The sequence below is a fragment of the Saccopteryx leptura genome, chromosome 1 (genome assembly GCF_036850995.1).
Source record: "Saccopteryx leptura isolate mSacLep1 chromosome 1, mSacLep1_pri_phased_curated, whole genome shotgun sequence".
Classification (NCBI taxonomy): domain Eukaryota; kingdom Metazoa; phylum Chordata; class Mammalia; order Chiroptera; family Emballonuridae; genus Saccopteryx; species Saccopteryx leptura.
Window position 1 is genome coordinate 37,234,204 of NC_089503.1, and position 72,089 is coordinate 37,306,292.

Sequence of the window (72,089 nt, forward strand, 5' to 3'; positions counted from 1 at the left end):
TTCAGCACCTACCATATCTTGGCTAATATGAATAAATACCACAATGGTCACAGAAGTACAAATATCTCTTTGAAATGCTGATTTTGTTTAATACTTTCTCTCTCTCTCTGTCTCTCTAGGCCCGGGTAAGAATGTATCTTCATCCTGGATTTTCTAGACATGGGAAAGGAGCACATATCAAAATCACAGAGGATGACATTTCAACAACAGAAAACCACAGGAATAGGTCTATTATTAGAATATAAGAGAATAAAGTGCCCTGTATATTCTTCAATGCACTTCTCAGGTTTTCTTTTTTATGTATTTTCTCAAAGTGAGAAGTGGCGGGTGTGCAGGGGGTGACGGTGGGGGTGGTGAGAGGCAGACAAACAGACTCCAGCATACGCCCAACTGGGATCCACCTGGCATGCCCACCAGGGGGCGATGCTATGCCCATCTAAGATTTTCTTCCATTGCAACCAGAGCAGAGCCATGCCAGCACATGGGGCAGAGGCAATGGAGCCATCCTCAGTGCCCAGGCCAACTTTTGCTCCAATGGAGCCTTGGCTGCGGAAGGGGAAAAGAGAGAAAGAGAGAAAGGAGTAGGAAAAGGGTGGAGAACCAGATAGGTGCTTCTCTGGTGTGCCCTGGCTGGGAATTGAACTGGTAACTTCCACACGTCAGGCCAATACTCTAACACTAAGCCAACCAGCCAGGGCCACACTTCTCAGGTTTTAACGGTCACAAACTAACTGCTAGATCTTTGGTAACTATTGGTGAGTTATATATAAGACCCACAACAATTGTGTGAAATGTACTGTGGGAGTATTCATTGGAATTTATTTTCATTAATAGCTTTGGAAATGTTTCTAAAGAGAGCTGCATACAGTTTTCAAGCAGTTAAGCAGATTCCTAGAAAAGGTATCCTTGACAAAAGACAACAACATGAATAAATGAGGTTTAATTGCCTTTGGAGAATTAAGAATTAGGACATGGGGATAGGTGAGGGAGAAGGAGGAATAGAGCAAAAATGAATAAACTTATGAATATGAACAACAGTGTGGTGATTGCCGGCTAGTAGTGGGGAAAGTGGAGCATGGTTTGGGTACAAGCAGTGGTGATATACAGACTTCACTTGTGGCCATAAACACACAGTAAAACACAGTGCGCTGTACTGACCTGTGTTAAAGGAGGGAACCCGAATCCTATATGGTTATCCGAACTAGTGTTTCCCTAATAAATTTAATTTCAGAGAAAAAAAAAAGACCCTAGCCAGTTACTCCATGAATAGAAAGGGTCAGCACGGTGTACGGATGCCCTTAGATTTAATTCCTAGTCAGGACACACAGGAGAAGCGACTATCTGCTCCCCCCTCCCACTGATTCTTTTCTCCCTCTTCTCCTCACACAGCCAGTGGTTTCATTGGTTCAAGCATGGCCCAGAGTGCTGGGAATAGCTCTATTGGAGTGCATGAGCCTCAGGTGCTAAAAATAGCTCAGTACTCTACATCGGCCCATGATAGCATTGCCAGTTGAATTCTAGTTGGGGTGCATGCAGGAGTTTGCCTTACTATCTCACCTTTTCTCACATGAAAAAGAAAGAATTTAAAAGAATATATAACAGCTGATTATGGCTAGAACATAGCTGTAAAGACAAATGCCATGCTGTAGGGCACTAGTCTGACTGTAAGGGGTCATCAAAGCAATATGGACTTGTTATAGTGAAGTTGCTAAATAAAAGTAGACCCAACATTTAATATTTGAGTACAACAGAAATCTTTGACTCAGTATATATAGTTCTAATTGGTGTGATTCAGATGAAGAACGTCATTTTCATAAGTTATTCAGAAATGTTTGACTCCATGGAAACTGAGCTCCTGGTCATTCCCATGCGATTCCATCACTCAGAAGTCAGGCATACGGCCCCACCTGATTAAAAGAGAGGGTTGGGAATGTAGTCTAGCTGTGCCCCAGTGAGCAGGGAGAACTGACTTATTATGCTACAGAGTACATGTATGTAACTCATATGAAAAATGGAGCTCTTGATGTTCATTTGTTTTCAAGCTGGAAATGACAGGAGCAAAATAAAGTCAGAGAGAACAACGAACCAGAAGAGCTGCTAGAGTTCTGTGAAGAGCTTGTCCTCTGTGCTCTCAGTATAGAAGAGAGTTGACCCAATGCCATTGGGTTCTCCCTCATGTCTCTGAACCAATGCCATGTGGTAACTATCGTACAACCAGCACCAAATAATGAGATACTTTACTAATAAAAAGGGAAGAAAATTTTGAGCCCATTCTCAACCCTGGTACTAATGGCCAGACTTTACTTTAGATTCAAGTCTTACGCTGAAATGATAAATAAGGGAATTAGGCCTCCTCTGTGACACGCATAAGGATACAAGAGCAGAAAGGAAGCTGATCCTACTGAGCAGATGACTGGATTATATTCTTTTTGTGACCTGTAGGAGAGTTTGACAATTGCTTTCCCTCTAACCTCCCAAACAATAGGTTGCATTTATTATGTCTTTCTATGTCATTTATACACTTGTAAACATTACACACACTTCCACTGAGGCTTTTATTACAAAGCCTTTAGTATCTTTCAAAGACTTTCAAAAAATTGAAAGCATCTGTCTAGAATATTGTAAAGAAATGATAATGGGTCATAGAAGATGAAACACCTCAGCATAAGATAAACTTCAGCTCTCCCCTCAATGCAACATGAGTATCTTTGGCACCATGCTGATGAGCAGATGTGTCAGAAAGCTCAGTGTGAGGAAATCCAATGATGCTTGAAGAACTCCAAATATCACAGTGCTTAGGTTACAGTACTATTCATGATATAAGGTATAATTATACAACAGCAGTAGGAGGAAAAGGGAAACAAGTGGCCTTTAAAATTTTGCACCCATTTCTCCATTCACTGCTAATGTACTCACCAAGCCCGAGTGATTCAAATACCCGCACAACTGTTTAGTTAATGAAAACATATCTATCACATATCTTCAGACCTTAATTAGTAGTGCATGCTACTAACAGAAAGCATTATGGGAAAGGTAAAACATTCTATAGCTCCTTTAACTGGTGGTGAAAACTGTAGAATGAATAATTTTGAAGTTTGCAATATGTATGAGGCACAATGTTTTCTAGAAATTCCAGATTCCCACTTAACGGTGACTCCATTCTTTTAATTGGTCAAATTCACAAATGTTGAAATTGTATTTGACTTCTGTCTTTCTCTCATTCCTCAAACACATTCAACAAGGGCACAATAAATGTGTGAAATTAATCTCAGTTATATAATGGAACTTTGGAAAAAATGAACTGGAACTCCAACCTTCAATTTCTTTGGTACATATGCAAATAAAAAGAATAATGATAAGAATAATAATAAAAAGCACATAATGTTGATGAGATAGTAAAGGAGGCTAACTATACAAAACACTATCTAGTTAGCAAATATTGGCTATTCAAAAAAATATCAGTTGTACATTTTGTCATTTGTTTTGATGTTTTCTCTTGGAAATACCCACCTCAAACATGATCAGTTTAAAGTGATTAAGTTCAGCTAAGAAAAATTACATTTTCCCATTCCTATGGGATGAAATATCATATTTCCTCTTGTGTAAGACACACCCTTTCAAAAAACTTGGGAGTCAAACACTGGACGCATCTTACACAGTGTTTGTAGATTTTTGTACTTGTATTTCCCGATTTTTTCCGCGGATAAGCAGTTGTAGGAATATTATGATGAATAAAACTTGACTTCAATAACTAGGAAATACAATTTTTTTCAAATTTGGTGCCCCAAATTAAGGTGCATCTTATACATGGGAATGTCTGTGTATCGGGAAATACAGTACATCCCTAGACCAAATACTACCACTAAAACATTTAACTCTAAGAGTATATGTCAAACCATCTTATTTGTGACATTTCTTATCATGCTAGGGCCTCTTTCAACCTCCCCCTTCTACCTTATAGTCTTCAAGTGAATGAAGAGAAGATCACTCCTCTAGCCTGTGTCTGGTTTTTGCAGTCCAAGACTTCAGCTATTTGATGAGTTCCTTCAGAATGATCCCCTCAGTTCCTAAGAACAAGTAGAAATGAGGCACAGTCAGCGAGCTGGGAAATCTCAGCAGACCCTCCTACTTGCTTCACCCTTCCTGGGAAATGAATGAATGGAGTCTTCTACTAATATATTCACCCATGCTGACACTAATTTTATTAATATTATTAGCAGATTACCAGTGATGCAAATACCAGTCTCATTTAATGTTTATTCAATAGTAAACTGTTTTCTTTTTTCTCTTCTATCTTTCAGGTAAAGAACTCCTAGGTTGAGGGAATTAGTATCTAGTTTTTCCTCAGCAGGCTGACCAAGTTTCAGTCACAGGTTGAAATACAAAATAAAACAATGGTATCGTCAGTGCTAACACGTGCTAGTCAGGCTCAGTCTCTGGTACCCTCTTTTGTGCAAAAGGGCTCTGGGCAATAACCTCACCACACTAGAATTTGGAACTCCCATCCCTATGTGGACTCTGCATATAAATGGGCTCACTGGAGGCAGGTGTGGCCTACAGGTAAGTAGTTCATCCCAAACCACTCTCCCTTGGACCTTATCCGCAGGACAGTGCTTATTACTACTTTTGAAAACAACATTAATTCCTAGAATGCTAATGACAGCTTTGAACATTCTACTCAGAAAAAGTACCTATTGTCTTCCACGTCAAATTTGCGCATGCAAATTTAGGGTAGTTCTGAAATCCCCGGGCCTCTTTCCCCCAGTAATCATGAAAATGAAGTACATTCCCAAACACTGTATAATATTGACCTGGTAGATACTCAGGAAATACTGATGGGATAAACCCGAGTCCTACTTGCAGAAATGAATGATGCCTGTAAGTAACATGACAAACTAACAAATTTTTTTCTTGTTTTCCTATGAGAACTGAGTTTCCAAAAGAAAAGTATCCTCAGCTCTCCTTGAATTTCCATTTACCTTCACTGTGCTTCTGTCAAGAGCTCTCTCTGCATACACACTATGCTGTAAGGGAGGGGATAAAAGGTAGATAAGAAAGTCAACTCTGGAGTCGGACTGCCTGGGTTTCAAAGAAATCTCCATGCCTCAGTTCCTTATTAAGACAAAAAATATTGAGCATCTCTTATTTGCTTTTTGTGACATTTAAACAAGGCAATAATGTACCAACTTTATTTAATAATTGGCATAGTATATGCCAATACATGTTAGCAATAGTGACTATAAGAAGAGCGCCTATATTTAAGAGATGTTATTGAAGGATTTATCTGGCAGAAGAGAGCTGTTGGAAAAGTTAACAAATACTGATATTTATACTGGTATATGGAAACTAAATTTTTAAATTCAAAATGTCCGGAACATGTACAGATCTCATTTAGGCGAGGCAATTACAATGAAGGGGATAGAAGAGAAACAGAAACCAGTATCTTGAGTCACGCAGGTGGAAGAAATCAAACGTGGCCCGAGGAGCACTCCCCACTTGAAGTTTTAGCACATGGAGAGAAAATGTAGAACTCTAATAGGCAACACACCAGTTGCTTTCCCTTTGAAACAGAGCACACTTTCTACTGAAGTGTTCATAATTTACACTTGATGAATGGGGTAAGAAATGAATCTTGATGCTGAATTTGTAACTGATGTGGGAATTGAAATAATGTCACTCTGGAGTGATAGGAGAACAACACTCCTATCGACACTTACTCTGCTCTTCTTCCTCCTCCTCTTCCCTAATAGTGAAGAATTATGATTTGAGACAATATAATCACTATAAAATTAATTAAGTCAGAGAAAGACAAATGTGATATGATTTTACTTATATATGAAATCTAAAAAACCAAGCAAACAAACAAAAAACCCAGCAGTAAACAAACAAACACCCCCAGCAATCATAGACACAGAGAACAGACTGATGTTGTCCAGAGGAAAGAGGGGTGGGGCACCGGGTGACAAAGGTCAAGGGATTAAGAAGTATAAAGTGGCAGTTACAAAAGAGTCACAGGGATGTAAAGTACAGTATAGGAAAGAGTCAATGATATTACAATAACTGCAGAAATGGGCAAAAGTAGGTTTACAGATATAAAGTAAATAATACAATAATTAATAAATAGTAATGCAAGAATAAACTCTGCGTTTCATGTACTCAGAACTATAAACCTACTTTAGCCTATGCCTGTCTGTATGCTGCCAGGTAGGTATTGAAAATATCAGGGGATCCTTCTGTAAAGTGTAGGATTGTGTAACCACTAAGCTGGACACCTGAAATCAATTGAATATGAAAAGATGCTCAGCTTCATTAGTTATTAGAGAAATGCAAATCAAAACTACAATGAGATACCACCTCACCCCTGTTAGATTAGCTATTATCAACAAGACGGGTAATAGCAAATGTTGGAGAGGCTGCGGAGAAAAGGGAACTCTCATCCACTGTTGGTGGGACTGTAAAGTAGTACAACCATTATGGAGGAAAGTATGGTGATTCCTCAAAAAACTGCAAATAGAACTACGTTATGACCCAGCAATCCCTCTACTGGGTATATACCCCAAAACCTCAGAAACATTGATACGGGAAGACACATGTAGCCCCATGTTCATTGCAGCACTGTTCACAGTGGCCAAGACATGGAAACAACCAAAAAGCCCTTCAATAGAAGACTGGATAAAGAAGATGTGGCACATATACACTATCGAATACTACTCAGCCATAAGAAATGATGACATCAGATCATTTATAGCAAAATGGTGGGATCTTGATAACATTATACGGAGTGAAATAAGTAAATCAGAAAAAACCAAGAACTACATGATTCCATACATTGGTGGAACATAAAAACGAGACTAAGAGACATGGACAAGAGTGTGGTGGTTACCAGGGGTGGGGGGAGGGAGGATATGGGAGGGAGGGAGGGAGTTAGGGGGAGGGGGAGGGGCACAGAGAACTAGATAGAGGGAGGCAGAGGACAATCTGACTTTGGGCGAGGGGTATGCAACATAATTTAATGACAAAATAACCTAGACATGTTTTCTTTGAATATATGTACCCTGATTTAAAAAAAAAAAAAGAAAGTAAACTGTCATTAAAAAATAAAATATAATCATTGTATATGTGAATAACGATGATTCTTCTTTTAATATAATTGTACTGAAGGGGAAAACACCTGATGCTTCTGCTGAATCTTTGTGAATGGCTTGAAAATGCACATGATGCGTTTATGGAGTTCCAGGCATTTATCAATATTTTGCTATTTAGCTAGGAAGCCAGAAAGCAATACTTATTTATTCTACTTCATTACCATTTCAGACCTTACAAGGTATGTGCTAACTTACTGTTCTTTTGCAGAATGTCCTATGGGATCAAACCTACAAATCCTGCACACCAAGGACAGGGATAACTGTTCACAGCCAAAGTGGACAAGGCGACTGATTACAGGGGATTCGATTTTGTACTTCTTTCTTCTGCTTCTATAAGCTCAGTCTTTTTCACTGACCATCTAGAAAAGGGAATCATTCTCTTTGTGAATTTGCTTGACCAGAAGAAAAATCTTCAATAACCTCTATTTCATATATAACTGTAGAATAGCAGGTTACTTTTCCCATAAATACTGGCAACATCCACAAAGCCGGTATTTTATGGTACTGCCTTTATGACTTCCAGAAACTACTTTCAGATGAATGCATCTGACCCTGATTCCTACCTTAACTTCTTTGCTCACCTTATTTCCCATACTCGGAATTCCTTTCCTCTACATAAATTGATCCAAATTCTATTTCTAGATCGACACTTATTAAAGTGCCATCTCTCTCACAAAGCATTCTGGGTCCAGCCAAATTTGAAATTATGTCCCTTTGCTTTCTATAGCATTGATGGTAATAATTATCTAGTGTTTCTGACTTGCTACCTGGGCCACATCACATGTGGCCATTGCATGTGCAAGCAGATATGCTGGGTTTTCAAATGAGGTTGTCAGTTCTTCCAGGACAGAATCCGGTCTTACACTCTGTGTGTATGCACCAGAAAGCTAGTCCTTTATCTTCTATGCTCCAGAAGAGAATTTCCCTGAACATCCTGTGAAGGTTTCTTCCTTATTTTATTCACTTATTGCTCCATTTATTAAATAAATAAACCTGCTCATGCTCATAAGGCTTGAACAAGCACTTTGCTAGTTGCTCAGTGCATGCATCTAAACCTTTATTCATGTTTCTTTTAATTTTATTGGAATTATAAATCGACCATTACCAAGAAGTTTGCTATTCCCTGGGGAGCAGAAAGCATGAAAGATGCTGGAGGCACATCAGAGGAGCAGCTGAGCAATCTGGGATTAACAGAGAATGCTTCCCTAGAAACTGAGACCAAAACCAAGCCTTGATGAATAAATAAGGATTAAATCATGGGAAGAAAGGATAGGGAACAAGAGAGATCTTCCAGGAAGAAGCAGCTTGTGCAAAGCTACAGAGATATGAGCTCATGCCTTGTTTCCATTACTGTCTTTAGCCTATATTGTCAGGGAGCAGCATGAGTATCTCAAGGTCTGAGCAGTGCCTACTAAATGCTGTTTCTGTCAAATGTTAAAATGTAGCACAATATCCGACCATGTGATCTTTGAGGACAAGGAATCTGATTTCTCTGTGTGTTCTCAGGACCAACATAATGTCTGAACTCAAAAGAGCATTTATTATACTGAACTTTATTCACTTCTCTCTATGTAAATATCCCAAAAAACCCCAGAAAGATAAATCCATTTTCAAACTTTTTGGAAAATAAAAGCTCACATGGAGATCTTGAAAATATATGAGTTCTAACTGGCTTTTTCAAATTAGGATATTTCTGATACTAAGTCATTTTGGGAGGCAGCTACACTGGTCTTAGTTCAGGGTCCACTGGTGGCCCCAGAATGTCCTTGTCAGGGAGGCTTTAGAGTGGCATTCTGCGGAGACACGGAGATGAAGAACCAGGAGAAAGAAAAGCTGTGAAGGTGCATTAATACCAAGCACATTGTTAGGCTCCATTTCTTCGGCAAATAATTTTTTACAATTTTGGCTTATAATAAGTAGCTTTTTCATAAAACCTTACTTGAAAGGCCAGCAATATAGAAGAAAATAATTAAGAAGCATAATAAAAAAAGTTATTTTTCTCTAAAACATTTCAATTTTAAAAACTAGAACAATACATCAATTGTACTTAACAGTACCAAACTTTCAAACAAAAATGGTCTGTGTAAAGTTGAATTTTTATTTATTTAAATTACAGTCTTATTAAAGATTAGTTTAAGGGCCTGGCTGGTTTGCTCAGTCAGAGATTGTGGGCCCAGAGTGTAGATGTCTGTTTCAATTCCCAGTCAGGGCACTAAGAAGATGCGGCCATCTGCTCCTCCACCCCTTTCCTTCCTTTCTTCTTTCCCTCCTTTTCTCCCCCAACTCCCAGAGCCATAACTGGGTTGATTCAAGGGAGTAGACCAAGGAAAGAAGATGGTTCCCTGACCTCTGCCTCAGGCGCTAAAAATAGCTCAGCCGCCACCCAATGAGCAATGCCCCAGATGAGCAGAGCATCTCCCCACAGGGGCCTTGTATGGAAAATGAAGTTGAGCACATACAGGAGTCTGTCTCTGTCTCTCCTCGGCTCTAACTTTATTAAAAAAAAAGATGACAAGATTCTTTTCAAAATAATACTATTCATAATGTTAGCACTCATATTTTTGTTGCCAATCTATAAACTTAGCTGCATTAGCATGGTCTTCACATCTATACACATGCAACTTTTAGAGTGATATGAACTGTTTGCTACTACAAACAATCCTTAGCGCTTATATACACTGGCTGTGATTATGGTGCTAGGTTTTAAGTCATTAAACATTGGAAAAAAAGAGAAGCAAGAAAATGGGCGCTCAGGAGCACTGTGAGAGCACACTTCGTATGCAAAAATCATTTAATGTCGGGGTCTTAGAGAGATAATTTGATCGATTAATTTGGCTTTTCTCCTAGGCAAGTATTTCTGCCTCTCCAATCATTTCTTACCTTCCAAAGTACATGTTCTTAATGTGAGCAGTGGCACAAGCCATGTATCTCCACAGCTTTAGTACAACCACCCTATTCTGAGGACATAAGGGAAATGATCTAGATCAACACTGCCTCAATAGGGTGAGTCACAAGTCACTGGCACATAAACATGCTTTGACAAATTCTAAAGGAATCTATACATTTTCTTTCAGCCCTTAAGATAGCAGGACTTCTTGAATTCCTAAAATGTACCTAGCCACAGGAATTAGCACCTCCAACAAATAGGACAAACACATAACCTCCCAAAGGTTACCTAAATACACCCCTATGGTTTTTACAACCCATATTGAAAGACTGCGGGTCACTGCAGTGATGAAAATAAGCAGGTGACTCTATGGGGGCACAGTGAGCACTTCAACCCCCTTATCTTCCGACAAGAGGACCTCCTTGAAAAAGGCCCTGACACCAAGAAAGTGAGGACTCTTGAAGATGAATGAACAAAACAACAACCACATGAAACAGTGCTTTAGAAAAGTGCACAGGGTACAATAGGAGAAATATGTCAACTTACTTTTTTTCTAATTTGGACATTCAAGAAAGTGTATCTGCAGGTAGATGGATCTTCTAATTCAATGGTTCACCTTCCCAAGAGCATCCTGGTTGAAAAACAGGCAAGAACGAACAAGAAATTAAGGGGTGGATAATGAGTGTTTCTAGTTTTCAAAAAGAATAATCTTGAAACATGCAGATAGAGAAACAATTACATGCAAAATGTTTCAATCGATACATATTGGTGACAGAGAGACAGACAGATGTAGGGACAGTCAGAGATGAGAAGCATCGATTCTTCCTGGTGACAGCTTAGTTGTTCACTGATTGCTTTCTCATATGTGCCTTGACCGGGGGTGGGGCTACAGCAGAGCGAGTGACCTTCCTCAGCTGCAGAGGCTGACTGGTAGGGCACCCTCAACAGCTCTACTGCCCTCTGCTTTCCACTTGGACCCCAATGCGCAGCCCTGAAAAAAGGAGCAGGAGAGTAAGATCACAGCAATGATTCCACTCGCTGTCTCCTTTCAGGTAACCTGTGTGTCTCTTGATCAAAGATCTTTGCTCCTATCAGAAGAACATCTAGAAATGTGCACAGTCTGTACCAATTTCTTCCTATGACACCTTCAGGGCTGGGTTAGGGAGACAGGGGGGCTCATACAGTTTGTGATCGTTCAAATGCACCAAGTTCCGAAATTTCTTTCTGGCCACCTAAGTAGCAGTGGATAAAAAGGCATAATAAACAAACAAACAACCAACACCACGGAAAATAGCGCCTTCTCTCTGACAAGCTCCCCGAGGTCAGTGGAAAAGAGGATACAAGATGCAGCACCTGGGAACAAGGGAACGCTTTCGTGCTGAAGGATCCCAGCAAGAGAGGAAATAAATTATGATCCAGACGACTACCACAGAAACATCTATCTACTCTGAGCAGGGAATTTCCCAGAATCCAAGAGAAAATTTCTTACATAACAGTCTCCAGTACTTACCTGGGACTTCTCATGGCAGTGAACCTGTGAACACTGATCCAAAGAAAGGAGCATTCAGTATAATTTTACTCTTCTGCACAAATCGGAATGCCTTACTGCCTTCATTAACTCAGTCTTTTATTGTGATGCATTTCTGTTTACTCACCTTCAATGGCCTAATATTTACACTCATCACAACAAATTCAGCTTCTTTCCATTCACACCTGCCATGATTCCAACAGCAGAGATTCCCAAACTCACATGAAAAGTAACTGTCCTCTGGAGCGATTCCTGGCAAAAATCCAGGAGCATTACCAATTCTTCATCACTTCCCAATGTGAGAATGACTCTATTTGTCCAAACCAAGGGTTTATTTGAACAGGCACCTGAACCACGAGGCACTGTAATAGGATGGTTAAGAACATCTGAGGTCAGTATCAACAGGCAGAGTGGCTCCAGTCTTGAATTTGGCCGTTACTGGCTGTGTGACCCTTAACAAGTTAGGAACCCTCAAAAAATCTGCAGTTCCATCACAAGTAAATAAGACAACTTGTATACGAAGACACTCATATCCACCCTCCAGCGTTACTAGATTGGATATACAAAACACGATACAGGCAAACTGGGCAGAGCAGCTGGGTACAGAGTAAAAGCACAACACATTCTAAGGGTTATCATCTACTGGAGACTCCTAGAAAGAACAGCTGAGTCGAGTGAAATCCAGGGCCCCATCCTACCTCTCAATGCCACTCTGCTATTGTCAGGATTCCACTGTGAACTGTCCGATGAGATTCTGTTTGGAGAGAGGTTTTCACTATGTCAAAGAAAGAAAGGTAAACATCAGTACTTCGAGAAAATAATAACGACATTTCTTAGAGCATTTATTACTTGCTAGGCAATCTTCTGAGCACTTTCAGTGCATTCATTACTTTAACTATGACAATACCAAACTAGGAGGGTAATACTGTCTACACCACAGAAGAGCAGCAGGTGGCACAGAGAATCTAGGAACTAAATCCAGTTGACCCAGCTGCTACCCTGAAGAGTCAGGATTGGAAGCAGGGTACTAGCACCAGAGCCCAACTCTTTGCCCCTCCTAGACCCTGCCTTGCAGAGTAGGAGACGCCATTCTCCATTGTCCCCGAAACATCTCTTTCTCCCTAACAGTTGAAAAGAACAATTCCATCCTTCAGTGCATTGTTTAAAATAGACCGCAGAATCACTATAAAAGACAGGAAAAGAGCCTGACCTGTGGTGGCACAGTGGATAAAGCGTTGACCTGGAACACTGAGGTCACCGGTTCAAAACCCTGGGATTGCCTGGTCAAGGCATATATGGGAGTTGATGCTTCCTGCTCCTCCCCCCCCCCCTCTCTCATTCTAACTCTGTCTCCTCTCTAAAATGAATAAAAAAAATTAGACCTGAAAAGATACCAATCCAATAACAACTCATCTACCACAACGACAATCCATTTAAAACACGAGGGACTCTTTGGTCAGTACGAAGGGTAGATAAATGGTGATGGAAGGAGACTTGACTTGCGGTGGTAAACTCACAGTACAGTGTCCAGATGATGTGCTGTGGCGTTGTGAACCCGAAACCTCATATCGTAGTGCTGTTAACCACCCCAGTCATTCAATAAAATAAGAAAAAAGAAATCACAACACAGCAAAGGACAAAGGGTATGAGCTTTGAAATCTATCGTTTCAGTCATGACTGTTTCACTTGTCATCTTGGATATCTTGGGCAAGTGACTGTCTTCCCTGAACCTTTTCCCTTCTTGACAGTGAACCCATTGCACCTTCTTCATGTATGTCTTTCCTCACAAAAGAAAGGAAAGTATGATTGAGCAAAGAAGAAAACTTCAAAACAACTCTCAAATTAAGACAAAAAGGTCCTTCTCCACATTAATATGTATCTTTCACTTGGCCACGTGTATCTGAAACCGTTTCTATTAAGGGCACGGTTACTCAGCGATACTGCCTGTATTCTAGACCAGATAATTCTCTCTTCCTCTGAGCTGTCATTTGAGTTTAGTACATTTAGAAATATCTCAGGTCTCCACCCATCTGATGTCAGAAGTAAATTCTGTTCCCCTTCCTCCCGTCCCTAGCTAAGATGGAACATTTCAAACATCTACTGGCATGGCATCACCTAATGCCGTGATAGCGAACCTATGACACGCATGTCAGCACCCACAGGAGTAGCCATATTCGATGACATGTGGCCGCATACCAGAGAAATATGGGGCCACATGCCCAGTGGGATGATTCATCCTCAGCTTCTGCACAGCCAGGAGCAGTAGCCAGGATAAAACATTTACTGTAGTGTAGATTCTGTGCCGGAGGTCTATAGGACAAAACATAAGAACACCGGCACAAAGTGTCTAGTTCTGGGACTTACGGTTAGGCCGTTTTTCTCAAAGTGACATACCACCCAATCTATGCTCGGTTTTTTGGTGATTTTTGACACACCAAGCTCAAAAGTTTGCTCATCAGTGACCTAATCCTTCCCTAAACCGCTGGTTTAGAAAATCCCTCCCTAAGAAGACAAATCTGCTTTCCTTCTATTGAAAAAAATAAAAAATAAAAAACCTTGCAAAATTCTCCTTCTCCTGCCTTTCTTGCAGTGAAGCCCAGACATGAAGCCACGTCTCCTCTAATCCCATGCACCAATCCCGAGTACCGAATCATGCTTCAGTCGTGCAAAAACCAGTTAGTGCCCACAGTCTACTATGCAGACTGCCATTAGGGTGACACCATGGAAAGTTATATCATATACCAAAGACGGCGCACCACTGACCAGAGATACTGGTGCAGCAGCGCACACTGGGTGTCGAGAACAAAACGGCTCTTCAGTGTCATTTGGGCTACATTGCCTTTCATCTTTCCCGACCTTTCACGATGTCTAATGGAAAGCGAATGTACATCTTTGTTAAAATAGCCTTGGATACATGAGGACTGAAAAATAAGCTACGTTAACCCAGCACAAGAATATCCCAAAAAGTTTAAAAACGTGACGTTAAAGAAAGGAATTTTCCAAACTAAGCACTCAATTGACAAAAATCAGAAATAATTTTGGATGTGAAGAGGGTCAGTTACTGCTGCCTGCACCCCAAGTCTGGCTCCTGAGTGAGATTGGGGCCACCATGATATCACGTGTCACCACCCTTGCAGCCAGGGTCCTAGATTGATGACTGCCTTACCCTCCCATTAAAATGCATTTGCTTCCAAGTTTTCTTCATTGTAGCGATGACCCCCAAGCAGCTGAATCATGGGAGAACCCTGAGAAACCTCCTTCCCCAACCCCGGGTCAAGAGAGCCTCCTTGAGAAAGGCCCTGATACCAGGAAGGGGAGGACACTGAGCAGACCCCACTGTACCATACTGCAGGAGCCATTGCAGAGCAGCAGACCCGCTCCCCATGTGTGCCCCACTGTCTGCCACCAGGGTGCGCTGCAAGCCTACCTGCGGGTGGGGGAGGGGTATATAGCCCTGGAAGCTCCTGGCCTCCCTGTGCCTTTGTTCTAATTCTAGAACTCCCCCCAACTGCCCTGACGACCAGCCTAGTGACACATTTGTCTCCCAGATCTCCCTGTACCCTTCGCCTTCTCCCACGTCTCCCTGGTACTCTTGGCGGTACTTACTCTTTGCATACTTACTCTTCGTGCTCTTCGTATCTCTGTGGACTGAGCAGCCTCGTCTTCCTCTCCCTCCACCGAGAGGTAGGCTGCAGCCCCGCTCCCCAGTCGGGGGGTGGGGGGCCAGAATTGGGCCACCACTTTCCCCAGACCCTCCTCGTACTGGGCCCTTGGGTTTCCACAAACATCACCCAGATCACACCGTCTCCTGACCAGGAGGTCAGCACCCAGGTCACCGGGGCTGGCGGTGTTCGGCGGGGCTCAGTAACCCACCATGAACTGGATGAAAGCGCTAGCAGGAAGGAGGAGGGCTCCATCCCTTTCCTCGGGCACAGCCCTGCAACACCTGCCCACTGCCGAGGAAAGTCCTCTAGCTAGCGTGGACACCGGTCCGTTTCTGTCGTCATTCCTGTCCTCCGGTAGGACTCTGCTACTCGATGGCCACGTGCAACTCAAGAGAGGCCTGCAGAGGCAGGAGCGGCATCTTTTCCTGTTCAATGATCTCTTGGTTGTGGCCAAAATTAAACGTCACAACCAGTTGAAGATGAAAACCAGTATCAAATTAAGTGACATGTGGACAGCCAGCTGTGTGGACGAAGTGGAAGAAGGCAATTCCAACGCCATGAGGTCCTTTGTCCTGGGCTGGCCCACGGTGAACTTTGAAGCCACTTTCAGTTCCCCACAAAAGAGGGACGAATGGCTCTCTACCCTTCAGAGACACATCCGCCTCGAGAAGGAGAAGGACTATCCCAAGAGCATTCCCCTCAGAATCTTCACCAAGGACGTGGGGAACTGTGCCTATTATACAACTATAAAAGTCAGCAATTCAGACACGGCCAACCAAGTCATCCACACGGCACTGGCAAGGCTCCGGGTGACTGACCCTGACAGAGCCTACCAGTTATGGGTCAGTTCCGGCCCAGAAGCGTCACCATACCCACTTGCTGGACACGAAATCCCTTATAAAATCCAAATGAGCCATCTTCAAGACACGGCTCTGCTGACACGGGGCTCAGAGGACTCCGCCTGCACTTCCAGCCTGCCAGAGCCCTTCCTCACGGAGCAGCTGCCCGGGCGGACGCAGTGCCGCTTCACCCTGCAGCCCCACCATCCAGCTGCGGCCCAGCAGACAAGCGTTTCCGGGCGGAAGCCGTGGATGAGAAATGGCTTGTCTCCTTTCAGAACCTGGTCCCTCAGAAACAAATCGAGGGCTTCCAGACCAGTGGGAAGGAAAACAGAATCTCTGACAGAGACCCCAGAGCCACCTCACCAGGCTTCTGGTGTCCCAGAATCCAACTCCCTGCAGGACAGTCAGAAAGACTTGCCCACAGAATCAACCCAAGGGCATCCTACCATTCGGATGTCCCGGTTACAGGTTGCAGAACAACTTCGAGATATGCTTACAACCCAGTTACAGGCGACCAAACAAGTAGGAGCTGTGCAGGCAGCCCTGGGGATGGCGACAGAGACCCTCAACGCTGTCCAGACAGCCCAGGAACAGGCTGCGGACGAGCTTGGGCCTGTGCGCGTGGCCCTGACAGCCGCACAGGAAGGACTGGGGGATGTGCACAGAGCCCTGTCAGAGGCCACGAAAGGGCTGCAGGTGCTACAGACCGCCATGTTCACAGCCAGGAAAGAACTCAGAGCTGTGAACACAGCCCAGGATGGCGTGAAGGAAGCACTTGGTGCTCTGAAGGAGGTGCATTTACAATCCCAGAAGGAGCTTGAATCTCTCCACAGAGCTCACATGACAACCAGGAAAGGGCTCAGGGCTGTGATCACTGCCCAGAGTGTGGCAAAGAGCAAGCTGGGACATGCACAGGCCTCCCAACTGAAAACAACGGAAGGCCTTTTCGCTATAGATACAGCCCTGGCAGCGGCAAAGGAACATCTAGATGCTGTGCAGACAGCCCGACTGGGGCCACAGGAAGATCTGGAAGCTCTGCACACAGCCCTGTTTGCCGCAGCTGAAGCCCTGGATGATGTCCAAACCAGCCAGTTCCAGTCAACTGAGGAACTTTTAGTGGCAGAGGCAGCCCAGGATGAGATGTCTGAGGGCCTGGGGGCGTTACACACAGCTCTGTTCGCCACAGAGGATGGCCTCTCTGCAGCAGAGACAGCCCAGGCTACAGCAAGGGAAGAGCTCCTGGCCATGAACACGGCCCAGCTTGCTGCCATGGAGGGCCTTGGGGCGATGCAGGGATCCCACCTGGAGGGAACAGAGGCTGTTGTATGTCTGCAGACGGCCCTGTTTGCAATCCTGGATACCCTAGGACCTGTGCACACAGCCCAGTTTGCTGCCACCAAAGGACTGGGAGCTGTGTGCACTGCCCAGTCTAAAGCCAGGAAAGAACTGACGGCTCTGCACACGGTCCACCATCATCTGCAGCCAAATGAATGGCCTGTGGTGGGAAAGATCGCCCAGCAGCACAGGTCTAATCTGAGGCAAGAAACAGAGAAACACGCGAGCTCAACACTTGGCTTCGTGGAAGACACACCAGATCTTCCTAGTACATCTCACCGGGATGGTCGGGGAAAGGAGCAGTGCCCTCCTAGTCCCCTGCCTTGTGCGTGATCCTGCCGCAACTCTTTGGTTGTGGGTGATGTGTCAGCCCAGACTCACGGCCCACAGTCCTTAGTGATTGATGCAGGGGCCAAATACACAACCAAAGACATTTCACCACCAGAATCTGATGATTACAAGACTAGAAACTGGGCTAAAAATGACATCAAGACAATCATCATCATGACCCTTTCCAATGAAAGACCTGGGATAGGGAGCATAAAGGTAAACACTGCTCCTACTTAGGACAACAAAGTCATTCTCTTCATTGAGACCATTAGGCAAAACTTGAAGATGACATGGCCTGTGCATGTCCCAGCTTGCTCTTTGCCACACTCTGGGCAGTGATCACAGCCCTGAGCCCTTTCCTGGTTGTCATGTGAGCTCTGTGGAGAGATTCAAGCTCCTTCTGGGATTGTAAATGCACCTCCTTCAGAGCACCAAGCGCTTCCTTCACGCCATCCTGGGCTGTGTTCACAGCTCTGAGTTCTTTCCTGGCTGTGAACATGGCGGTCTGTAGCACCTGCATCACCTTGGTGACTGGGAGGCCCGTTCCTTTTCAGATCATGGGCGTGGTCCCATTGCGTGATGCTTCCAATACCCTCAGAGCACTAGAAAGAGCAGCTTCTGTGGAGAAAACAGACATTATGTCAGATTCATCTCCAGAGAGAGCCAGGTGGTGACTAAAGAACATGGACTGTGCGGAGAGCTGTAATTGCAGTGAAACCATCCATAGTCCTTGGGACGCTTGTCATCAATAGGCAAGAATAATGCCGCTCATCAAAAAGAAGAAAAGCATACCCGGGACTGAAGGGAATCCTGTGAGATGTTTCCCCGAGTCCACACCAGTGGCCTTTTCTCTGATCTCTCACAGTCACATGCCCTCACAGGATCACTGCCCAAAACCGCCCAGTGATGTCACTGAACTGCAAAACCAGACTGATTCAAGACCCACGAGTGTCACGGTACTGGTTTCGGGCTTCTCTATTGGAATCGTATTTGTATTAGTAGTGCGTTGCTCTGCAGAGGCTCCAGAAAAGACAGCTGTGATGAGAGATAAAATATAATACTGACTAATCTGACTTTCCTTTCGAAGGTGACCTAAAAGCATCAGTTACCTGAGTCTGGAGAAAGACAGTGAAAACTCTCTTGTATGACAGGAATGCTCCTGTCAACATGTCTGTGATCAGAGCCTGGCTGCTCTCTGCTGAAAGGTTTCTAAGCTGTCCTGCATCTTAGGGCAGTGAGCCAGAAAACAGGACTGCTGAGTCCTCCTTTTGCTGAGGATCATTTGGAAGCTGTGAAATTGAGAGGATGCCAGTGGATCAATATTTCCAGAATGGAAGACCGAGCAATGTGGCTGTCAGGCCTTTTTCCTAGCCAGTCACTGGGATCTGGGTTTCCTTACCTCCACAGTCTTGACATCATATTGCCGCAGTTGATTCACCTTGACATCTAGTTGATAGCCCATTCGTTTATTTCTCTGCCAGTGGCTTATTTCATATCCATGGACCTTTCTCTCCTCTCTTGCCTTAAAGGTGGCACTGGCACATCTCCTGGACTATCCCCTGGGATGAGTAGGCCTTGCCATCAGAATGAAGGCATAGAGTCAGGAATGGTTATTTGCCTTCCTCCCGGGAACTTACACCAAGTTGCTCAGAACCTACTGGGTCTCTTTGGTTCACCATCAGAATGCTCTTTCAACCACAAATCCACCCTGTTTTGAATCCTCTTCTTGAGCTCCAGGAAACTTACATGTGAAATGATCTTTCCCTGTTTTCTTCAATGTTGCACATCTCAGTTACAGAGAAAAAGCTCCTGTGTTCTGCAGGATACAAATTGGTCCATTATTAGCAAGAATCATCTGCACTCTGCACAGTTCTTTTGGATACTCTAATATACTGAAGGTTAATACTTTGTTACTATTGCTGTTAAGCAGTGATTTTCAACATTTTTCTTCCCATGGAACCCAAAGGAACAACTAGAATTCTACAGCACAACAAGAATGATTCTCTTTTCAACCTATCTGACAAGAGACAGAGATCATTTTAATTGAGCTATAAAAATATGTCATCAGCAACCCCTTTTGATTACAAAGTGACTTTTAAACAATTCTCTATGAAAATAATTTCTTCAAGATAGTTTGCAGTTATTTAAAATAACTTTTGTTCATTATTTTTCTCTACCTGAGCTGCATCTACTATTTCATGAGAGAGCTGAACCCGACTTGTTTTAGAGCCTCTTTTGTCAGAGGTCAAATTTTGGACTGGGATTCTCTTACACTTTTTCAGGATTTGCAGCCATGATACAGCTTGGCTCTTGTATTATTCATTGGGAAGTTCGAATTCCACAAATAGGATGTGGAGAAAGGAAGCAGTGCTAATTTTTTTTTAATATGAAGAAATTTGATTTTAAATGTTAACCAAAATGAGGTAGTATTTGTTGTTGATTTATTCTTCTTTTAGAAAGAGAGAGAGAGAGAGAGAGAGAAGCATATACTCATTGCTTCACTGAGGTATCTATACACTGCTTCTCATATGTGCCCTGACTGGAGCTCAAACCGGGGACTTTGGGTGACAAGCTGATACCAGTGGGTTTGAGCTCTGACTGGGTAATGAACTGGCTCCTTAGGGTGGACAGGTCTTCCTAACATACCATCAAGGTTACCAGCTTCATTTCAAGGTTGTTGGCTTAAACCCAAAGTCACAAAATCAATCTTGAGTCAGGGTGCATATGAGAAGTAATCAATGGGGTGCCAGGCTAATGTGAAACAATGAGGAGATGTTTCTCTCTCTTTCTATCTCTCTCTTTCTCCACCAACAAAAACACTCTCCTACTCTCTCTGAAAAATATATAACACAACATAAAATAGTATCTTTTCTTTACAAATACCCTAAATGCTAGAAGTTGAGCTTTAACATTGACATCGGTTGGCTCATGCAGTTGAAGAGCAGACAGATCTACTTCTTCAATGCAGTGCATCCCTTAGAACTCAACGTCTTGGGACGATTCTTGAAAAAGTGGACTATTCTGTTTCCTATTTGACATTTTAATATTTGAAACCTCATTTTTTTATTCTTTGCCAAACAAACATGATTTCTATGACTTTGCAGCATCCTGGTGAAATCACAATTTTGAAAGATGTCAGCTTGTTTTTAGCAATAATTTAGATGATTGCATACCTCGCTTTGTGCGTTTTCCAAGAGTATCACAGTTTAGTCCATCTTGTTGTTTGAGTAGCTTTGTACAGTACAAGTGTCTTAAATGTTCAGCTTGCATTTTGCACAAGTGAGAATGTTTTACTAACCAGTGTCTTTTTAGTTCACTGGGTACCATCACTTGTTCTGCTCCTTTTCGCCACAAACTTAGCATACGGGACAAGATGGATTTTCTTCATTGATATAAATGTGAATGACAACTCATCCTCTTTGAGATGACCAGTAGTTTTTCCTTTAGTTTTAGAAGAACCAGTGCAAATGAGGCTACTAGACGAGGTGTCCACGGCCGATGTGCTGGGTGGAGCGCCATTCGATGCACTTGCATCTCGTTCTTCACCATCTTCTGATTTTCATGAGTTTTGGTTGGATGCTTGTCCATGTTAAATGGATTGCTATTGCTGAAAGAGAAGGAAAAAAGAACAAGAAAACAGCGGTCATTCTGACCAGTTAAATATATACGGGCAGTACTTGAAATTATTAGTGTGGGAACACACTTGTTGAAAGTTCCAAACTAAACCACTGAGATGAAATGCATCTCACACAGCTGAGACTGCTTCACCTTCCGTTACTTTCTATGTGTACAAACGGGAGACTCTGGGTGAGCAGTGAGTCTCAGCACTGCCCACTGCTACAACAATGTTTTGAAACTCTCGCCTCCACTCTTAGGATGTGCTGCTGGGAAAAGGAAACATGGTGCCCAAGGACACTGGAGCTCCAGGATGAGTGTAAGGAGGGGGAGGGAAGGGGTAGAAGCGAAACTGCCCCCAGCCTACACCGGGCACTGAAATGTTTGCCTCCAAAGGCGCTGAAAGCTTTGCCTCTATAGGCCATGGAAGGTGGCTTGCAGGCCCTGTGCCATGCTCTGCAGGGCCCTGTGGGGCGGGCACAGTGACACTGGGACTCAGGCATGTGGCCCAGGATCCAGCTGGACCAGCTGCTTGGCTCTCATAAGGACCTTGACAAATGTCTGGCCCTAACCTGTTCTTGCAGCCTTTCCAACAATTTTGTATGTAACTAATAGCCTATATAAAATTCTTCTCTGCTTAAAGTACTTAGTCATTTTTGATTTTTGGCATTTGAACTTACAGATTCTCCTATATATTAATATAATATGACTCTAACTATATATGTACATATAAAGTTGTTGGGTATATATAAATATCTATATGCACATGTATATAAACAATCTGTAACTATATAACTTTATCTTGTAAAACAAAAATACATCTTTTGAATCTTCTGCCATTCTTTGCCTACACAAAGTACTCATTGAGAAAAGCTGATCTCTTTGGTACTCCCAGAACTGCCATTGGTGTGTCTGTGTATGTATGCATTGGCACGGTCTATGTCTCCATTCTGCTTACCCAGGCCTAAAGGAGAAGAACCAGGGCACACAGGGCAGCAGCAAAGAGTTCTCACTCTCCTGCCTGTGCTGCCGTGCCCAGTAAGGCAACAGCCACCTTGTAGCAAACCTGTGGTGTCCAAGTCAGCATGATAGATACACGAAAAAATGGAGCCAGGAGAAATGCCCTGGGCCCAAAGATATTAGGCAGATAGACTTCACAAGAATAGAGATTCTCCTTGAGCTGGTAAGAACAAGAGTGAGGATCATGTGCAGTTGTAGTGTTTATACAGGCTGATCTCTGGGTATGATTTCATTCTTGTTCTTCCCAACACAACTCCGAATGTTGGCAGTGCACTGGAAATGAAAACCATCGAAGTCTCTGCTTGGCTAGAATTGATTTTCTCCTCTTTATTTTTGCAGGAGAAACTTACCTTCACATCTTTTATTATTTTGTGTCTTTCTTAGGTTTATTTTTTATTTTATTTATTTATTTATTTTTTGATATTTTTCTGAAGCTGGAAACGGGGAGAGACAGTCAGACAGACTCCCGCATGCGATCCACCTGGCATGCCCACCAGGGGCGGTGCTCTGCCCACCAGGGGGCGACGCTGTGCCCCTCTGGGGCATCGCTCTGCCATGACCAGAGCCACTCTAGCACCTGGGGCAGAGGACAAGGAGCCATCCCCAGCACCCGGGCCATCTTTGCTCCAATGGAGCCTTGGCTGCGGGAGGGGAAGAGAGAGACAGAGAGGAAGGAGGGGGGTGGGATGGAGAAGCAAATGGGCGCTTCTCCTATGTGCCCTGGCCGGGAATCGAACCCGGGTCCCCCGCACGCCAGGCCGATGCTCTACTGCTGAGCCAACCGGCCAGGGCCACTTGGGTTTATTTTTTTAATGGAAAGAGCTGACCACCATAAAGTTGTGGACAAACAAGGTCAGGGCCAGATTCTCGCCAAGAGGATTAAGGTACATATTGGTCACCTTAAGCACTTGAAGAGCAGAGGCAGCTTCCTCAGACTGTGAAAGAAAATGATCAAAAAAGAAAGAAACCGAAGCAGAGGTATCCGCCTTGCTTCAATGGCAGGGCCATACTGCTCTGCTCAGAGAAGCTCACTTTGCGACAAACAATGGACAGGAGCCTGAGCTTATCGCACCCACGCCCTGTGAAGACCTGGCATGGTGAGTGCAAAACCATCAATGAGTAGAAGGTCTCTGTACTGATAAATATGTATCCATGGAAAAGGATATAAACACTTTCAGTCATCAGAGAGTAATGCAGCTGAAACAAGTTCTATTCAGATTATGATTCAGGTATAAGCCATGAAGAGGTCGACAGTATGAGTTGAAGATAAAAAATGAGTGCTACAGATAATAGGAAACCATATTTACTTTAAAATGCAAAATATGAATACAAGGAACTATTAATCCCAAGAAGCTGAGGAGCCCCAAACCCATCAAGCGTTAGCCTCCCATTAACTCAGCATGGCAATGACAGGGATCATCTTTCTAACGTGGAATGAAACCAAGGGTCATTTATAGAATCTCTGTGCTATAAAATCTTGAGTGTCATTCTTCCTGTAAGGTTTTGGTCCTACAAAAACCCCTTGAAGCCACAAAAAACAAACCTCACAACTTGAAGCTAAAAAAAAAAACAACAACAACAACAAAAAAAAACTTTCAGAATTTTGAGGACTGTTATCATCTGTATCCTTACGTTTCTCTTAAAAAAGTATCTCGTGAATAGAAAATATTCTGAGCCTTTCCAATCTATTACACTCTCCAGTGGCCTCTGTGTGGTTTTTTTTTCCTATTTAATCCTTCGTTTCAATCATATTTACTGAAAACTCACCAGATGTCATGCGCGATGCTCTCACCTGCAGGGAGTAAAGTCCTTAGAAAACTGAATAGTCCCAATCTTCGTGAACCTCTACTAATGCGGGGGGTGGTGAGAGTGACTGTGCAGTGTACAGAGGAAGCTGGCCTGGGAGCTCCGGCACCAGTGACTGCTAGTAACGAGAGGCACTGACAGGCGCTGAGAGCCTCAGAGGTCACGAAGGTGTGGGGACCCTGGTGCTGGTGCTGCCGCCTGCCCAGCATCACACCTCACAGCTGCTGTCCCCACTCTCCGGACACACGCTCCAGAGGTAATGCATTGATACTGGCAGGACCTAAGGCTGGGCTGGTGTATCGGGCTGGGGTACCACGGTGGGTGAAGGTGATGTGTTACAGACACTTTAGCGTTTCTGGAACAATCACTCTCTAGCTGTGATTACATAATCACAGACAAGGTAAGATGGAAGGCTGCACAGATCCTTCACCACAACGTAAAATGCTGCAGAAATCTTGGTTTTGAAAGCAAATAGCTTGACAGCGTAGGTCATGGTAAAACCAGAAAGGTACACATTCACAGAATTGGAGAGAGGGATGGTGGAGTCTGATGAATGTCCAAAATACACATGAAGACTCATTCAAAAGAGCCTGACTTTTACTACCTTATGAGACTTTGGATGCCAAAGAGATGGCAACTGTTCTTCAGAGGAAGACATGGGAACTGAGGTGTGTTCCTGCTTTCCCTGCAAGAATGAAAGTGGTCTTAAAGTCCTCTTTTGCTACGCTTTTCTCCCGTGTTAAACTTGGTATCACTCAAGGGTGTAAAACACACTGTAAAGTCATTGTCTCATTCATTGAAATTTGGTAATTCTCATGATGACACCTGTTGCAAATGTTCAATCCACAGCAAATATGATAAAAAAATATTTCAGGATTGTAAACAGCTTGTTGGAGGAATATCAATCAGTTACTTTGTTAAAACTTATTAAAAAAAATGGAGCGGATGTTTCCAAAGAGAAAAAATGTGTGCGAGGATCCTGCAGGGACCAGAGATCCAACATTGCCAGCCCGCCTCCCATCCTCATGCTGGGGGTGATAGACTTCTTTCTTCCCTGCGAAACAGGAGTGAAAATATTCCACTGTTAATTCCATACGAGCAGTTCTCTTGTTTGCTTTCACAAAATTTTATTTTGGAAGGGAGGGGAAATGGTGACGGTGCAGGCGGAGGTTAAACTCCCACCTCCCAGAACCAACGTGGATTGCAACTTAACATAGGAACAATCACCTTGAAAAACCAATTTGGACTAAACTAAGAGGAATGTATAAGCAAACATCACCGAAGCTGGTAGGAAAAGCAGAGATGCAGAAAGGGCTGCCCTGCTTCACTCCCAGGAGAGAGAGCTGGCCAGGGAGTTGATCACGGCAGGGTGAGTGTCCTGGAGAGTTGTGGGCTCTCAACCCAAGGAAAAGAACCCCATTCTGGAGCCCCAGAGACTAGAAAAGGCATACGGACAGTAGTTAGCTGAAAGAAGAGCCAGGTGACTGTTGGCGAGAGGGAGACAGAACTCTCAGACTCAGGCTCTGTCTTAAAGGGACTGCACAGAAAACCTCGTTCACAACCACTTACTGAGGCTCCGGGACTGGGGAGCACCGAGAGGCCTGGAATTGTGAGATGAGTGTGGAGTCTAGAAGGAAGAGGGAGAGACTGTGGGGGACAGCCAACCTGACCCCTGTACTTGGTCACTCCCCAAACCTAAAGTGCCCATTCTTCCTGGAAAAACCAAGCCAGCAATGGGATGCAAGTACCCCACATACAAGAGGCTCTCCTGCTCCAGACAGTGCAGAGCAACACTTAGAATCAGGGGGAGCGTCAGGGACATAGGATTTGAGTGCTGAGGTCTGGGCCCCCAAACTGCCGAGTACCTTCCGAAGTGAAGGAGGACCAGGCTGTGGTGGTCGCAGCAATTGGCCAGCACAGTGTACAGGCACAGAGGCCAGCGAGGCAGCCAAGCAAACGCAGTGAGGGGCGGAGCAAAGAGAGCCCTCCCGCACTCCTGTGGGGCACGGAACCCTGTGAGGCAAGGCGTCAGCTGTGCCTGTGTCAGGTGAATGCCAGGAGAGTGAGGTATCCCATATGTCCATGGGTATTGGTGACAGAGGAAGGTCCCTGCGTACCCGATCGGGGTGAAGCCAGGTGGCCCGTGCGGTGAACGCATGGGGCTGAGCCCAGAAAGGCAGCCCATAATCAGGCGCAGGGCAGAGCCTGGCGACACTCACTGCAAAGGACAGGGGAAGAGCCAGAAAACCATCCCTCACACCTGGGCGGGGCAGAGCACAAAATGGCCAGCGGTACTTCATTGGTGGGCAGAGCCCAGAGAGGCTAGGAGTCCCCTGTGCATGAGGAGCAGTCCTAGCTGCGGCACACAAGTCCACACTGGTGCCATGCGTGTGAGGAGGCAGTCTCAGAAGGGGGCCTGCAGAAAGACCTCACTGCAGAAATGGAGAGGGCACACACTGTGGCCAAGAGTAGATAAAAGCCAGCCTAGGAGTGCAGCCGATATTTACAACAGCATCAGAGCACAGGAGGCAGGTACAAAATCTGAATCACCTGTAGTTTCAAGAAGGTTGCTATGGACCAGTCATAAGCAGTGATACCCACCGGTCGGTGTCAGGTTCCGGTCATCAGGGAGGTCCAGGGATGGTACATCCATTGGTGAGAAACAGAGAACATCAGCTAATGTCCTAACAACCCTAGTTAGAGTGGTATCTTAAGGAAAGGTTCCTCACACCTGACCCAACTAAGGCATAGATCAAGGGTCCCAAATTTTTTTTTTTTGTATTTTTTTGAAGCTTGAAATGGGGAGAAACAGTCAGACAGACTCCCACATGCGCCTGACCGGGATCCACCCGGCACGCCCACCAGGGGGCGATGCTCTGCCCATCCGGGACGTCACTCTGTTGCGACCAGAGCCACACTAGCGCCTGGGGCAGAGGCTAAGGAGCCATCCCCAGCGCCCGGGCCATCTTTGCTCCAATGGAGCCTCGGCTGTGGGAGGGGAAGAGAGAGACAGAGAGGAAGGAGAGTGGGAGGGGTGTAGAAGCAGATGGGCGCTTCTCCTGTGTGCCCTGGCCGGGATTCGAACCCAGGATTTCTGCACGCAAGGCCGACGCTCTACCACTGAGCCAACCGGCCAGGGCCAAGGGTCCCAAACTTTTCCACAGGAGGCCAGTTCAATGTCCCTCAGACTGTTGGAAGGCTGGACTATAAAAAGAAACTATGAACAAATCCCTATGCACAATGCACATTACTTATTTTAAAGTAAAAAAACAAGAGAGGAACAAATACAATATTACAACCTTCCGGAGTATTGACGAATGCGTCCCGCATCAGCAGAATTAGTACTGTCCGTGAGCGATACTGTGCTTTGCAGCCCTGCCACATACAGTACTCCAAGAACACAGAATGTGGATGCATCCTGTGCTCCTGTCACTGACCACCAATGAAAGAGGTGCCCCTTATGGAAGTGCGGCTGGGGCTGGATAAATGGCCTAAGAGAACCGCATTTGGCCCACGGGCTATAGTTTGGGGACCCCTGGCATAGAAAATGCACTGTCACTAACTGCTGAAGCCATCTCAAGAAGACTTAGAAACAATACAACTGAAAGCTGGAGGCAGACAACAACAACCCTATACTCAGCTAGCGACACAAACAACACATCCAAAGGTGCAGTCTATACAGAGACAAAATGGGTAGACAGAGAAATTCAATTCATATGAATCAACAAGAGAAATCTCCAGGAAAAGAACTGAATGAAATCAAAATAACCAAGATATCAGATGCAGAGTTTAAAATAATGATTGTCAGGATGCTCAAGGATCTGGGAGCACCAATAGATAGACAAAATGAGCACCTAAACAAAGAGATGGCTGGTATCAAAAGTTACATTAAAATAAAAAAGAATCAGACACAAATGACAAACACAATATCAGAAATAGAGACTACACTAGTAGAAATTAAAAGCAGGCTGGATGAAGCAGAGTATCGAATCAGCAACTTAGAGGACAAGATAAATAAAAGCACAAAAGCAGAACAGAAAAAAGAGGCTCAAAATGTCTGAAGAAACTCTAAGACAACTCTGTGACAACATGAAGAGAAAGAACATCTACATAATAAAGGTTCCTGAAGGAGAAGAGAAAGAACAAGAAATAGAGAACCTGATTAAAGAAACATAGCTAAAAACTTCCCTAAATTGATGCAGAAAACAGTCACACAAGTACAAGAAGTACAGAAAATCCCATTAAAGAGGACCGCAAAAAGACCTACACCAAGACACATTATAATTAAAATAATAAGTTAAGAGATAAAGAAAGATTAATAGCTGCAAGAGAAAAGCAGCCAATCACCTATAAAGCAGCCCCCATCAGGATGACATCTGTCTTCTAAACAGAAACACATGAGACCAGAAGGGAATGGCAAGAAATATACAAGACAATGAAGAACAAGAGCCTACAACCAAGACTTCTTTATCCAGCAAGGCCATCATTTAAAATTGAAGGAGAAATAAAAAGAAGATTCCCCACCCTAAAAGAAAAACTCAAGGAATTCATTACCACCAAACCAATAGTGCAAGAAACGTTAAGGGAAATGTTGTAAACAGAACAAAGTGATAAACTTTTATAAAAGAGAAATGTAGATTTTAAGAATAAAATGGCAATAAAGAACTACATATCAATAATAACATTAAATGTAAATTCATTAAATGCTCAAATCAAAAGTCAAAGGATAGCTGTGTGGATAAGAAAACAGGACCCATGCATATGCTGTGTGTAAGACACCAACCTCCAAACAAAAGACACACAAAGACTAACAATAAAGGGAAAGAAAAAAATATTTCATTCAAATGGAAATGAAGAAAAAGCTGGGGTAACAATACTTATATCTGACAAAATGGACTTTAAATAAAGGTTATTGTAAGAGGTAAAAAATATCACTACATAATAATAAAAGAAGCAATCTAAAAGGAAGACATAACCATTATAAATACCTATGAACCTAATACAGGAGCACATAAATATATAAAGCACACTTTGATGGACATAAAGGGTGAGAACAACAGCAATAGTTTAATAGTAGAGGATTTCAATACCCCACTAACATCACTGGATAGATTCTCAAGAAAGAAAACTTAAAAAGAAACAGCAGACTTAAAGGACACACTAGATCAACTGGATTTAATAGATATCTTCAGAACCTATCTCCGTAAAGCAGCAGAATATACTTTCTTTTCAAGTGCTCTCTCGGATAGACCACATGTTAGGATACAAAAAGAGTCTCAATAAATTTAAGAAGATTAAACTTATAATCTTCTCGAGTCACTATGGCAGGAACCTAGAAATCAACTACAGTAAAAAAACTGAAAAACACTCCAACACTTTGAAACTAAATAGCATGTTATTAAATCATGAATAGGTTAACAACAAGATCTAGGAAGAAATAAAAAATTTCTTTGAAACAAATTAAAATGAGCATACAACTACTCAAAATTTATGGGACACAGAAAAAGCAGTCCTGAGAAGGAAGTGCATAGCATTACAGGGATACCTTAAGAATCAAGATATACCGCAAATAAACAATTTAACCCCGTATCTACCATAACTACTAATAAAACAAAAAATAAAGCCCAGAGCCACAGAGGAAATAAAAAGAAGAAAATAGTAAAGATCATAACTAAATTAAATGATATAAGGGCTAAAAAAAACAATACAGAGGATCAATGAAACCAAGAGCTCGTTCTTTGAAAATGTAAAAAAGATTGATGAACTTTCAACCAGACTCACCAAGAAATAGAGAAAGAGGACTCAGGTAAATAAAATTAGAAATGAGAGCGGAGAAGTAAGAACTGACACAGCAGAAATACAGAGGATTGTAAGAAAATACTATGAAGAGCTGTATGCCAAAAAATTAGACAACCTAGGTGAAATGGAGAAATTCCTTAAAACATATAATCTTTCAAAAATCAATCTGGAAGAATCAGAAAATCTGGCTTCACAGGAGAATTCTACCAAATATTCAAAGTAGAACGAACTCCTATCCTTCTCATGCTACTTCAAAAAATTCAAGAAGAGGGAAGACTTCCAAGCTTCTTTTATGCTTTTGTGAGCATAATTCTGATTCCAAACCTAGGCAAAGACAATACAAAGAAGAAAACTATAGGCCAATGTCCCTGATGAATCTAGATGCTAAAATTCTCAACAACATATTAGCAAATAAGATCCAGCAATACGTGAAAAAAATTATATTTATATATTATATTCAAGTGTGATTTATTATGGGGGTGCGAGGCAGGTACAATATTCACAAATCACTCAATGTGATTCATCACATAAACAAAAGGAAGGAGAAAAATCACATGATCATATCAATAGATGCAGGAAAAGCATCTCTTGATATAATACAGAGAATACAGGGAACATACCTCAACATGATAAAGGCCATCTATGACAAATCTAAAGCCAACATCATACTCAATAGGCAAAAAATAAAGCAATCCCCTTAAGGTCAGGAACTAGGCCAGGGTGCCCGCTTTCACTACTATTATTCAACATAGTTCTGGAAGTCCTAGCCACAGCACTCAAACAAGAAGAAAAAATAAATCCATCAAAATTGGAAGAGAAATAGTAAAACTATCATTATTTGCTGATAATATAATACTGTAAATAGAACACCCTAAAGTCTCAGTCAAGAAACTACTGGGCCTGATAAATGAATTTAGCAAGGTGGCAGGATATAAAATTAATATGCAGAAATCAGAGGCATTTTTATACACCAACAATAAACTGTCTAAAAGAGAAATTAAGAAAACAATCCCCTTCATAATTGGAACAAAAAAATAAAGTAACTAGGAGTAAATTTAATCAAGGAAACTAAAGACTTGTTCTGGAAAATTATAAAACATTGATAAAAGGAATCAAAGAAGATACAAACAAGTGGAAGTATATATCGTGTTCATGGATAGGAACAATAAACATCATTAAAATGTTTATATTGCCCAAATCAATTTATAAATTCAATGCAATTCCTATTATAATATCAATGACATACTTCAAAGATATAGAAGAAATATTCCAAAACTTTATATGGAACCAAAATAAAATGAATCTTGAAAAAGAAGAATTCAAGTGGGTGGTATTACATTTCCTGATAACAAGTTATACTACAGGGCCGTTGTACTCAAAAACAGCTTGACTCTGGCATAAGAACAGGCATATATAGATCAATGAAACAGAACAGAGAACCAAGAAATACACCCACACCTTTATGGACAATTGATATTTGACAAAGGAGGTTAGAGCTTACAATGGAGTAAAGACAGTCTCTTTAGCTAATGGTGTGGGGAAATTTGGATATCTACCTGCAAAAAAAAAATGAAAATAGACCATAAACTTATACAGTTCACAAAAAAAAAATTCAAAATTGGTAGAAGATTAAATGTGAGTAATAAAACCATATTCATCTTGGAAGAAAACAGGCAGTAAGCTCTTTGACATGTCTCGCAGCAATGTATTTGAGAATTTATGTCCACGGGCAAGTGAAATAAAGGACAGAATGAACAAATGGGACTATATCAAACTAAAAATCTTTTGCACAGCTAAAGACAATATGAACAAAATAAACAGACAGACCACACAATGGGAGAACATACTCGACAATACGGCTGATGAAGGGTTAATAACCAAAATTTATAAAGAACTTGTAAAACTGAGTATCAGGAAGACAAACAGTCCAATCAAAACATGGGCAAAAGAAATGAATAGATACTTCTCCAATGAGGACATACAAATGGCCAATGAGGCATAAGAAAAAATGTTCAACATCACTAATCATTGGAAAAATGCAAATTTAAACCACAATAAGCCTGAACAGGCAGTGGTGCAGTGGATAGAGCGTCGGACTGGGTTGTGGAAAGACCTAGGTTCGAGACCCGAGGTCACCACTTTGAGCATGGGCTCATCTGGCTTGAGCAAAATCCTCACCATCTTGGACCCAAGGTCACTGCCTTGAACAAGGGATTACTCAGTCTCCTGAAGGCCTGTTTTCAAGGCACATATGAGAAAGCAATCAATTAACAACTAAGGTGTGGCAACGAAAAACTGATGATTGATGCTTCTCATCGCTCTTCGTTCCTGTCTGTCTGTCCCTATCTATCCCTCTCTCTGACTCTCTGTCTCTGTCCCTGTAAAAAACAACAACAACAAAAAAATCAACAATAAAAAAACAAAACGACAATCAGATACCACCTCACACCATTCAGAATGGCGCTCATTAACAAAACAACACATAATCAGTGCTGTCCAGGGTGTGGAGAGAAGGGAACCCTCCTGCACTGCTGGTGAGAATGCAGACTGGTGCAGCCACTGTGGAAACAGTATGGAGAGTCTTCAAAAATTAAAAATAAAACTGCCTCGTGACCCAGGCATCCCACTTTGAGGAATATTTCCTAAGAACACTAGATCACTGAATCAAAGAAGAAATGCACCCCCATGTTTATGGCAGCATGGTTTACAATAGCCAAGATCTGGAAACATCCCAAGTGTCCCTCAGTGGACGAGTGGATTAAAAAGTTGTGATACATATACACAATGGAATACTATGCAGCCATAAAAATGTGGAAAATCTTACTTTTTTGCGACAATATGGATGGACCTGGAAACTATAATGTTAAGGGAAATAAGCCAGTCAGAGAAAGAAAAATTTCAAAAGACCTCACTCATTTGAGAATTCCAAGGAACAATGTGAACTGAGAAACGGAATTGAGCCATAGGCAGGATCAAAGGGACCAGAGGGAAAGCAGACAATGGGGGAAAAAAATGAGAGGATGGGATCAGAGAAGGGAAAGAGATTGGTGAAATTATATATACATAAAACTGCGTTATAGAGAGCAGAAAAGCAAATCCTGGAGAAAAAGGGGGAGGGCGTTGGTGCGAGCGGGGATGGGGCAAAGGCAATGTTGAGGTGAACATGGGGGTGGGGGGATGTATTTGGCGACACTAGATTCTGTTAAAAAAAAAGAAATTTAAATCAATAAAAAAACTAAGTAAAATTTTATGATGGGTTACTATACTAGATATGAATAAAATTATGTCTATAGCTACTTTGAAGTGTTTTTACTTCACAAACTAAAGTTGCTGAAGGGTAGTCTTTATTTCTAGATAGTACCATTGATTTTTAATAAGAAAATGATACTATTTACCTTCTGGTGAACTGTATTTCTACATACATCACTGAAAATATCTTTAAGATGCACTTAATTATTCTCCAGATTGTCCATTCAAGAAATGGTTTAAAAATCATAGTAGATTAAAAAAAAATGTATGGATACAATCAGAATTTATAGTATTATAAATTTTTAAAAAGCATCATGAATTTTCATTCTCTCTCTCTTTTTTTTTAAGATTTCATTTATTGACTTAAGTGGAGACAGAGAGAAGGAGAGAAAGCGGGAATAGGAAGCACAAGTGCTTCGACCAGGAAAGCCCAGGGTTTCGAACCAGTGGCCTCAGTATCCCAAGTCGACACTCGAGCCACTGCGCCACCTCAGCTCAGGCTCATGGTCTATTTTTTTAACATTATCATCACACTGACTAATGAAATTTAATTAACAGCAGCACGATTTTGTAAAATAGAAAAGTAACCCTTCCAATTCTCATTACCTATATCATTATGCTTGGTATTGAAAGTAAAATTATGGTAAACGCTCAGTCCCCATCAGAGTGAACTTGCGCATTACCCTGTGTTAGATGGAATATTGTGTTTGCTCTTTGTTCAGATTTTGTGACTATAAACTTGTTGTTACAAGATTTACAGATGAATTTAACTCAACAAAAAAATTATTTTAGAGTACACTGTATTGATATCTCTGTATAACCAAAATATATTCTCACAGCAGATTTATTAAAATTACATATAGTACTATAATAATAAAGACCAAATAAATGACAGGGACCCATTAGAAACCATGCCCAATTCTACAGGCAATTGCCACACAGGAGAGTTCCCCAGTGCTGCAGATGCCCGTAATAGAGCGCCCTGACCTATATCCCTACCTCTGTGATAGAGAAGACGTCCCCAGGAAGGTGATGTGGAAGCTCTGATCCAAAAACGTGGATGCCCCATCTCAGTGGATGGTGGAGAATCACTTGCTCACCGAAAGAAGACATGTAGAAAGATCTGTGGGAAGATGAAGCACACTCTTTGAAATGCCATGTAGCGAGAGCACAGGAGAGAAATGGGAAGAGTGGGCACGTGCCTGTCGGGACATGCTGCAGGTCTGCCTGTTTACAAGCAGTGGAACATTGCTGAAGGGTTTTCAGAACAGGAGTGAAGGATCACATTTACATTTACAATACATGTCTCTTTCATCTCCCAGAACACAGGTTAAAGGGGACAGGAGAAAATGAAAGTCAACTCCTAGGAGGCTATGGGAACCGTCCAGAAGCTGAGGTTAGAAGATGAAGGGGGCGGAAAGGCTCATGGGAAACAGATGCACCTAGAAGATATTTCACAGGCAAGCGTGTAAGATGCTTAATGAACAGAACCAGTTTCTCGAATATATTACTGGATTATAGAAAAGTTTAAAACAGAATTATAAAGCAGTTTAATTTTTATTTTCTAATATTTTCAAGTAAATAAAGGCTTGAAGATAAACAAAAGAACATACACATGAAATAGTGTTTTAGAAAAGTCCACAGGGTACAATAGGAGAAATATGTCAACTTACATTTTTTCTAATTTGGACATGCCAGAAAGTGTATCTGCTGGTTGACGGATCTTCTAATTCAATGGATCACCTTCCCAAAAGCATCCTGGTGGAAGAACTGATGAATAAGAACAGGAATTTAAAGCTGGATCATGAGTGTTTCTAGTGTTCAAAAAGTATAGCATTGAAAAATATGAAGATAGAGAAACAATAAAATACAAATTTTAAAAAATATTTTTCTTTGCAAAGACGGGGGAGATAAGTAGACTGGTGGAAAAGTATTTCTGGCTTTCATGAGCTGCTCAGAGTTCTGTTATTGTAAATTAACTTGAAGTTTAAATTTGAAGTTACTGAAGACTGATGAATTTCAAAAATGATGTCAACAGTACCCGGATTATAAAGTCTGAAATTCAGTAAAAGTGAGGTTGGTTATTTTAAAGTCAGGCATTGATTTTTAAAGTTTGGTCAACTAGCACCATCTTCTGGCTATGCAAGGACTTTGTTTTCCTCCCTAGCTCCAAACTCTTAGTGTCAATATTATGGTTGTAGTGCTACCTGCTGGACTTATTTCTAATAAATGAACATACATCCTGAAGTGCTGTAACTCTGAAATGAGATGATTACTTTTCAGAAATTAACTTCTAGTCGCTCTAGAAAAAAATGATAGTGTTTGCTAAGTAGATAAAGCTCCTGATTCTAAGAATTATTTTAAATTATTTATATATACTATTCTGGAGAATTATTATGTGTTCTAATAATTCTCATGAAGAAAGAAACTTTGTATATATATCCATTTGGTAAATCAAATCTGTTTTCTCCTCTGCTCACCCCTTGTAAACTCTAGCCACATAAGAAGATATCTTCAAATTTTTAAGAGCAAAAGAAAATATTACTTAAGCACACACAAACACATTATTCCTTAAATCATCCAACTCTTTAAAATAGGAGGATTAGCCCCATATTACTGACAGGAACACATGTGGTTTAGCTTAATCTAAAGAAGCCTGTGCCAAATATAAGGTCTACCGGAAAATTCTGTCCTATTTAGGAATAAAACAAAATTCAAATTTTTCTTTCCTTCAATAAACTTTATTAAATAATATAAAGATAAAATAATGTGAATCTACTTTGTTTTAGTTAATTTGCCACGTCAGTATGTATACATTAAGTGATAAAAATAGAGACGCACACATGCGCCAAATAAACATGTGCTTACATGTTGAAACTTGTTGTGATAGAAATGGACAGAACTTTCCGGTAGACCTGATTGAACAGAGAAAATTCAGAAACAAGGTACTTTTTATACTGACATCCCTGCCTTTTCTACCCTACGCATATCCATTGCTCTTTAATGAGGAATACGTATATATAGAAATATGATTTAATTGCCTAATAAAAGACTTCTCATATCTATTAATTAGTGTCCATGTCAGAACTCTACAGGTCTTAGGAAGACTCTATTTCCTCTACTCATTTTCAACAGGCTGAACACTGCACCTTCTATTTGACACCTGAGATTTCTTTCTTTGTCTCTCTAAATACCAACCATGGCTTTTAAATCATTCTTGCTAGATTGTGAACAGAAAATTTCAAAAAAACAAAGAATAATTTATCACTTTTCCTACAGTGTTGATTCAATTCATCTTAAAAATGAGAATGCAATCATTGCAAAGCTGAAAAGCAGACGCTCCATTAATTTACTAATACTAACCATATTTAGTGACAAAACCTGAGCTTTGAAATTATGTTCTCTTACCTGGTAATATGCACCAATTACAAGCCTCCTCAAAAGCAGGGAGAACTCTGTGTCAGGTTGAGGTTAAAGTGCAAAGAACAATGATACCCTGGTAAGACGGATGTGGGTGCTAAAGGCCCTCATTCTCCGCAGAAAATACTAGCCACAACCTGCAGAGAAAAGCAAGCAAGTAGAGATAAAAATAATCATTATTTGACTAAACCAAATTCCATCTTGTATTTCGCAGTCCATGAAGCAAATGTAATGATCCCATTCAGTTACTTACTTTCATGCATTTCTGTTGAAGAGATCAAAATTCTGCCACCCCAAAACATAGTTTTGGGGATACTGGTTTTAAGTTGTTTATTAGGAAATAAAAGACTCAGAAAGAAACACTAACTCTCCACTCCTTTCCTGCACAAGAGACCCAGATTAGAGAAATCTGCTTCAGGAAGGAGATCTTCGAACGCTGCCTTAGCCTAACTTGAATTGATATGGTCAACAAGGGCTTCAGGCAGGGGCCTGTTACCTACATACCACTGTGTCCCACCGTTTCTGAGTCACCTACCATGGATTCTCCTGCCACGTATGTTCCCCAGTTCCTCAGCTACCTGTAAATCACCCATTCTCACTTCTGAAAACTAACTGCCTGCCCTCTCCCTGTCCTCCTTGGTCCAAAATATCTTATATACAAAATGGTGCCTCAGTGTCTCTGGGATTTTCAGGGAATGATTGTGTCTACGTGAATTTCCCATGTACTTGTACTAAACATTGAATTTTCACCTGTTAATTTCTGTTAATTTGGTTATTAGTCCAGCCAGAAGAAATTAGGAAGAGGAAAAGTATTAACATTTTTCTAGCTCCCACATTGTTCTTGCAAATCAAGGAATACAAATTAATAGTATCCAAAAGTATTTATTAACTAATGTAGAATGGAATGATCTTGGTTAGTTGTCCTAAATAATCTGAGCTTCCGTTTTCAAAATTCATCATAAGGAACTCATATTCATTTCACCTCTCTCCCAAGGTTCATGCAGTTTCAAATGGAATGAACACTCGATGAAATAAAAAATAAATTCTAAATGAAAAATTGACAAGCATTATTTTATAAATATGCTATATAAATGTCGAATTTATGGTATTCAACCCTGCAATACTGTTGAACAAATCAATCCATGTTCCTGGCACGGTTCTGCTTAAAAATGACATTGTATTCTGGAAGTTTGAATCTTTTTCAGTGTCAGTTCTAACATAGAGAAATAGGAGTGGGGACCTTTCCAAGGGTTTTGTTCTCAATCAGCACTGCAACTCAGTGTTAGGACCCAGTAAGTTGACTGAGTTAAAGTATCAGGACAATGATCAGGTACTGATGTGCATCTATCTGAGAGGGCTCAAAGACAATGCTCAATAAAAAACAACAACATTGCATTTACATTTTGTCTGTCAGTGTAAAGTGAGGTATTTCCCACACTGGCTTTCAGGAATTAGATGTCTTAAAGGAATTATATCTTCAGTAAAGGTGAACATATTTTAAGTAAGGCGACTTTTTTCTTGCTTGACAAATAGACCTCTGTGCTATTGGTATAAATTTTCAGTCTCCAATTCTAAGTTCACTTGTGTCCTCAAAATAGCAACTTAGTGCAAAACTGGAAAATAAGGGAAGATATTTGAAACCACAGTGAATGTGAATACATTCATCTGCTCTTACACTGAATGGAAGTTTTAGCATACTCAACTTTCCCATGATTTGTGATTTTAAGACTTTCAAGCCCTTAGAAAAGGGCTTCTCTCCTTTAGTAAAACTTAACATTAAATTAACATTATTCTAATATTAAATGGCATTGTGTCTTTTTCCAGTCAGTATAAACCCAACTAAGACAGAAAAGACTTGAATAAGTTTTCAAATGTGTCTTTTTGCCCCAGCTGTATAAATTCACACAGAACAGTACAAACATATAGGAAAATGGGAAGTATTAGGGAGCTCTGACTCAGCAAAACAGAAAGTAAGTTTTGAGCATCCTGAAGTTAACAACAAGTAAGGTTCAATATTCAATTCCTAGGAATGCATGCTATCTAATAAATAATGTATCTAATACTGAGCCACTTAAGGCATGGCCAACCCAGATTGGAAGTACTAAACAGTTGTAAAGTGTGGCTATAAATCATTCATTTCACCTTTGCTTAGATGACTGTCTAAAAATTAAGCATTACATCTTGTAATTCAGAATTGCTTTTCAAAATAGATTTCACTGTCATTCTGGCTGAATAATCCAATAGTAGTTTATCTTCAGATTCACGTCACTTCCAACAGAAAATATAAATTTATTACCTTTTGAAAGATTTCTCATGACAGAAATTAGGCAACAGGGGTTCTTCTATCACTAGGGAAGGTCACTTCAGAGGGCATCAGTTAAGTTGTGGTGTGGGAGTAGACCACCACTGCACTGTAAGACTTTTTTGTGTTGCTCATGCCCTATTTCCACAATTGAAGGTCCAGCGTACTCCTATGTGTGAAGATGTGCCTTTCTGAAGAAGCAATAACCAAGGATCTGATACCGAAACTTCCATAAATCAGGACATTTATGAGAGAGAGAGAAGAGCAGGCTCCTACGTATTATTCTAGGCTCAATGTGTGTGATCACAGGCAGAGAACTAAGAGAAAGTGCTTTGCATTCTTAAATTAAGTAAATAAGAAGGCCAATAGACTGATGTGGCCGATGCTTTGGTGGTTCACCTGCCTGGCACTGGCTGGTGGGGAGTACTAGAATGCAGAGGGCTGGTAACCTGAGTGTAGATGGTGGGGGCCTATGAAGCAGGGCAGGAGTTTAGAGCCTAAACTGAGTCCCAAGAACAAGGAGCAGAGCAGCACTGGACAGTGCCAAGCTTCTCAGCCACCAGCCCTACTGGGGACCTAGCGAACTCTGCCCCTGGGGGATGCTGGCATTATCATGCAGGTCACACTTATTGGTCCAGTGCCTGAGAGACCTCCAGCCGTTCTCCTGAAGGGGCTGTGCTTTTCCTGTTTTTGTGAGTCCAAACCTCCCACGTCGAACCTGGTGAGTAAGGTTGGATCATCGCTAGTATAGGCCCGCACTGCTTGCACCTGTCCCTGAGCATGCCAGGAGCCTGAGGGTGGGCACCCTGATGGGGAAGACTTGTGGTCACGCCTGGAGGGACCTTAGGGTCCTGCCAGCAGAAACTGGGTCGCTGCCTCCGTGTGGTCTCCCCACTTAGCTTCAGTCAACTTGCCTGTAGGCGGCTCCGGGGTCTTCATCCCTTTCCCAGACTGGCAGATTTTGCAATTGGTGGAATGCCTAGGGACGAGACTCAGACCAGGATGTGTAGGGGACATTCTTGTCCACCTGTAGACATTGTTAGGGTTCAGAAAGAAATTCCTCTCTTTTCTGAAGTGGTGAATGTTCCAGTAGAACATGTGTGTTTTTCTGTGTCTGTACCAGCTGTTTAAAGAAGGTGCTCAGTAAGTCCCCAATACTCCTAAACTTCATTGGAATTATACTTGCATTTTACCTTTAATATTTAGATTTCTTTTAAATACTTGTTAAAAGAAATTATTTGATGAACTACAGACCATACAATTTCTAATGTTGCTATATTTAGCAACTGAGGACACAGGATGCCTAGTTAAAATTGAATTTTCAGACAAAAAAATAATTCTTCAAAGGAGATCTATCGCAGAAATTATTGGGATACCTAGAATACTAGAAAGTATTTGTGTTTAACTAAAGTTCAGATTTACCTTAGCGGTGTGTGTAACACTGTATTTATTCTTTTTGTAACTTTCTGTTGTGAACAGTACCTTTCCATTAGGACACCTTACTGGTAGTTGATAACAGAAAATCGAAATTCCTCTCTTCTCTCCTATCTAGCTAAAAATTCATTGAAAGATACTGTCTAAGGAAGTGCATTCGCTCTTCAGCTCTGTGATTATACAGACTAAAAAGAGACCTGGAAGTTAGTACCAGGAAGTTCTCCTTGTCTTTCTTGCTACGGTTGCTTTTAAATGTTGTCTGTCGGTCTGTTGATAAAAGCACAACCAGACAGCATTTGTTGAACTTCCACCCATTCTAGAGATAACCACATGACTCTCTATTTGAGTTACTTTGTGGTGGGGGTTTCTCCTGACCTCACTAAATAAACAAATCCCAACTATCCGACATAACCATCCTACTATTTCTTACCCTTCTGTTACCCAAACACTTACTACAATCTGATCTATCTTTTCACTGTTATCTCCTCAGCACCAGAATATGTTCCTTAGGCATGACAGGTGCACAGTAAGAACTGAATTTATACAATGAATGGAAGAATATAGGTACTGTGGTATGGGAAAAGAGGAAAATTATTAACATAGCTGCCAAGATAATAATAATACATGATATAGAAGGTTCCTTAATTTCCTAACATGGAACAGTATCTTTCATAAATTTCCTTCAGTTTTTCTTATACAAAATGAGAATTGCCCCCTTCATTTGTGAACCTTTCCTACAAACACCGTCATACGAAAATAAAAGAGTTTCCAATAAAATATTTTTCAAGGAGGATTCAACCTCAGTTCTGTTTTATAAATGAGATGGAATAAGATAGTAACAGTTCCCACATATGTCCTGAGCGGGATTCACCAGGCAAGGACATCTGCTGCTGATGTTTGAGTATGGAACTATATTTAGCACCTGAGACTGGCATGGTAGTGGAAAAGAAAAAGGAGGGAGAGAGAGAGGGATAGAAGCAGATGGTCACTCCTCTTGTATTTCATTGATTCACCTTGGGAATCAAACTCAAGTCGTCATATGCTAAGCTGACACACTAGGCTGACACGCTATCCAAGGAGAAACCTGCTAGGGTTGATTGAACCTTAGTCTTAAAATTCAATCCCAGTATGTGGGAAAACACATTTTTTATTCCTTCATCCACAGTTTTAAATCTGCTTTTCTAAATAGTTAGTGGCAGTGTTTTATTTACTGACTTTTAGAGAGAGGAAGGAGGGAGAAAGAGAGAGGGAAAGAGAGAGAGAGGAGAAATAGAGAAAGAGGGGGGCAGTAGCAGGAAGCATCAACTCATAGTAGGTACTTCCTTTATGTATCTTGACTAGAGAAGGCCAGGGTTTCAATCTGGCCACCTCATCTTTCCATATCAATGCTTTATCCACTGCAGCACCATATAACAGGCTCTAGAAAATTTGAACATTCTGTTTCTCCTCTGTCCTGATTCTAAATATAATGCCAAGGGCAGCTGGACCTAAATTTAGAGCAATTGTCGTTCTATATAGAAACTGATAAGTAATTCCTGACCAGGTGGAGGTGCAGTGGATACAGCATCTGGCTGGAATGCTGGAGTCCCAGGTTAGAAACACCAAGGTCACCAGCATGAGCACAGACTCATGAGGCTTAAGCACAGGCTCGTCACCTTCAACACCAGCTCCCTAGCTTGAGCATGGGATCATAGATCTGAAACTACGAACGCTAGCTTGAGCCCAAACTCACTGACATGAATCTCAAGCTTGCTGGTGTGAGCAAGGGGTCACTAGCTCTGCTATACCCCTCTTGTCAAGGCACTTATTAGAAAGCAATCAGTGAACTGAGGTGGAATAAAAAGGAATTGATCCTTCTCATCTCTTTCCCTTACTGGCCCTTTCTCTGTCTCTCTGTCTCTGAACACACAAAACAACAACAGTAGTTCATCCAACACTAAATCTTTACAATAATAGTCCTTCTTATTCATTAAACAGTCATTTTTCCAGAAATAAAGGATTTATAGGAATGGTTGGTTTCTGGTCCTGACTCATGAGCTCCCTTGGTTAGAGTGTCATCCTAAAATGGCAAAATTGCAGGTTCTGTTCCCGGTCAGGGCACAAATGGGAAGCAAACACTGAATGTACCGCTAAGTGTAACAACAAATGAATGCATCTCTCAGTCTCTCTCTCCCTTCATCTTGCTGTCTAGCTAAAATCAATCCATAATATTTTCTAAAATTTAAAAAAAGGTTTGCTTCCAAAAAAACAAAACAAAACCCTAACCACAATGTTATTTACACAAATCCCACATAGTTAAGTACTAATTCCGGGCTTTAAGAAATCTAAACACCAGTCAGAAGAATTTAGAAATAAAACAACTAGATGTGCTATTCTAATCTCAAATTTTAAGATCTTAATAAAACAATGACTGATCAACAGGATTTTAAAAAACTCTCTGAGATCCACACCGTGTCACAACGTCTCTCTCCTTGAGTATAAATTCCTTTTTCTTATGAATATGCAAATATATCACCTATGTGATTATGTCACATTACATGGCAAAATTAAAAGAATTTTCAAATGTGATTAAGGACCCCAATAGGAGGAATTTAGTTAAGCACCAAGGAGACTATCTGTGGGGGCCAGACATTTAGAGGGGACTTGGGACTTACCTGAGCTCAGAGACTGGAACCTGAAGAGAACCTCTCTTTTTCCATTGCTGGCTTTGAAGAAGCAAACCCTCTGGAGTACAGAAGCTGCAGGGAAAGGAACTCTCAACAACCACAGGAACTTGGAAGAAGACTTCGAGCCTTAACTAGCACCAGAGGCCTACACTGGCATCTTGTGGCAGCCCAGAAAACTCTGAGAGGAGACCGCCCAAAGCCATGCTCAGATTTCTAACTCATGAAAACTGCGAGGTAAGAAATGTACTTTTCATTAAGTTCCTGTGTTTCTGCTCATTTTTTACACACCAATAGTGAGAGAAAGAAGTATCAAAGCACTTTTTGTTAAAAATCACCTTGTCCTGACCTGTGTTGGTGCAATAGAAGAAGCATGGACCTGACTGATCAAGGAACCTATGGGAGTTGATGCTTCCTGCTCCTTCCCCCTTCTGTTTCTCTGTCTCTCTTCTCTGTGAAATAAATAACGACTTTAAAAATATTTTTTAAAGAGACAGTCTAAAGCAGAAAATATTGAAACCTTTGTTCAGAAAACATACAGAAACATGTTAAGACCAATAAAGAATTTAAGAATTTTCTCCCATAAGGCAGAGATGATCAAGCTCTATTCTTTAAAAACCAAAACTATACAAAAAGTCTACCAGAAACAAGCTTTGTCCATAAGCACAGATTGGTTTAAAAATAAGATGATGCAAAAATATAGTCCATTAAAACATAAATCTTAAAGCTAGAATGGCTATTGTACTAACACCAACTGGTCTTCAGAATAAATCATATTATCGAGTATACAGATAAGTAATTTATAATAAAAGCTACACTTCATTACAAACACATAATCACAAATATATGACTCAATAACAAAACTTCAAAAGACATTAATAAAAACTAATGGAAATAAAAGAATATAAATATCAAAATTAAAATTGAAATTTAGCATTCCTCTAATAAAAAGAGAAAATCATATTTTACTGATATTTAGAAACTCTTCCACCCAACATCAACAGAACAATTAGCCATGCAACTTTACACTGGAACATGAAAATAGACAATCTGCTAGACCTTAATCTCAATGAGTTTCATAGATTTGAATTAAGACAGAATATGTCTTTTAACCAGAAAAAAAATTAAAACAAAAACTATCCTATGATATGGACAAATTATTTGAACTGACATTTTGAATCAAATATAAAAATACCCAGATAATTCATTAAAAAATGAGAAATACAAATTAACAGCACTATATGTCCATCTGAATTGGTAAAATTGAAATGACTGATCAGACTGTGGTAGGCAGTTAGACAGACATGAGCTGAACAAGGACTATAGGCCAAGGCACACAATGTCACTTCCCAAATAACACCAGTGGCATAGCAACAGTCAGTACTGGGTAACAAGGTTCTTACCCCCAGGGGGACCTTTCCTTCAACAACACATCCCTGGTCAGGTGGTTCAGACCCTCCGCTGACCTTTTCTCCCCTGACAGATTGCTAGTCATGCAGGTTAGATACCTAAAAAAGGGTAAGGAACAAGGGTGCCAAAGAATATTCCTTAAGCACTGAGCCCCTGACCAATGAGGTTCTGACCTACATCAACTACATTGAGATCTCAGTTGACTTCAGCTTTAGGCCCAGAACAGCAGCTAAGCCAGACAAGTGATGCCAAGGCTGACCATAGGACCAACTGCACTGACGAATGACCTGCCCTGACAGGACCTTAAAAGTACACCTGGATACCCCTCGCCCAAGGTAACCTAGACATGTTTTCTTTGAATATATGTACCCTGATTTATTAATGTCATCCCATTACCATTAATAAAAATTTATTTAAAAAAAAAACAAAAAAAAAAACCCAAACTACATATGCATGCTTAACCAAAAAAGTGTCCAATAAGCTATTAAAAAAAAAAAAAAAAGTACACCTGGAGAGCTGGTGAATAGACCGTCCCCCTCCCCTGGAACCTTCCCAGAAATCTCCACCCCTAAAATCCCTTAAGACAGAAGATCCCCCCAGCTCTCCATTCTAGGAACATACTCCTGCCTTTCCTCCCTCCTCCTCCTCCTCCTCCTCCTCCTCCTTATCCTCTTTCTCCTCTTCTCTCCATGTGCGTTTTCCTAGCCTTGCTCTTTCTCTTAAGTCCTAAGGTACTTGAAAATACTTGCAACAGGAGAGCAATGGGCAGCAGCAGCTCATCCCAGGCTAAACCCCTGAACCTGTCTCCAAGGCTCTTGTTTCTTCTCCCTCTTTGTCCCTTCTGTGCATATTCCTGTGAGCTCATTAAAATCCTGCTGTACTTGCTGCACTTTTGTCTCCTCACTGAATTCTCTCCTCAGGAAGACAACAACTGAGAGCTGGTCTCTGCACCAGCAACCACACCAACTGTTAGCTGGGATGAAATATAACTTGTACTTTCTTACTGCTGATATAAATAGAATGGTGCAAATACCTTTAAAAAATTGCAAACACTTTGTCATACATGTGAAATATCATCCCGTTATTCTAATCATAGGTGTTAATTTAGAAACAATCAGCATGAGAAACCCACTCTGGACTACAAGAAAAGCTCTCTGAAACCAAGGAACAAAGAAGAAAGACACAACAAACCTGGTAGGGAGCGCCTGAATCTCCCCTGCTAACTCCAGAAAAAAGAACAGAAAATACTGCTCACAGCCGCTTGCCTGGCGACCAGGGAGCAAGGTGTGTTGAAAGGACTGGCTTGTATTCCCAGAGGGAAAGGGAGAAAGAGGGACAGATGTAGAGGTGCAGAGGAATGCAGAGGGCTACTTAAAAAGGTGACTAATACAGTGCTGAAGGTGGCCATAGCTGGGGGAGGGACTGATCCTTCCACATAACACAAGACTAAAGTGCTTCGGGATCACAGATTTCTAGACATCTCTCCAGTTCCAACCAGCTCAAGAAGACACAGCTGAAAACAAGAAGTGGGGAGGAGGGGCAGTAACTCAAGTCTCCATGGAGATTTGAGATACACCTCCCCCTAATGAAGCTGAGAAAACAGCCTGCCTCCAGAGAGATTATCTGGTAGAAGAAGCCTTCAGAGTGTCAGGTTACACCCACAACACTCCTAGATACAGTTTCAAGGAAGTCCCCTGCTGAGGAGGCTGAGTTCAGTAAACAAGACTATCACCTGTTAAAAAAACAAACAAATCAAGACTTCAAAGCAGCCCAAATCAAAAAGTGGATTACAGCCTGACCAGACAGTGGCGCAGTGGATAGAGCGTTGGACTGGGATGTGGAGGACCCAGGTTTGAAACCCTGAGGTAGCCAGCTTGAGCGCGGGCTCATCTGGTTTGAGCAAGGCTCACCAGCTTGAGCCCAAGGTCACTGGCTTAAGCAAGGGGTCACTCGCTCTGCTGTAGCTACCTGGTCAAGGCACATATGAGAAAGCAATCAATGAACAACCACAATAAAAAGTGGATTACAAATAATAGCTGATGCTAACCCAAGAAGACCTAGAAATAACACAATTGATAACTAGAGGCAGACAACACCAAGCATAGACTCAAACAGCTCTACAAACAAACCACAGACATAATAGGAAGACAAAGTAGTGCAATCCAAACGAAACCACAAGAGAAACCTTCAGGAGATGAACTGAGTGATATAGAAATAACCAAACTTCCTGATGCAGAGTTCAAAATAATGATTGTAAGGATGCTTAGGTATCTTAGACCAACAATGGATGGTGATTACGAACACCTAAATAAAGAAATAGTGCCCTGGCCGGTTGGCTCAGCGGTAGAGCATCGGCCTAGCGTGCGGAGGACCCGGGTTCAATTCCCGGCCAGGGCACACAGGAGAAGCGCCCATTTGCTTCTCCACCCCTCTGCCACGCTTTCCCTCTCTGTCTCTCTCCTCCCCTCCCGCAGCCAAGGCTCCATTGGAGCAAAGATGGCCCGGGCGCTGGGGATGGCTCTGTGGCCTCTGCCCCAGGCGCTAGAGTGGCTCTGGTCGCAACATGGCGACGCCCAGGATGGGCAGAGCATCGCCCCCTGGTGGGCAGAGCGTCGCCCCTGGTGGGTGTGCCGGGTGGATCCCGGTCGGGCGCATGCAGGAGTCTGTCTGACTGTCTCTCCCTGTTTCCAGCTTCAGAAAAAAAAAAAGGAAAAAAAAAAAAAGAAATAGCAAGTATAAAAAAGGATATTGAAATATTAAAAAATTAGTAAGAGATGACAAATACAATATCAGAAATGAAGAACACAAAGGAAGGAATTAAGAACAGGATGGATAGAGCTGAGGATCAAATCAGCGAGTTGGAGGACAATTTGAATGAAGAAAAGAAAGCAGAGAAGAAAAAAGAAGAGTCACAAAAAGTCTGAGGAAACTCTAAGAGTGCTCTGTGACAACATGGAGAGAAATAACATCCCTATCATAGGGGTTGCTGAAAAAGAGAAGGAACAAGGGATAGAGACTTTGTTCAATCATATCATAGCTGAAAACATCCCTCAATTAATGCAGGAGAAACTCTCACAAGTTCAAAAAGCACAGAGAACTCCATTAAAGAGAAACCCAAAGAAACCTACACCAAGACACATTATAATTAAAATACCAAAGCTAAGTGATAAAGAGAAAATATTTATATTAAAAGGTGCAAGAGAAAAAAAAGCTATCACCTACAAAGAAGCTCCCATAAGGATGACATCCAACTTCTCAACAGAAACCGCTGAGGCCAGAAGGGAATGGCAAGAAATATTCAAAGTAATGCAGAACAGGAATCTACAACCAAGACTACTTTAACCAGGAAAGCTAACAATTAAAATTAAAGGAGAAATAAAAAGCTTCCCAGAGAAAAAAAACCTCAAGGAATTCATTACAACCAAATCAGTGCTGCGGGAAATGTTAAGGGGCATGGTGTAAACAGATCAAAATGAGAAAAGAATATAGCAAAAGAGGAATACAGCTTTAAAGAATAAAATACAAATAAACAACAACATATCAATAACCTTAAATGTAAATGGATTAAATGATCCAATCAAAAGACATAGAGTAGCTGCATGGATGAGAAATCAGGACCCGTACAAATACTGTCTACAAAAGACACACCTTAAAACAAATGATGCACAAAGATTGAAGGCAAAAGGATGGAAAAAAACATTTCAAGCAAATGGAAATGAAAAAAAAAAGCTGGGGTAGCAGTACTTATATCAGACAAAATGGACTTTAAAACAAAGGATATATTAAGAGATAAAGAAGGCCACTACATAATGATAAAGGGAGTAATCCAACAGAAAGATATAACTATTATAAATATCTATGCACCTAATATAGGAGCACCTAAATATATGATAAAAAGCAGACTTTGATGGATATAAAGGGCAAGATCAACAGCAATACTACAGTAGTAGGGGATTTCAATACCCCACTAATATCACTAGATAGATACTCAAGAAAGAGTATTAGCAAAGAAACAGCAGACTAAAAGGACATACTAGAACAACTCGATTTAATAGATATCTTCAGAACCTTTCACCCTAAAGCAACAGAATATACATTCTTTTCAAGTGCTCATAATACATTCTCTAGGATAGACCACATGTTAGGGTACAAAAGTGGTCTCAACAAATTTTAAAAGAGTGAAAAAATTTCAAGCACTTTCTCTGATCACAATGGCATGAAACTAGAAATGAACCACCACAGAAAAGCTCAAAAACACTCAAACACAGGAAAACTAAATAGCAGGTTGTTAAATAACGACTGGATTAAGAATGAGATCAGAGAAGAAATAAAAAAATTCCTAAAAACAAATGAAAATGAGCATAAAACAACTCAAAATAAATGGGACACAGCAAAAGCAGTACTGAGAGGGAAGTTCATAGCACTACAGACACACTTCAAGAAATTAGAATAAGCTCAACTAAACAACTTAACCCTGCATTCAAAGAACTAGAAAAAGAGCACAAGAAAAGCCCAAATGTAGTAGAAGGAAGGAAATAATAAAGATCAGAACAGAAATAAATGACATAGTGGCCAAAGAATCAATACAGAGGATCGATGAAACTAGGTGCTGGTTCTTTGAAAAGGTATACAAGATCGATGAACCTTTAACTAGACTCATCAAGAAAAAAAGAGAGAGGACTCCAATAAATAATATTAGAAATGAGAGTAGAGAAATAACAACTGACACAACAGAAATACAAACTATTGTAAAAAAAAATACTATGAGGAATTGTATGCCAAAAAGCTAGACGACCTAGATGAAATGGAAAAATTCCTTGAAACATACAATCTTACAAAAATAAACCTGGAAGAATCAGAAAACCTAAACAGACCGATTAAACAGTTATCAAAAAACTCCCAACAAAGAAAAGTCCAGGGCATGATGGCTTCACAAGGAATTATACAAAATATTCAAAAAAGAACCAATTCCTATTCTCCTCAAGCTATTTCAAAAAATTCAAGAAGAAGAAAAACTTCCAAGCTCATTTTTTGAGTTGAGCATGATTCTGATTCCAAAACCAGGCAAAGACAATACAAAAAAATAAAATGATAGGACAATATCCCTGATGAATATAGATGCTAAAATCCTCAACAAAATATTAGCAAACCGGATCCAGCAATATATGGAAAAAATCATACACCATGATCAAGTAGGATTTATTCTGGGGAGGCAAAGTTGGTACAATATTTGCAAATCAATCAATGTGATTCATCACATAAACAAAAGGAAGGAGAAAAACCACATGATAATTTCAATAGATGCAGAAAAAGAATCTGATAAAATACAGCACCCGTTCATGATCAAAACTCTCACCAAAGTGGGAATACAGGGAACATACCTCAACACGATAAAGGCCCACAGACAACATCATACTCAATGGGCAAAAATTAAAAGCAATCCCCTTAAGATCAGGAACAAGGCAGGGATGCCCCCTTTCACCACTCTTATTCAACATCCTCCTGGAAGTCCTAGCCACAGCAATCAGACAAGAAGAAGAAATAAAAGGCATTCAAGTTGGAAAAGAAGAAGTAAAGCTATCATTATTTGCAGATGATATGATATTGTATATAGAAAACCCTAAAGTTTCAGTCAAAAAACTACTGGGACTGATAAATGAATTCAGCAAAGTGGCAGGATTTAAATTTAATACTCAGAAATCGGAGACATTCTCATACGCCAACAATGAACAGTCAGAAAGAGAAATTAAGGAAACAATCCCCTTCACTATGACAATCAAAAAATAAAGTACCTAGGAGGAAATTTAACCAAGGAGACTAAAGCCTTGAACTCGGGAAATTATAAAAAAAAACATTGATAAAAAAAATCATATAGATCAATGGAACAGAAAAGAGAACCCAGAAATAAACCCACAGCTCTATGGACAACTGATATTTGACAAAGGAGGTAAGAGCATACATTGGAGTAAAGACAGCCTCTTTAATAAATGGTGTTGGGAAAATTGGACAGCTACCTGCAAAAAAAAAATGAAACTAGACCACCAACTTACACCATTCACAAAAATAAACTCAAAATGGATAAAAGCCTTAAATGTAAGTCGTGAAACCATAAGCATCTTAGAAGAAAACATAGGCAGTAAGCTCTCCGACCTCTCTTGCAGTGATATATTTGCTGATTTATCTCCACGGGGAAGTGAAATAAAAGACAGTATAAACAAATGGGACTATATCAAGCTAAAAACGTTTTGCACAGCTAAAGACAATAAGAACAGAATAAAAAGACAAACTACACAATGAGAGAACAAATTTGACAATACATCTGATAAGGGGTTAATCAAAATTGACAAAGAACTTGTAAATCTCAACACCAGAAAGACAATACAATCAAAAATGGGAAAAAGAAATGAATAGACACTTCTCCAAAGAGGACATACAGATGGCCAATAGGCATATGAAAAAATGCTCAAAATCACTAATCATTAGAGAAATGCAAATTAAAACCACAATGAGATATCACCTCACACCAGTCAGAATGGCGCTCATCAACAAAACACAGAATAAGTGCTGGCCAGGATGTGGAGAAAAGGGAACCCTCCTGCACTGCTGGTGGGAATGCAGACTGGTGCAGCCTCTGCGGAAAACAGTATGGAGATTCCTCAAAAAATTGAAAATCGAACTGCCTTTTGACTCAGCTATCCCACTTTTAGGAACGTACCCCAAGAACACTATAGAACAGCTCCAAAAAGAAAAATGCACCCCCATGTTTGTGGCAGCATTATTTGAATAGCGAAGATCTGGAAACAACCCAAGTATCCCTCAGAGGAGGAATAGATTAAAAAGCTTGGTACATATATACTATGGAATACTACTCAGCCATATGAACTGATGACATCGGATCATTTACAATAACATGAATAGACCTTGATAACATTATATGTAGTGAAATAAGTAAATCAGAAAAAAACTAAGAACTATATGAATCCATACATAGATGGGACATAAATATAAGACTCAGAGACAGGGACAAGAATGTGATGGTAACATGGAAAGGGGGGGTGGCAAGGAAGGAGAGAGAGGGAGTGGGGGGAGAGGAGGGGCACAAAGAAAACCAGATAGAAGGTGGCTGAAGACAATCTGACTTTGGGTGAGGAGTATGCAGCATAATCAAATGTCAAAATAATCTGGAGATGTTTTCTCTCAACATATGTACCCTGATTTATCAATGTCACTGCATTAAATTTTATAATAATAATAATAATAATAATAATAATAGCAGTTGCGTGAAGAGATACCAGTAACTTCAGCATTACCCAGAAATTAATCTTAGGTTTCACCCTAAATTTAGTAAATTATAATTTAACTAGATGCCCAGATGACTTTTCTGACTGTTAAAATCTGAGAAACACTTAAGGTATCTCTGAATAGATCAACCTGCATCATTATCCCTGTAGGAATGGGTGAATTCAAAACACCTGACCAGCTGGCACCACTAGTAATGCCATCTTCATGAGGATGGCTTCTAACACACAGCAAAAGACTTCATATTGTGCTCTCTCAAGTGGAACAAAACCGAGTCATTTAGAAGGCAAAAAATGGTGTTGATATCAGTTTCCAATTGCAGCCAGTTTAATTCAATTTCACTTTAATGTCCTGGAGCTCAGTGTCCTATCTCCCCACAGAAATAACATGTCTCCACTGTAACATTCACTCAGTGTAAACAGCCAGGCAAAGGAAGCCCCGAATCCAGTATCTCCATCCCAGCTCTGCACAGTTCCAGAAGCAGGCATTTTCCAGGCACCCAAGGCAGGTCCGCGGGCTTGGCACTGGAGGGAGAGGTGGGGTGAGCCAGGAGGAAGGGGTGACCAGGACTGAGGCACGGAGCAGGGGTGCCTGTACTGCAGTGCTGGGATGGGGGGAGAACGGGAAACCTGGAACGGGAACCATGAGGCCGGGGTGGGCGTGCAGAGGTCAGGACGGGGACAGAACCCCGAAAACAGGCAGCAGAGAAGCACCGGCTGAGTCTAGAGGTGAAGCCACCGGCCCAGCTCTGGACCAGCGAACATGCCGGTCTGGGCGCGCGCATTACCACGCAGGTCACACTTACCAGTCCGGTGTAGGAGGGACCTCCAGCTGCTGTCCCGATGGGCTCTGCTTTTCCTGTCCTGGTGAGTCCAAACCTCCCACGCAGAACCCGGTGAGTAAGAGGGCACCCGCGCAATTATCTGTGGCGCCCGCGCGGCAGACACCTGTTCGCAGAGCGGTGCTCCGGCCGCCCCAGCACTGCGAGCACCTCTCCTGGTGGTGGTTCCCTCTGGAGCGCGCCAGGAGCCCTGCGGGTAGGCACCCAGGTGGCTAAAGCCATGGTCGTGCCCTGAGGGAACTTGGGGTCCTGCCAGCTGGGACTGGGCAGCAACCTCCTCGTGGTCTCCGCAACTTTCATTACAGCAACTTGCCTGTAGGTGGCTCCGGGCTCTTCATCACTCTCCCCGAAAAGCAGATTTGGCAGTTGGTGGGATTCTGGGGGACTGGACTCAGATGGGGCGGTGTAGGGGACATTCCTGGCCACACATAGAGGCTGTGAGGGTTCAGAAAGAAATCCTTGTTTGTCTAAAGTGGTGAATGGTCCAGAAGGAGATGTGCATTTTTCTGTGTCTGTAGCAGCTGTTTAAAGAAGGTGCTCAGTAAGTCCCCTATACTCCTAAGCTTTAGTGGAATTATATAAATACTTGCATTTTACCTTTAGTATTTAGATTTCTTTTAAATCCTTCCTTAAATAAAAAGGACTATTTGATGAACTACAGACCATACAATTTGTAATGTTGCTATATTTAGCAACTAAGGACACAGTACACCTAGTTAAAATTGACTTTTCAGATAAAAAAGGAATACATTTTCAAAGGCGAATTGTGGCAAAAAGTATTGGGACATACTTACAGTACTAGAAAGTATTTGTGTTTACCTGAAGTTCAGATTTACCTCAGCTGTCTTTGGAACACTGTATTTATTCTTTTTGTACCTTTCTGTTGTGAACAGTACATTTACATTAGGACTCCTTACTAGGAGTTGATAACAGAAGATCTAAATTCCTCTCTTCTCTCCTATCTAGCTAACAATTCGTTGAAAGGTATTGTCTAAGGAAGTGCATTCACTGTTCAGCTCTGTGATTATACAGACTAAAGAGAGACCTGGAAGTTAGCACCAGGAAGTTCACCTTGTCTTTCTTGCTGCGGTTGCTTTTAAATGTTGTCTGTCTGTCAGTCTGTTGATAAAAGCACTAGTCAGCATTTGTTGAACCCTCCACCCATTCCCAGAGATCACCACATGACTCACTATTTCTGTTACTCTGTGGTGGTTTCCCTGACCTCCCTAAATAAAACAGATCCCAACTATCCAACCCACCCATCCTACTATTTGTTACCCTTATAATTTCCCAAGCTCCCATTACTATCTGGCCGACCATTTAACTTAATTCCATTTGACTGTGTGTCTTTGTGGAAATTTTAACTTTCATTCGGGTGGAAATTCTGACCTGTCTTTTCACTGTTATCTCTCCTCAGCACCAGGACAGGTTCCTGAGACATGATAGGTGCACAGTAAAGAGTGTATTTATACAATGAATGGAAGAATATATGTACTGTGGTATGGAAAAAAAAAGGGGGGGAATTAGTAACATAGCTGCCAAGAAAATAATAATACATGACATATATTCACAATGCGATTTGTCCACTTCATTTGTGAACTTTTCCTACAAACACCAACATACCGAAATAATTTCTGCTGCCTTCACAGGAGGTATACACTCAAAATACACAAAACCAAACTGGAATGTTTCACAAAGAAAAAACTGAAGTGATATAATTTCTAAGTAGTAACTTCACCTTTGACAATTTTATTTTGAATTGCAAGGTAAAATGAACAGATAGCATACTTTTTAAAATTCTGTTTCTATGTTTATTATTAATGCTTTATATTTTCAGATTCAGTGAAGATAAAAGGTAGCATTCAGAAGAAAGTTTTAACACCGTCCCTCTCCCTCATACAGTCACTTAAATGGTAATTCTTTGAGTCAGTCTGACTCTCCACATGATATAAAATGAAAGTGTTGCTAATAAAATATCTTTCAAAGAGTATTTGGCCTAAGTTTTCTTTTCTAAATGAGAAGAGATGAGAGAGACAGATTCTCACATATGTCCCACTAGGATACACCCAATAAGGACATCTGGAGCTCAGGTTTGACTATAGAACCTGAGGCTGACTCACTTAGAGCAATCAAGCCATCCTCAATATCCAGAAAACAGTCAAAGCAATCGAGCCTCTGGCTGTGGGAGGGGAAAAAGAAAGAGACAGAGAGAGAAAGTAGCAGAGGGTTGCTCCTCCTATATTTCCTTGATTCATCTTGGGAATCAAACTCAAGTCGAATAGATGCTAAGATGACACTCTATCCACTAATGTACCATCCAGGGTATATTGAATCTAAATTTTTAAATTCAAACCAAATACGTGGTAAAACACGTTTCCTATCCCTACATCAACAATTTTCAATATACATAGTCTAGATAATTAATGCGGTATTTTTATTTACTGATTTTTAGAGAAAGGACTGGAGACAGAGAGACAGAAGAGAAATAGAGAAAGAGAGGGGCAGAAGCAGAAAACATCAACTCATAGTAGACAATTCCTGTACGTGCCTTGAACAGACAAGACGAGGGTTTCAAACTGGGAAACTTTGTGTTCCAGATGGACGCTTTATCCACTGCACCACCACAGGTCAGGATCTAGATAATTTACCCATTCTGTTTCTTCTCAGTCCTGATTCTACACACAACCACAAGGGTAGCTGGAACTAAATTTAGAACAGCAGGGGTTCTATATAGAACCTGGTAAGTAATGCCTGACCAGGAGGAGGCGCAGTGGATAGAGTGCCTGACTGTGACACTGAGCACCCAGGTTTGGAACCCCGAGGTTGCCAGCTCAGCTCTGGCTCATCGGGCTTAAGCACGGGCTCATCACCTTCAGCGCCCGGTCGCTAGCTGAGCATGGGATCACAGATCTTATGCTAGCTTGAGCCAAACTCACTAGATTGCAGCCCAAGGTCACCTGTGTGAGCAAGGAATCCCTAGCTCTGCTATATCCCCCCTGTCAAGGCACATATGAGAAAGCAATCAGTGAACAAGTAAGGTACAGTCCAAAGGAATTGATGCTTCTCATCACTCTCCCTTCATATCTGCACCTATCTGGCTCTCTCTCTATCTCTCTGTCTCTGTCACAGACACACACAAACACACACACACACACACACACACAAACAGTAGTTCATCTAACACTAACTCTATCCCATAATATTCCTTTTTATTTACTATAAATTCATTTTTACAGAAATAAAGATTTTAATGAATGGTTGGCTTCTGGTCCTGACTCATTAGCTCCCTTAGTTAGAGTGTCATCTTGAAATGGTAGAGATGGCAGATTCTGTTCCCGGTCAGGGCACATTTGGGAAGCAAACATTGAGGGCACTGCTAAGTGGAACAACAAATGAATGCTTCTCTCTGTCTCTCTCTCCCTTCCTCTTGCTGTCTAGGGAAAATCGCTAGGGAAAATCAATCCATAACATTTTCTAAAAATTTGAAAAGGGTTTGTTTCCAAGAAAAAAACCCTAACCACAATGTCATTTACACAGATCACACATAGTTAAGTACTAATTTTGGACTGTAAGAAATGTAAACACAAATCAGAAGAATTTAGATATAAAAGACTAGATGCGCTATTCTAATCCCAAATTTTAAGATCTTAATATGGCACAGGCTCATTGTAAAAATATGATATCTCTGTGGTCCATAGGATTTTAAAAGGATCACTAAGACCCACACTGTGTCTTAGAGCTTCTCTCTTTGAGTATCAAGTCATTCTTCTTATAAATATGCAAATATAGGGCCTATTGTGATTACATCACATTACATGGCAAAATTAAAAAACTTTTCAAATGTAACTAAGGTCCCAAATAATGTGAATGTAGTTAAGTACAAAGGAGACTATCTGTGGGGGCCAGACCTTTAGAGGAGTCTTGGGACTTAGCTGAGCTCTGAGACTAGAACCTGAAGAGAACCTCTCGTTTTCCATTCCCGACTTTTAAGAAGCCATCCCTCTGGAGTACAGAAGGTGCAGGGAAATGAACTCTCAACAGCCACAGGCACTTGGAAGACGACCTCAAGCCTTAACTAGCACCACAGGCCTACACTGGCATCTTGTGGCAGCCCAGGAAACTCTGAGAGGAGGTCGCCCAAAGCCATGCCCAGATTTCTAACTCATGGAAACTACAAGGTAATAAATGTTCTTTTCATTAAGTTCCTGTGTTTGTGCTCATTTGTTATGCACCAATACTAAAAGAGAAGAGTATCAAAGCATGTTTTGTTAAAAATCACCTTGGCCTGACCTGTGGTGGCACCTTAGATGAAGCATGGGCCCGGAATGCTGAGGATGCGGATTCGAAGAACTGGGCTGCCTGGTCAGGGAACATATGGGAGTTGATGATTCCAGCTCTTTGCCCCCTTTTCTTTTCTCTCTCTCTCTCTCTCTCTCTCTCTCTCTCTCTTCTCTGTGAAATAAATAATGTCTTTAATAAAATTTTTAAAGAGATAGTGTTATCCAGTAAAAATTGAAACCTTTGTTCAGAAAATATACAGAAACATGTTATGACAATAAAGAATTTTCTCCCATAAGGCAGAGATTATCAAGCTCTATTCTTTAAAAATCAAACCAAACTATACTAAAGCTCTACCAGAAACATGCTTTGTCCATACACAGGGATACGTTTAAAGATAAAATGATACAAAAAAAAGCCCTGGCCGGTTGGCTCAGTGGTAGCGCGTCGGCCTGGCGTGTGGGGGACCCGGGTTCGATTCCAGGCCAGGGCACATAGGAGAAGCGCCCATTTGCTTCTTCACCCCCCCTCCTTCCTCTCTGTCTCTCTCTTCCCCGCCTGCAGCCAAGGCTCCATTGGAGCAAAGATGGCCCGGGCGCTGGGGATGGCTCCTTGGCCTCTGCCCCAGGCGCTAGAGTGGCTCTGGTCACAACAGAGCGACGCCCCAGAGGGGCAGAGCATCGCCCCCTGGTGGGCAGAGAGTCGCCCCTGGTGGGCGTGCCAGGTGGATCCCGGTCGGGCGCATGCGGGAGTCTGTCTGACTGTCTCTCCCCTTTTCCAGCTTCAGAAAAATACAAAAAAAAAAAAAAGATAAAATGATGCAAAAATATAATCCATAAAAACATAAATCTTAAAGCTAGAATGGCTATTTTACTAACACAAATTAGTCTTCAAAATAAATTATATTACCAGGTATACAGATAAATAATTTATAATAAAACCTACAATTCATCAAATGACATTAATGAAAAACTAATGAAATTCAAATAATTCAGAAATCCACAATAAAAACTGAAAGCTAGCATTCCTCTCTTGAAAAAAAATTTTTTTACTGATATTTAGAAACTATGCCACCAAACATCAACAGAACACCTAGCCTTGCAACACTACACTGAAACAAGACAATAGACAATCTGCTAAACATTAAAATAAATATCAGTAAATTTCATACAAATGAAGTAAAACAGAATATGTCTTTAAACCAAAAAATAAAATTAAAACTAAAACTATCCAATAAAAACAATGAAATATTTGAACTGACATTTCTAATCAAATATACAAAACCCCACATAGTTCATAAATGATGGAAAATAATAATTAACTGCAGCATATTTCCACCTGAATCATAAAATTAAAAACTCTGATCAGACTGTGGTAGGCAGATAGACAGACATGAGCTGAACAAGGACTATAGCCCAATGAACACAGGGTCACCTCCACAAAAGCAACAGGGGCATAGCAACAGGCAAACCTGAAAAAACAAGGTTCTTAACCCCAGGGTGACCTTTCCTTCACCAACACATCCCTGGTAAGGTGTATTGATCTCTCCCCTGACCTTTCCTCCACTGACAAGTTGATAGGCAGGTTAGATACCTTATAACTGTGGTTTCTGAGGAGTTAACTCCACTTGACATCCAACACTTTGTAATATTTGAAGATACACTAACAAGCAAAAAACAAAACAAAACCTCCTCTAATGCAAGAGGGGGAATAAAAAGAAGTTGTGTGAAGAGATACCAGTAACTTCAGCATTATCCAGAAATTAATCTTAGGTTACACCCTAAACTTAGTAAATTATAAACTACATTTAACTAGAAGCCCAGATGACTTTTCTGACTGTTAAAATCTGAGAAACACTCAAGGTATCTCTGAATAGATCAACCTGCATCATTACCCCTGTAGGAATAGGTGAAATCAAAACACCTGAAACCAGCTGGGCACCACAGCTAATGCCAAGTTCCTGAGGATGGCTTCTAACACACAGCAAAAGACTTCATATTGTGCTCTCTCAACTGGAACAATACCGAGTCATTTAGAAGGCAAAAAATGGTGTTGATGTCAATTTGCAATTGCAGCCAGTTTAATTCAATTGCACCTTAATTTCTTGGAGCTCAGTGTCCTATCTCCCCACAGAAATAGAGTAAGTATCCATTTTTCTTTTATTCAGTGTAAATAGCCAGGCAAAGGCAGCCCGAATCAAATTTCTCCATCCCAGCCCTGCACGGTGCCGGCAGCAGGTGTTTCCAGGGCCCCCAGGCAGGTCCGCAGGCCTGGCATCGGCGGGAGGGGTTGGGGGGTGCCAGGAGGAAAGGGTGACCAGGACTGAGGCACGGAGTGGGGGACTGGGTCGCAGGGGTGTGTGTACCCTGGCCCTGGGATGGGGGAGAAAGGGAAACCTGGAACAGGAACCACAAGCAGGGAGTGAGCTTGCAGGAGCTCAGGGCGGGGACAGAGCCCCGAAAACAGGCAGCAGAGCAGCACCAGGTGGAGTCTAGAGGTGCAGCCACCAGCCCAGCTATGGACCTGGAGAACATGCCCGTCTGGGGTGCGCGCATTATACTGCAGGTCACACTTACCAGTCCCGTGTAGGAGGGACCTCCAGACGCTCTCCCGATGGGGCTCTGCTTTTCCTGTCCTGGCGAGTCCAAACTTCCCACGTGGAACCCGGTGAGTAAGTCCGCACCCGCGCCCTTATCTGTGGCGCCCCGTGCAACTGTTCGCGGAGCGGCGCTCGGGGCGCCCATGCACTGCAGGCACCTTTCAGGGCAGTGGTTCTCTCTGGAGGGCGGCTGGAGTCCGTGGCCAGGCACATTGGTGGCAAAGACCCCTTGTCGCACTCTGAGGGAACTTGGGGTTGTGCCAGAGGGGACTAGGCTGCAGCCTCCTGGTGGTCTCCCCACTTTCATTTCCGCAGCTTACCTGTAGGCGACTCTGGGGTCTTCATCGCTTTCCCTGACTAGAGGATTTGGCAGTTGGTGGGATTCTGGGGGACTGGACGCAGACGGGGTGGTGTAGGGGCCATTCTTGACCACACATACACACAGTGAGGGTTAAGAAAGACATCCTTGTTAGTGTAATGCGGTGAATGGTCCAGAAGGAGATGTGCATTTTTCTGTGTCTGTACCAGCTTTTTAAAGAAGGTGCTCAGTAAGTCCCCTATATCCTAAACTTTATTGGAATTACACATGTAATTTACCTTTACTATATAGCTTTTTAAAAAATTGCTCCTGTATAAAAAGGATGATTTGATGAAATATGGGACAGACAATTAGTAACGTTGCTACCTTAAGCCACTAAGAACACAGGATGCCTAGTTAAAACTGAATTTTCAAAATTATAAGGAATACCTTTTCAAAGGAGATTTGTTGCAGAAAATATCGGGATATACTTATACCAATAAGTATTCATTGTTTATCTGAAGTTCAGATTTACCTTAGCGGTGTGTGCTACACTGCATTTATTCTTTTTGTACCTTTCTCTTCTGAACAGTACCTTTACATCAGGACTCCTTCCTGGGAGTTGATAACAGAAAATCTAAATTCCCCTCTTCTCTCCTATCTAGCTAAAAATTGTTGAAAGATATTGTCTAAGGAAGTGCATTCGCTCTTCAGCTCTGTGATTATACAGACTAAAGAGAAACCTGGAAGTTAGTACCAGGAAGTTCACCTTGTCTTTCTTGCTATGGTTTTTTTTAATTGTGGTCTTTCTGTCTCTTGATAAAAGCACAACTAGTCAGCATTTGCTGAACCCTTGACCCCTTCCCAGAGATCACCACATGGCTCACTATTTGAGTTACTTTGTGATGGAGGTTTCTCCTGACCTCACTACGTAAAAGAGATCCCAACGATCTGACAGACCCATCCTACTCTTTCTTACCCTTCTGTTTCCCAAGCACCCATTACTATCTGGACGACAGTTTAACATAATTATATTTGACTGTGAGCCTTTGTGGGAAATTTAAGTTTCGTGCGGGAAATTCTGACCTGTCTTTTCACTGTTACCTCCTCAGCACCAGAACAGGTTCCTGAGGCATGATACGTGCACTGTAAAGACTGAATGTATACAATGAATGGAAGAATATAGGTACTGTGGTATGGGGAAAAGGGGAGCTATTAACATAGCTGCCAAGATAATAATAATACATGATAGAGAAGATTCCTCAGTTTTCTAACATGGAACAGTACCTTTCATAAATTTCCTACAGTTTTTCTTCTACACCATGAGAATCACACCCTTCATTCGTGAGCCTTTCCTACAAACACCATCATACAGAAATAAAAGAGTTGCCAATACAATATTTTTCAAGGAGGATTCCACCTCAGTTTCATTTAAGAATTGAGATGGAATGAGATAGTGAGAGAGATTCCCGCATATGTCCTGACCAGGATTCACCCAGTAAGGTCATCTGCAGCTGATGTTTGAGTATGGAACTGTATTTAGCACCCGACACAGGCCATGGGAGGGGAAAAGAAAACGGAGGGGGAGAGAGAGAGGGCTAGAAGCAGATGGTCACTTCTCTTGTATTTCCTTGATTCGCCTTTGGAATCAATCTCAAGTTGCTCATAGGCTAGGCTGACACTCTAGCCACTGAAACACCTGCTAGGGTTGATGGAACCTCAGTCTTAAAATTCAAACCAAATATGTGGTTAAACACATTTCCTATTCCTATATCCACAATTTTCAAAATTCATATTTCAAATAATTTGTGCCGGTGTTTTATTTACTGACTTTTAGAGAGATGATGGGGGGAGAAAGAGAGAGAGAGAGAGAGAGAGAGAGAGAGAGAGAGAGAGGAGAAATAGAAAAGAGGGGGGCGGAAGCAGGAAGCATCAACTCACAGTAGGTACTTCATGTATGTGCCTTGACTAGATAAGGCCAGGGTTTCAGAATGGCCACCTCAACGTTCGAGATCAATGCTTTATACACTGCAGCACCACACAACTGGCTATAGATAATTTGAACATTCTGTTTCTCCTCTGTCCTGATTCTTAATACAACCCCAAGGGCAGCTGGAACTAAATTTAGAGCAATCGTGGTTCTATACAGAAACTAGTAAGTAATGCCTGACCGGGCAGAGGTGCAGAGGATAGATCATCAGACTGGGATGCTGAGGATCCAGGTGAGAAACCCCGTGGTCGCACCAGCAAGAGCGCACTCATGAGGCTTAAGCTCAAGATTTTCACCCTAAACGCCAGGTCCCTAGCCTCAGTGTGGGATTATACACCTGAAACTAGGGACGCTAGATTGAGCCCAATTCACTGACTTGAAACTCAAGGTTGCTGGTGTGAGCAAGGGGTCACTAGCTCTGCTATACCCCCCCTTGTCAAGGCACATATTGGAAAGCAATCAGTGAACAACTAAAGTGCAGTAAAAAGGAACTGATCCTTCTCATCTCTTTCCTTTTCCAGCCCTCTCTCTGTCTTTCTGTCTCTGACACACACAAAACAACAACAGTAGTTCATCTAACACTAAATCTTTCCCATAATATTCCTTAATATTTATTATACACTCATTTTTCCAGAAATAAAGATTTTATAGGAATGGTTGGCTTCTGGTCGTGACTCATTAGCTCCCTTGGTTAGAGTGTCATCCTGAAATGGCAAAATTGCAGGTTCTGTTCCCGGTCAGGGCACATATGGGAAGCAAACACTGAATGGACTGCTAAGTGGAACAACAATTGAATGCATCTCTCAGTCTCTCTCTCCCTTCATCTTGCTGTTTAGCTAAAATCAATCAAAATTTTCTTAGAAATTTGAAAAGGTTTTGCTTCCAAGAAAATAACCCTAACTACAATGTTATTTACATAGATCATGCTCAGTTAGTACTAATTCCGGACTGTACGAAATCTAAATACCATTCAGAAGAATTTAGAAATAAACTAGATGTGCAATTCTAATCCCAAATTTTAAGATCTTAACAAAACAATGACTGATCAACAGGATTTTAACAGGATCTCTAAGATCTACTCCGTGTTACAGAGTCTCTCTCCTTGAGAATAAAGTCCTTCCTCTTATGAATATGCAAATATATCGCCTATGTGATTATGTCACATTACATGGCAAAATTAAAAGACTTTTCAAATGTAATTAAGGACCCCAATCAAGGGAATTTAGTTAAGCACAAAGGAGACTATCTTGGGGGCCAGACCTTAGAGGGGGCTTGGGACATACCAGAGCTCAAGAGACTGGGACCTGAAGGGAACCTCTCGCTTTCCATTGCTGGCTTTGAAGAAGCCATCCCTCTGGAGTACAGAAGCTGCAGGGAAATGAACTCTCAACAGCCACAGGCACTTGGAAGATGACCTCAAGCCTTAACTAGCACCACAGGCCTACACTGGCATCTTTTGGCAGCCCAGGGAACTCTGAGAGGAGACCGCCCAAAGCCATGCCCAGATTTCTAACTCATGGAAACTGCGAGGTAATAAATGTTCTTTTCATTAAGTTCTTGTGTTTGTGCTCATTTGTTTTACACCAATAGTAGAAGAAAAGAGTATCAAAGCAATTTTTTTGTTAAAAATCACCTTGGCCTGACCTGTGTTGGTGCAGTAGATGAAGCATGGACCTGGCACAGTGAGGTTGTGGGTTCGAAGCCCTGGACCTGACTGATCAAGGAACCTATGGGAGTTGAGGCTTCCAGCTCCTTACACCCTTCTCTCTCTTCTCTGTGAAATAAGTAACGTCTTTAAAAAATTTTTTTTAAATAGTCTAAAGCAGTACATATTGAAACCTTTGTTCAGAAAACATACAGAAAGATGTTAAGACCAATAAAGAATTTTCTCCCATAAGGCAGAGATGATCAAGCTCTATTCTTTAAAAACCAAAACCAACTATACAGAAAGTCTACGAGAAACAAGCTTTGTCCATACACATGGATAGGTTTAAAGATAAAATGATGGAAACATATAGTCCATAAAAACATAAATCTCAAAGCTAGAATGGCTGTTTTACTAACACAAATTAGTCTTCGAAAAAGTCACATTATTGGATATACAGATAAATAATGTATAATAAAAGCTACCGTTCATTACAAGGACATAATCACAAGTATATGACCCAATAACAAAACTTAAAAAGACATTATCGGAAAAAACTAATGGAATTCAAAGAAGACAGAAATCCACAATTACAACTGAAACCTAGCATTCCTCTATTAAAAATAATTTTAAAAAGAGAAAATCATATTTACTGATATTTAGAAACTATTCCACCAACACCAACAGAACACCTAGCCTCGCAACTCTACACTGGAACATGAACATAGACACTCTGCTAGACCTTACGGTAAATCTCAGTGAATTTCATAGAATTGAAGTGAGACAGAATATGTCCTTTAACTAGAAAAAAAAATTAGAACAAAAACTATATAATAAATGGACAAATTATTTAAACTGATATTTCTAAACAAATAAAGAACCAGATAGGTCATTAAAAGATGAGAAATACAGATTAAAAGCATTATATGTCCGCCTGAATTGGTAAAATTGAAATGAGTGATCAGACTGTGTCAGGCAGTTAGATAGACACAAGCTGAACAAGGACTATAGGCCAAGGCACACAAGGTCACCTCCCAAATAACACCAGCGGCATAGCAACAGTCAGAACTGGGTAACAAGGTTCGTACTCCCAGGGGGACCTTTCCTTCACCAACACATCCCTGGTCAGGTGGTTCAGACCCTCCCCTGACCTTTCCTCCACTGACAGGTTGCTAGTCATGCAGGTTAGATACCTGAGAAGGGGGAAGGTATCTCTGAATAGATCAACTTGCATCATTAACCCTGTAGGAATAGGTGAATTCAAAACACCTGAAACCAGCTGGGCACCACAACTAATGCCACCTTCATGAGGATGGCTTCTAACACACAGCAAAAGACTTCATATTCTGCTCTCTCAACTGGAACAATACCGAGTCATTTAGAAGGCAAAAAATGGTGTTGATGTCAATTTGCAATTGCAGCAGTTTAATTCAATTTCACTTTAATTTGTTGGAGCTCCGTGTCCTATCTCCCAACAGAAATAAAGTATCCACTGTTCTTTCATTCAGTGTAAATAGCCTGGCAAAGGGAGCCCGAATCCAATTTCTCCATCCCAGCCCTGCACGGTGCCCTCAGCTGGCCTTTCCTGGGCCCCCAGGCAATTCCTCCAGCCTGGCACTGGCGGGAGGGGTGGGGGAGCCAGGAGGAAGGAGTGACCAGGACTGAGGCACAGAGTGGGAGACTGGGGCTCAGGAGTGTGTGTACGGCGGCGCTGGGATGGGGGGGAGAACGGGAAACCTGGAACAGAAACCCTGAGGAGGGGGTGGGCGTGCAGGAGCTCAGGGCGGGGACAGAGCCCTGAAAACAGGCAGCAGAGCAGCACCGGGCGGAGTCTAGCTGTGCAGCCACTGGCCCAGCTATGGACCCGGCGAACTCTGCCCCTCTGGGGCGCGCGCATTACTAGGCAGGTCACACTTACCTGTCTGGTGCAGGAGGAACCTCCAGCGGCTGTCCCGATGGGGCTCTGCTTTCCCTGTCCAGGCGAGTCCAAACTTCCCATGCTGATCCTGCGGAGTCAGAGGAGGTCTTCATCCCTTTCCATGACTGGGGATGTGGCAGGCAGTGGGATGCCTGGGGAAGGGACTCAGAGGTGAGGTGTAGGGGCCATTCTTGGCCAGGCATAGATGCAGAGCATCCTCTGGGCAGGAGGGACTCTTTCAGGTTTTATTTCACTGTGCTCGGCAGATTCTCCTTTAACACTGGTATTTCCTCTTCCTCAGCAGACATAACTGACTGCTGGGCTACAGCTACCTGCTACACGACAAGCTACATGGCACCAGTGTAGACATACTTCTTAGAAAGAATATAATAGGAATGGGGGGGAAAATGCCTTCATACAGACATATATTTTAGCAAAGATGGAACGCTAACTAACAAGCGAGAGGCATAGTAATACAGGACAGACACCTCACAGCCTTAGCCGATCTAGTGGCCTCTGCCAGGAAAAAAATTTCACTTAATCCTGACAGATGCTCTCAGATCAATAAACTACAGTGGTGTTTAACAACAAAGGCTCTAGATATATTCTTTTAGCAAATTTCAATCATACAGTACAGTATTATCCACTACAGTCACCATGCTAGTTACCACTAGAGCTTCAGAATTTATTCACCATAGAACAAATGTTCTACCCTTTTACAGATCGCTCCCTATTCCCTCCACTCTTTAAACCCTGGCACCTAGTTTTCTATTCTCTAATTTTATGAATTCAGTTTCTATGTTTAGATTCCACATTTAAGTGATACCATACAATATTTGTCTTTGTCTGGCTTATATCACTTAGTATAATGCTTCAACAGGTTCACCCATGTTTTCACAAGTGATAGGATTTTCATCTTTTTTGAGTGTGAATAATAGAGTAATGGATAAATAGATAGATGGTAGATACACAGATAGATGATCAGATCCTGAATTTACTCACATCTGAAATCGCATCAATATATTATTTTTGGTATCTACTCATTCATCAATGGACACTTAGTTTGTTTCAATATTTGGCTATGATTAATAACACTTCAGGTAATATGGGAATACAGATATCTGTTCAAGATGATTTCATTTCCTTTGGACATATATTTAGAGGTATTATTGCTGGTTCATGTGGTACTTCTAGCTTTAATCTTTTCAGAAACCTCTATACTGTTTTTCCACAGTGGCTGAACTAGTTTACATCCTCACCAACAGTGGAAGAGTGTTCCCTTTTTCTTCACATACTTAAGAGCAATTGTTACCTCTTGTCTTTTTGATGATAGACATTTAAAAAATGATGAGTTTGTCCCTGGCCAGTTGGCTCAGTGGTAGAGTGTCAGCCCAGCATCTGGAAGTCCCGGGTTCACTTCCTGGCCAGAGCACACAGGAGAAGTGCCCATCTGCTTCTTTACCCTTCCTCTTCTCCTTTCTTTTTATCTCTCTCTTCCACTCCTGTAACCAAGGCTCCTTTGGAGCAAAGTTGGCCCGGGCACTAAGGACGGCTCCATTTCCTCCGCCTCAGGCACTGGAATGCGTTGAGCTGCAACAGAGCAAAGCCCCAGATGGGCAGAGCATCGCCCCTGGTGGACATGCTGGGTGGATCCTGGTCAGGTGCCTGTGAGAATCTGTCTGACTGCCTCCTCACTACTAACTTTGGAAAAATAGAAAAAAAATGATGAGTTTACATATCATTTTGGTTTTCATTTGCCTATTTCTGATTAGTGATATTGAATACCGTTGTATATACCCGATGGCCATTTGTGTCTTTTATGATCAAGTGTCCATTCAAGGTCCTTTGCCTATTTTTTTGATTGGGTTGTTTTATGCTATTGAATTATATTAGGGGTTAATAGTTTGGAGATTATCCCCTTATTATATGTATGTTTTCCAAATATTTTCTCCCATTCCATAGGCTGCCTTTTCAATTTGTTGATGGTTTACTTTGCTGTCCAGAAGCCTTTTAGTTGTTGTACCCACTTGTTAATTTTTGTTTTTGGTATCAAATCATTGCTAAGACCAATGTCAAAAAGCTTACCACCTGCCTGACCAGGCAATGGTGCTGTGGATAGAATGTCTGACACTGGGACATGGAGGACCCAGGTTTGAATCCCTGAGGTTGCCAGCTTCAGTGGGGGCTCATCTGATTTGAGCAAGGCTCACCAGCTTGAGCCCAAGGTCACTGGCTTGAGCAAGGGGTCACTCAGTCTGCTGTAACCACCCTCCAGGGCAAAGCACATATGAAAAAGCAATCAATGAACAACTAAGATGCTGCAATGAAAATTTGATGCTTCTCATCTCTCTCCTTTCCTGTCTGTCTGTCTTTATCTGTCCCTTTCTCTGTCTCTGTCTTTTACAAAAAAAAAAAAAAAAAAAGGAGGAAGAATAGTGATTTTATTTTGTTTCTGGTTTTAAAAGAAATGTTTCAGTGTTTAGCTATTAATTATGATGTTATCTATTGACTGAGATGATTTTATTGCTTCCTCTTAATTCAGTATGTCTTATATATATATTTTCTTCTTGCAGTTGCTAGACTCCTAGTCTAGAGAGAAACTTATTTACTCTAGTAATTTTTATCTTCTGGTGTATTTAAAACATTTGCATTTAAAATAATTAGAGAACTCCCCCTTATCCATGGAGGATTTATCCAAGACCCCAGTGAATGCCTAAAATTAAACCTTGTATACATTATTATTTTTATCTATACAGACATACTTATTATAAAGTTTACTTTATAAATTAGTCACACTAAGGGACTAACAACAATAACTACCAATGAAATAAAACAATTAGCCCTGCCCAGGTAGAGGTACAGTAGATAAAACACTGAACTGGGATGCTAAGGATCAGGTTCAAAACCTTGAGGTTGGTGGGTTGAGCACGGTTCATCTGACATAAGTGTGGGAACATCAAAATTACCCCATGGTCACTAGCTTGAGCCCAAAGGCCACTGGCTTGAAAGCTCATAGTCGCTGGCTTGAACTCAAGATTGCTGGCATGAGCGAGGGGTCACTAGCTAAGTTAGAGCCCCCTCAGTCAAAGCACATATAAGAAAGCAATCAATGAACAACTAAAGTACTGTAATAAAGAATTGATGGCTCTCATCTCTTTCCCTTTCTGGCTGTCCCTGTCTCTTTCTTTCATAAGTAAATCAATCAATCAATCAATTAGAGCAGTATACTGTAATAAAAATGATAGAAATATGGACTCTGCCTCTTTCTGATACTCGATCTGATAACTGAGACTCTTACTAAGTGATAATGGGTAGTTGGGGTCTATGGTGTGGATACACTGGACAAAGCTGAACAGAGCTGGATGGTGAGAGATTTCATCATGTTACACATGATGCAATTTAAAATTTGTGAATTGTTTATCTGGAATTATCCATTTAATAATTTTAAAATGCTGTTGACCACAGGTAACTGAAATTTAATAGAGCCAAAACCGTGAATAAGGGAGACTACAGTGTTGATATGTTAGTGCTTAGGTCTGCCATTTTATTTTTTGTGTTTTCTTTCACAGTTCTTGTTTCTCTGTTTCTCTTTTCTTGATTTCTTGTGGAATACTAAAAAGGTTCTTTTAATTCCACCTAGACTTATTTATAATGTTTTCGCATGTATCTCATATTTTTCACAGTGGTGCTCTGGATTACAGTATTATTTTGTAACTTATCATAGTCTACTAGTGTCAACCTTTTATCACTTAAGAAAAATGGGGAAATCTCACTTTTATTTAATTTATTTATCTTCCATCACTTTTTAAAATAAGTTTAGAAACTATTTTCCACTGATTTTTGAGAGAGAGGAAGGAGGGAAGGAAGAAAGAGGGAGAAACAACTCACTTCACTTAGTTGTTCTATTTATTTGTGTGCTCATTGTGTCTTGTACATGCCCTGACTGGTGTTTGAATGTGCATCCTTGGAGCTCTGGGACAACGCTCTATCCACTGACACACTTGGACAGGGCCTATCTTTTTTCACTTTTAAATGTTATTTTATTGACTCTTAATTTTTTATTTAATCGTGAAATATGACTTACAGAAGTCATAAAGGGAAAGCAAAGTGTATTACATGTACTCTAATTTTTTTCTCTGATGTTTTTTTTCCTGATATTTTTGGGCTATTTCTTTTATCATTTCCTCTTTGTTTAAAATTCATTTAGTCACTCTTTAAAAATAGGAACAAATTCTTTAGTTTTCCTTTGCGCTGACCGATTCCCTCTTCTTGATTCCACTCCTCATGTTCTTATTCATTGGGGGTCTAGGGGCCCAGTGCAGAAGAACACTGGCCCTGGCTGCTCACTGTTGTTACTTCACATTGTGCTGGGCGAGGGAAGAACCTACTTGAGCTCCTTCTGCTGCTATGCTGGGAGTCAGGAAGTGACTGGTATTCCATATTCTCCAGTCCTGGAGTAGTGTCATTCAGTTCATCTTTTTTTAAAAAAATAATTACATTTTAGAGTTCTCCTTTGATCATCTCAAACAGTTTTTGAAGGTTTATTATAATTGCATTTGGAGAAAAATATAAACAAGGAGAAATTGGTCAACCTTGTCATCTGAAGACCAAAAGTCATATACTGAACTGTGACTCCAGGTCCTTACCCAATTTAACAATGCCCAATGTAAATCAAATACAAAAATAAGCCAACAAACCAATACACTACTGAAAATGCCTTAGATTCAGGCTTATCCTGAGAGTCATTTAATACTGTGCTTTATATATAAACTTTAAGGAAAATAAGAGGTTTCACAAGAATCTAAAACATACTGCCAATAAAGGGGCATTGCTCTGTTGCAATCAGAGCTATTCTAGTGCCTGAGGTGAAGGCCATGGAACCATCCTCAGTGCCCGGGCAAACCTTGCTCCAATAGAGCCTTGGCTGGGAGGGGAAGAGAGAGACAAAGGAGAGGGGGAATGATGGAGAAGTAGACAGGTGCTTCTCTTGTGTGCCCTGGCTGGGAATTGAACCTGGGAGTTCAACAAAGCCAGGCTGATGCTCTATTACTGAGCTAACCAGCCAGAGCTTCAAGAATATTTTGTTATTTTATTTTGCTTTCTATCTGCCCATGTAACTACATTCTAGTTTGGATATGCTTTTATCATAGAAAGGACATATGATAGCATCTATCCTATGCTCAAGGCACTGAGAACTAGGTTTGTTGTTAGCATTACGGAGATGCTATTACCTTTTCAGCCTTGTCCACTAAATTTTCAAGTATGCAAGGGATTCATTTATTGGCATTCAGTAAATTAATGCCTTATAAGAAAAAAAATTAATTGTAGTCTAATTCTATTAATTTGATTGATATTATATATTGTTATTATTGCATTTTTAAGGACAGGGAGATTTAAAAAAAAGGAAGAGGGTGGGATACAGCCAAAGCAACCTTGTGAAGTGAAATAATTGAGCTCAGTTCTCTCTCTGTAGCATGGAAGGGAAATGATTTGGAAATTCAGAACTCCAGTGAATGTTCCATAATTATTTCCACTCTCTGTTCTGCAATTGTTTTATCTGACATATATAGAAAATGTGGAAGACAATACTTATTTTCATTTGTGTTCTTCAACTAATTTAGGGTTTTATCATAGGTGATCTAGGCTATAGGTCAGCCTCTATTTGTGACCTAATTTCTTTCAAAATTCCAGAATTTCTTGACTTGTATGACTGGTGCAACCACTGAGAATAAAATGATTAAGGTATGAGTCACTATAACCATGTAATAACCTGTTTCTTCAACCACTGCAGAAATGGCAAAGGGGAGAAAATAATTGAGTATAACTGATAGTTAAAGAAGATTTTACCTTTTATTGAGTTCAAAGTACTTTCTTCATGCAGTTGTACAAATATTTAATTGCATTTTCTTGTCAGAATTTTAATCTTTTTATTTCAGAAATCTTGAGTTGTTTCTGAACATTACATTTCATTTTTGCATAGATAATAGCTGCTTCACAAAGTTCTATAAAAAGATATGCTTGTAGAATGCTGGGACAGAGTAGATAAAAGTCGCTATGGTTGCTTTCACACCAATGCCATGGTGTACAGTACTTGGCTTTGCTTGCTACTAAGGGCAAATCATTTTTAAGTCAAATCTGTATTAATCTTATCATTGAAATCTGTTTATTTTTTAACAAGACAATGTTGTACATGCTTTTCTCCAACTATGGAAGTCTGAGATTTATTTACATAAGAACTGTTAGCAAGATGATTACACCAATATATAAATAGCCTCCACTGTGCTAACTTGAAAACAATGTATAATATACATTTTCTATATGTGTGTATGTATATATAAATATATTATAAATATATGTGGGTATGTATACATATACAATAACGTAAGAATATACATCTCTTTATATGTGACACAATTAGGTTTACAGTTGTGAGTACACTGAACATAGTTTATTCTTGTATTATCATTTATTTATTATTGTATTATTTTCCACATGAAGAACTATAAATCTACTTTTGTCATCCAGCATACACACAGACACAGTTGGCCATTTGCCTCTGTGGCTATTGCAGCTACAGATTCAACCAACTGCTAGATTGACATTTTTTTTAGTCACATCATTGCAGCCTGATAGGTGGGATGGATAATCCACTGGGGATGCTGAGAGCCCCAGTTTGAAACTCTGAGTTCGCTGGCTAGAGTGTAAGGTCATGGGCTCAAGAAAAGGCTTGCCAGCTTGAGCACAGGGTCACTGGCTTGAGTGCAGGATCAA

The 72,089-nt window shown here is 41.2% G+C and overlaps 1 protein-coding gene, 1 long non-coding RNA gene and 1 other non-coding gene across 4 annotated transcripts; 1 reads left to right on the plus strand and 2 right to left on the minus strand.

The window, feature by feature from the left end:
* Nucleotides 1–15,173: 15,173 nt before the first annotated feature.
* On the plus strand, nt 15,174–17,958 carry LOC136392165 (centrosome-associated protein CEP250-like). Its single transcript, XM_066364219.1, has one exon. It carries the CDS (start codon nt 15,435–15,437, stop codon nt 17,733–17,735), a length of 2,301 nt encoding a protein of 766 aa, XP_066220316.1. The 5' UTR covers nt 15,174–15,434; the 3' UTR covers nt 17,736–17,958.
* Nucleotides 17,959–20,514: 2,556 nt separating this feature from the next.
* Nucleotides 20,515–52,835, minus strand: LOC136392213 (uncharacterized). 2 transcript variants are annotated; one of them, XR_010748923.1, is made up of 6 exons: nt 52,555–52,835; nt 43,032–43,115; nt 36,630–36,778; nt 34,895–34,979; nt 34,221–34,344; nt 20,515–21,339 (listed from the first exon to the last, which is right to left on the minus strand). It is a non-coding gene; the product is annotated as an uncharacterized lncRNA (long non-coding RNA). The 2 variants fall into 2 exon arrangements; XR_010748925.1 differs by lacking the exon at nt 43,032–43,115.
* On the minus strand, nt 27,238–27,313 carry TRNAA-UGC (transfer RNA alanine (anticodon UGC)). The gene has a single exon. It is a non-coding gene; the product is annotated as a tRNA-Ala (tRNA).
* Nucleotides 52,836–72,089: the final 19,254 nt, after the last annotated feature.

What these genes read in the sequence shown, in the direction of transcription:
- LOC136392165 (XM_066364219.1), top strand. Translation starts at nt 15,435, where the DNA reads ATGAACTGGATGAAAGCGCTAGCAGGAAGGAGGAGGGCTCCATCCCTT.